Here is a 72089-nt window from a genome sequence, read left to right as displayed (position 1 = left end):
CCTAAAAAAATTTAGGTGACTGGTGCACTTGCACCACATCTATATATGTAGTACTTGATGTCATATCTGTGTTCACAATGATACACTGCGTACATATATGTAGGTGATTGTGTTATAAGTGCTCACAGTCAGTTATCACACCTCTTATTCATCTATATAATTTTTGAAAAGATATTCATCTATATAATAATTTGAAAGAAAGCTCCAGAAGAATTAAAGAAACGTGATTAACTTAAAAGATAGGATATATATGTACACCCTTTCAAAGTTTTATATAAGAGAGGCCACCATAATTATTGGGATTGATTTCGATGCAAAGATTACACTATATAGGCTTAAAGAAAATATCAAAACTATAAAAATAACACACCCTTAACATACTACAAATTAAACCTAAAAATTACAACAACAAAAAATAGTTGTAGACTCATATTAATTAAACATTGTTTTGCATATTAGTTCCATGAAAAACTTTGTATATGACCTTTAAAGCATTGGAAAACAAGAAAAACAAGAAATTCCATTTAATTTATAAAGAAAAACAAGAACAAAAACAAGACCAAGAACAAGAACAAGGGATATTTAAAGATTAACCTGCAAGAAACTCGGGATTGTAGCCGTATAAGTTAGTCTCGACAATCTGGTTGGGAGGGAGGGGCTCATTGGAAACCTTCTTATTCAAGTAAAACCTGATGAGCTCGACGTCAGTGGGGCAGAACCTATATCCAGGAGGCAAATCATCAAAAGAGAATTCATCATTAGCGAAGTCTTCGTATTCCTTAAGAAGATCATCAATATCTGAGTCATGATCATCTTGTGAAACCACTGGTGGTGTTGTCAATGGAGTCTTGTTGTTGGTGTTGTTGCAGTGTTCTATTATGTTCAGGGCTTGGGTTTGGGCTGGGGGTTGTGTATGGGCTTGGGGCTGTGGTGTAGGGTTAGTGGGAGTGGTAACAGAAACCATCAAACTCGGCTTGCACTTCTTATCGGACTCCACAGAGGGAGATGACTTCCCGCCTACTCGTAAGTTTGAAACTCTTTCTCTCTCTATTTGTTTTTGCTAAATCTCTCTCTCTCTCTCTCTATGATATATATATAAAAAAGTTCAGAGTTTCTACTTCTAGTTCTACTTCTGCAAGGATAGGACTCTATTTCAAAAGAAACTAGGTCTAATTGATAGCTATAAAGATAACATCTAATCTAGTCTAATCTAATCTATATATCTATATAACCGGCTTATCAAAAAGAAAAAAAAAAAAAAATATATATATATATATATATATATATATATATATATATATATAATAACTTCTGTTAATTCCACAATTTTTCACGTTATCTTTTTTTTTTTTTTTTTTTGAAGAAAAGTTAAATGAAACTTTATTATTGGAAAAAAAAAAACAAACTAAACAATATCCTCCAAATCCCGTGGAAGTTCTTCTATCCACACATCGGTTTCAGTAGATAAAACTGCTCGTCTAGCAAGGGCATGAGCTAACTTATTGCTCTTTCGATTGACATGCAAAAAATTACAAATAAAAGAAGAAGATAACAGTCTAATCTCATCAATAATATGTCCATACAAAGTCTGCACTGGCCTAGTATCGGTAATGGCTTGAATAATTTTCAAAGAGTCCCCTTCAATCACCACATTATGAAGGCTGAGTTCCTGAGCAAAGCAAATGGCCCTTCGAGCTGCCAAAGCCTCCACCACATCAGCCGAACCTGGGAGCCTCACTATCTGACTTAATGCAGCCGTAACAAGCCCAGCCGAGTCCCTAACACCTCTGTTCCAGAAATAAAGCGCCATCAAAGTTTACTTTGTAAACACCCGAATCAGGTGGCTTCCAACGCAAATCCATACTCTGAATAGCCATCCGCGAATTCATTGGTTGCACATCCCAATACTCCTGCAAAAGCTCTGAAGCTCGGTGCATTACCATCTCAGGACCCCAAGTTTTCTGTCCCTCCCTCACCCTGTCTCTCCTCTCCCAGATACCCCAAGCAGCCATAGCGAACAAGGCAATCATATTAGAGGATCCATGCAAGCATAAAAACTGAAACAGATCACCAAAGTTTGAAAAATGATGAGCATGAAGAAAAGAAAATCAAGCATTTGACATCCAAATGGGCTTTACCGCATCACAGAACCACAAAGCATGAAAGAAAGCCCATATACAAAATACAGCCTACCCAAATAGAGCACAGAACCACAGGCTTTATAACATGGAGAAGACCACGCTAGAGCACTGAGGGAGAAAAACTAAAACAAAATACCCAAACGAAGCCCAAGTCCTACTCACCCAATACAGAGTTTTAAAACCACAATATCACAATACAGACCTTTCAAAACAACACCATAATACAAATCTTTAAAAAAATAGTCCCTCAAAAAAAAAAAAAAATCTTTGAAAAAACAAAACAAAATTACAATTTAGAACTTTCAACAAAACAGAGACTAAGAATTATTCAATTTAACTCCCCATCAGCAGCTCCACAATTTTCATCGTCATCTTTTTTTTAAAATTCTTTTTAACATTTTATTATATTAGAATTTATTAATTTAACTCCCCCATTAGTATACAATAATACAACTCCCCCATTTGTTCCAAAAAAAAAAAAAAAAATACAACTCCCCCATTAGCTTTCACGTCACCTTTTTTTTTTTAAAAGTTTTATTATTATATTAGAATTATCAATTTAGAACCCTAATACATTTATCAAAAAAAATTTAGAACCCTAATACAATTATACAATTCCCTCTTCAGCCTTCACATCTAAACCTCACAACCTCTCTGTTTTCTAATATACGCTGGATTTAAGGGTTTTTTTTTTTTTTTTTTTTTTTTTTTTTTTTAATGTTTTCTTCTTCTTCCTTTGTTGTCAAATCTATGGCAAAGAAGAATCATGAAATTTTTGTAATTAGATTTTCCTTTTCCCTTTTTTTTATTCAATTTTTATTGGATTTTTGGTTTCTTGGGATTCTTCTATTTGGTTTTAATTCTGGGTTTGTTTTAGTTGATATATAGTGTTTTTCTCATCTTCATTTTACATTGGTTTGGATTTTATTTTTCCCTTTTTTTGGTTATGAATTTTTTTTTTGGATTTTTGGTTTCTTGGGATTCTTCTATTTGATTTCAATTCTGGGTTTGTTTTGGTTTGATTTATAGTGTTACTGTCGTCTTCATTTACTTTGGTTTTCTCTTTTTATAAATTATTATAATCTCTGGGTCTTCTTATATGATAGCCTATGGAATGCTATGTTGGGGCTGCTGCTATTTTGGACTCTGTGGGAATATTTTTTTGAAGGTTGGGGTTGGTTAGTATAGTTGTTTGAGATTGCTGAACATGTGTTTGATAGAATGCTTAGGTGTTTGTTCTCTGATTCTTCTTTGCCAATTCATTTGTGGTATTTCTTGAACAAGTTTGGAATGCTCAGGTGTTTGTTCTCAAATTCATTTGTAATATGCCTTTTGTTCTTTGTTTAAAAGAATTCAGCTACAAGAAATTACAAAAGGTTATGGTTTGATATATAGTATTATTGTCGTCTTCATTTACATTGGTTTTCCCTTTTTATAAATTATTATAATCTCTGGGTTGTCTTATATGATAGCCTACGGAATGTTATGTTGGGGCTGCCGCTATTTTGGATTCTGTGGGAATTTTTTTGGAAGGTTGGGGTTGGTTAGTATAGTTGTTTGAGAGTTATATAACTCAGTTATATATGATTATGCAAGATGGGCATGGTATTAGATATTATAAATTTGAGGCAGAGATTCAAAGAGATGGTTGAGAAAGACTTAACAAATAGCAAACTTTAATGAATACCTCTACCATTATGCAAAATCAAAAGGCATATTATAGATTTTTATTCTTTTGACTTCATAACCAAATTTGCCTGTTTATGTGGTGTCATAGTACCTTTTAATTGGAGTATGTACATGAAATCTTTTAACTTCATAACCAAACTTGCCTGTTTATGTGGTATCAAAAATACATAGGTACCTACAAAAACCTCATTTTATGTTTTCAATTTTTAGGCACAAAGGAGCTTGCACAAGCCTTGAGAGAAAAAACAACCCTTGGTTATATTGATGCTGGTGTTGCTGCCACATGGTACTCTCTTTTCTTTTTAAAATTCTCTCTTTTCATTAAGTGTTTTTTCTCTTACACGTACACAAGTTGTTTGATAAAATTTGTAAGTGATTTTTTGTTGTAGTTCTAGAAGTCATAATACATGGAGAGTGGTAAGGAGGAAGATAAGTAGGGAATGTGATGTTGTGTTGTTGATTTAATCCGGGTGAGATGTATTTGTTGGCCTTATTTTCTCAATGTCATTTTTTGTGTGATGTAAAAACATGACCGTCAGTTTTTTTATGTCTTTTCAATTGAACTAGAATGGATTTTTTTTTTCTCCAACTTAAACGAATGATTGGCTTTTATGTACTGCACCTATTTTTTGAACTTTCTTTCAAGTTTCATATGATTATATTCTTTAAGAAAACATGTACATACTCCAAATTAAAAGGTAGACTCTAACTATTTGTATTAAAAATTTGTTGTTTTTTTCCTCTTGGAATATACTTTTAAATCCTTTATGAGATTTTGTGTTACCAAGATTTGCTATAGCTCAATTTTTTGTATAGTTTATAGTGGTGGAACTACTGAGTGTGTATTTTGGTTTCTACAATGAAAATGGTTGGTTTGAGATCTCTAAATGTGACAAGATTTATCTGTGAAGTTGTGAAGTTTTTTTTAATGGTGGGGAGCAGAATTTTGTGTTGGGCAGGAAGCATAGGCAACCACAAAATTTCAGAGGTTGGTTAGAGATGATCACCTGGAATGGAAGTGGTGGCTGGATGGTATAGATGATATAATATATTAAGTAAAGGTTTTGAGTTGTTGCGAGTGTGAATATTATTTTTTTCACTTTAACATTTGAGAAATCGTTGCATCAATAATAAAATTTATATATTATTTTTTTGTTAATATATTTCATTCTATTTTTCTCCTCAAAATTTTGATATAGATGGTAGTAGCTTCAAAGCATACACAAGTAATTTATTCATATTATTTTTTTTCCTATGAAGTTTTATTCTCTCATCGTCACGATTATCTACTCATCAATATATTTTCTTTCCTCAAAGTCATAATACAAGTAGTGTTAAGTCTTTGATTTTTTGTGGGTTGTCCTACCAATTGATTGATTTAAGTTGAATCTTCAAATTGAACAGTGGGAGCTGTCCTCAATTTATAAGCTTATTATTGTACATTATATTTGTATTTTAGATTGAGCCAATCATTTGAGAAGTGCATTGAAAATGGATATTTTTTTTGCTAAGAAAAAAGAGCCCAAAATTTTGGGAGGTGATGCTTGCTATTGACACGAGTTTGAATTTTTCTGGAGTTTATTTTTTCTGCCCTTAAACTGGCCTTCCTCCCTCTAATTTTTTATTTATGGTTCTTGGTTGGATATAGCACTTTGAAATTTAAATTAGTCAAACTACACAAATTTGAATGGTGGACAACATTGAATATTCTCTATTTTAAAGAGGGATATATTATGACAAAATTAAGTCATAGAAAAGGGACAGTATGTTTCGTAAAATTATTGTGTTTAGTTTTTGAGTTTGAAAATTTTGTTCTTGAAAATAATCCTTGGTAGGCTTATATGGAGCACATAGCTCAAGTGCAGGGGTTTTACACAATATTGCGTCGATGTTGCCAAAGCCTTGAAACCCAATTTTCCATGTAAATGTAGACGATATGGAGGCAGTTGTTTCATGTTTGTGAGCTTGCAACTAAGTGACATTGAACTTTCCATTGAGATGTGGTTGATTTTGTTTGTTATTGTCGTTATAATATCTATATCCAATGTTGTAGTGTAGATATTTACACACAATTGTTATTTGATAATAATTGTTTGTTACGAGATTCTTCTCTCTTTATCGGTCATTGTATTCTCTTGATATCTATTCCCTTTTGCTCTTATATTTTAACTTTATTGTTGTTGTGTAGAGTTTACTTATTAGCATTTGTATGATAGAGGAAGCTTTCAATAAATATTTTTTATTCTTTTACCATTTTTGCAATAATTGTTACGGAGTAGATTAATTTTCCTTTAATGTTTGATTTCATTTTAAAATAATTTTAGTTGACTTTTGTTAAACTATTCCGTGCATCGCACTGGTTAGCGACATCAACATAAATAAAATAAAATAAAATAATTCTGAATTTACATTTCTAAAACCCAATAATTAAAAAAAAAAAAAACACAAAATCTGATTTGATATTTGTAAAACCCAATACAGAAAAGCAGACCCCTTCTCCTTACTCCAAAACATAGACCCACAGCCCATTCAGACTTCAAAGTCCTCCATTCTGATTCTCCTTCTCAAGGTCACTTAGCATCCAAATACAAAGAATCTGCAACTGATGGCAGGATTCTCTGATGAGTAAAATCTGAACCCAAGGTAAGAATTCAGATTCGCTTTCAGTCGAAGACCTACTTACTTTGTTATTATTTTCTATATATTGCTCTCTCTCCACTTCAATTGTTCATGTTGGTGATCTACTTTTGGTGTTTTGGGTTGCTATATATGGCTGAATGTTTTGCCTTAGTGGGAGGAAGTTTCGGTATTTAATCATCTTAATTTAACTTTGATCTTATATTTTAGATGGGTTATTTGTTTTTTTGTTATTAATATGAGCCTTTTAGCGTACCAATTACTTGCATTGGTACCAATTAATGAATTTCCAATAGGTTTAATTCTTTTTCTTGGTGATAGGTTTCAAATTTGCTACATAGAACGTTTGGTCTTTGTTTTCCTTTTTGTTCTTGAAAAGATATAATAATTTCATTGTTAGATGATAGTTGGAAATATTTACAAATTTTCAATTAGTCCAGAAATTTGATTTTCCAGGTTCCAGGGATGAAGGAGATCAAGATTTCAAAGGCCAATTTGATGTAAGCCATGGCTTTTGTAATGGGTGGAATTCAGGAAGCCTGCAATGATATTTAAATCTTTCAATGGTATCATATACATAATACCAAGTTTTGTATTTTTATATTCCCAGTATTTGATATATTGTTTTAACCAATCCAGTTGATTGTATTAGTTGCGGTGGAGGTTAGCTATTATGGTCAAATTGGAACCAAAGGCATGTGGATGAAACTCTAAAGTTAGTAGTGGATTTGGTGCAAACAACTTGTACACTTGCAATGGAATATATGGAAGCTTAGAGAAATAATCAGTCTAGATAGCTTGTTGAAGGGTGTACATGGCCTCTGTGAATTTAGGGCTTTAAGCAGTTGAGGTAGAGTGTGAATTTAAAAGTCCAGTAGATGAAGTAAAGTCAGCTGGACCTACCAATTTGAGCATTGGCCACATCCTTCCTTAATGATGTTAGACTTACTTTGTGGTTTTTTTTTTTTTTTTTTTTTTAATTTTTAGAAACAGACTACTTCGTAGTTGGTTCTTCTATTAGGAATATATTTTTCTCCTATGGCTTTCCTTGAACAAACAGACCAACAGAGAAGATAGCATGTGAAGCAAAGAACTGGTTGGGTTTGCTAGACAATGATGTATTGGATGGAGGAGCTTCCCCCATCTATTAAGACTCTACTAAACAGTGGTGTACCTACTCAATGAAAAAAAAAAAAAAAAAAAAACCAAATGTATTTGTAGCATTTTTCTGTGGAATTTCTTCCTTCCTTTCAGCATTTTTACTACAATGTTACTCCAAAAAATTTTAAATCAGATTTTTTTTTCTATCAAAAGTTGTGCTATTACCCCAGTCCATTAAAAATCACTACTCATGTTTTAGTTTTAAAGTTGTAATATCTATTGGACAATATGGTATTTTGTGTTTCAATGCATTAATATTGTTCTTTTTTTAAAACAAAAAAATTGTCATATTTGAATGATATCTTGAATAATCACTAACTATATATAGTACATTATTAATGTCATCTCTTATTTGTAAGTATTTCATTTAATTATATAAGTTATTCCAACTAAAATAAAATGAAATGAAGATTGAAATAATATTTTAAACTACCATAAATAAATATTCAATATAAACTAAGACTAATAAAATTTTCTTTTTAAAATCTTATTTTCAATAGTTTTTCTGTGCATCGCACGGGTTAACAACTAGTACTATATATAAAAGCAGAAGCTATTAAGGAAATGCTGCCACGTTAGGAAAAAAGGCCACTTAAAAACTGACACATATACAACTTATTTTTAAAATACCGTAAGGTGCGTTGGAGAGACTCATTTTCATCAAACGTTTGGAGAGACTCATTATAAAAACACCAAGCTGCTTATCCGCAAAAAAAAAAAAAAAAAAAAAAAAAAAAAAGAAAACCCAAAAACCCAAATCGAATTTCTCGATCAAAATTCAGACTCACTCTAACTTGCGATTCTTCGCTGCAACTCCATATACACATAGATTGGAATAGCATGTGTAGGGGTAAGGGCCCAAATTTATATATTGGGCCTTGGGCCTTGGCCGAGAGTGTTAGTAGTCCGAGGACAAACGAATGGTAATGAATGGTTCAGACTCAGGACTTATTGAGTAAGATACAAATGAGAAGGTGGTCCGGGGAGGAATATCTCATCGGGCAAGCTAAACATAGATAAGATATAGATCCTAATGATCAAAGTGACCTTCCAGGAAGCTCTAGTGATAGGGACGTGCGCTATAAACGTACAAGAAAGAGGGGAACCCAAAAATATCTAAAGGAAAGCTGCTACCATTGCATTGAATGCTCTGTAGCTAACTCCCTGGCCGCATTAATGAGGAAGTGATATCTGAATAGTACTTTTTTAGCCTTATAACTATCCCCCAAAGACTTCTAGAGTAGGCTGATGGGACAAGTATTTGTATAAACCATTAATTGTCCACGTGTAGGGTAAAGATGAAGGGAGAAATGTAGTATAAATGCGAGTAGAGACCCCAGAGGAAGTGGAGGGGAAAAATAGAGAGAAAGAACACTGTAGCAATCAAAATTGCACTTGTACTTTGTTTAGTTGATTTATATGAACACTTGCCTCCTCAAACAAGAAGTTCATTCATATCAGTACTTCTTATTTGTGCATGATTGCCATCCAATTCCATATTAGTCGTTGTCCAATTCATTAGGACCTAGTTCTTTGACCCACTCTCTACAAATTCATTATTTTGGGCTTTTTAGGCCTAAGTCCATTCATTCTGGACTGAGCCACAAATTTGGTCCTTACAATTGGCGTCATCTGTGGGAAGAACTTGTGTAATAGTGAGTGCAACACTTAACTATGGTAGGATCAGGTCCACACTAGGTAGAGTCTTTGGGATCCCAGCGTGGCGATCCTTTTGTCAACCTTGAGCAGAGAGGTGACCATGAGGGAAGCGTGCATACTGTACATACTGATAGGAGTTAACCTCGATTACACCGGGAGGATTGCTAAATCGGACACAGTTCTAGGGGCTTTTGACATCAAGTACATGCCTCGCATCGCTGTTAAGGGCCTGGTCCTCGCGGACTTGGTGGCCGAGTTCGCTGAACCCCCATTAGAAGAAGTGACAGCGACACAAAACATTGATAGAAAATCAGTTGGCACAATCTCCTTGCCTGAACCTTTATTCTGGAAGGTATATGTTGATGGTGCAGCAAATCAAAGGGGCTCTAGAGTGGGACTAGTTCTAGTTTCTCCTGAACAAATCACCATTGAAAAGTCACTAAGACTGGGCTTCTCGGCTACAAATAATGAGGCTGAATATGAAACTTTACTGGAAGGAATGTCCATGGTTCAAAGAATGGGGGGAAAGGCAGTAAAGATGTTCTCGGACTTAAGACTAGTTGTTGGCCAAGTGAAGGGCGAGCTAGAAGCAAGAGATGAGAGAATGCAAGGGTACTTAAGTCAAGTTAGGCATTTGCAATCAGGATTTGAATTATTCAGCCCACTGCATGTCCCTAGAAGTGGAAACACACATGCTGATTCCCTAGCCACGCTTGCAACCTCCTCGGCACAGAGCTTACCTCGGGTTATCCTTATAGAAGATTTGTGCAAACCCACAGAGGTAAAGGGAAAGGTGGTCCCTGTTCACCAAGTCAGAGTAGGGCCTAGCTGGATGGATCTCATAGTACTATTCTTGAGAGAGGACATCTTGCCGGAGGATAAATTAGAAGCTGATAAAGTACGAAGAAAGGCGCCTCGTTTCTGGCTATCCAAGGACCAAAAATTGTACAAGCACTCTTTTTCAAGGCCATACGTACTCTACATTCACCCTGAGGCATCAGAGCTACTCCTTGAGGAGTTACATGAAGGGATTTGTGGAAGCCATACAGAAGAGAGATTTTGTCTCACAGAGCCATCACTCAAGGTTATTGGTGGCCAAATATGTAGAAAGACGTGCGAAAATATGTGAAGAAGTGTGATTAATGCCAAAGATTTGCACCAAATATACATCAACCAGGAGGAGTCCTTAACCCCCTATCCAGCCCCTGGCCATTTGCTCAATGGGGTTTAAATATCGTTCGCTCTTTCCCTAAGGCAGCAGGGAACAAGGGGTATTTGCTGGTCAACACAGACTACTTTACTAAGTGGGTGTAGTAGTGGTACACTCATCCTTAGGCCAAAGGCTTATAAGGTATGAGTGGGAAGCATCTCTCCCTGATGTGGAATTGAGCAAAACCATGAAGATTAAGGCACAACACCATTTCCAAAGAGGACAATTCCTTCTTGGGGTCAGAGATTCGTCCCTCCCACAGCGTGTTCCAACCCATTAGACAGATGAAAAAAGAGAATCCAAAAGGAAGCAAAAAAAAAAAAAAAAAAATGAAAACTGAAAACCTCTGTTCGTTCTTTGCAACAGTGAAAACTGAAAATCTTTGTTCATCCTCTGCAACAACAAGCGATTTAGAAGCTATCCCATCCCTTCTCTTCAACAATAGACAATTTAGAAGCGATTTAGTTTTTGTTTGACAGATTTTTGTTTTGGTTTGTACTTTTTTTGGTTTCCCCCTAAAATTTGAATTAATTTATGCTTTGTATAGATCTATGTTTTGTTAAATCGTTCTCAAAAGAAAAAGGAAAAAAAAAAAAAAACATTGAACTGTTAATTACCTTCCAAATGGAAACAACCCTTGATTTTAATAGTCATATTTGTAACATGGATGGTTTAAAATCTGAATGTTTGGAGAATACAATCGCCTTTTTTGTTTTCCTTTTTGATATTTAATTTCATTATTATTTCTCTATTGATATATGTCTCTATTGATACATATTTTTATCCTTTTTTTTTGCTTTAATTTTTTTAACCCAAAAGCCTATTTAAAATTCAGCTAGCGGTAAATTACATTGTTTGGTAATGCTACAATTAAAAGACCCATCTAAAAATCTGTCACCTTCACAATTAAATAAGTTATATTCTTTCATAATCTTAACCCCATTTGATGGTTAAAACAAAAAAGTAACTGGTTAAAACCCCTTAAAAACTTGCCACGTTTACAATTAAAATTCCAAAAGTTCCTATAAAAAAAAAAAAAAAAATTCCAAAAGTTACAGTTTTTCGCTAGAACACATAAAAAGTAAAAACTGAAACCTAAAACTGAAAGCATCCTTATTTTTCTCTCTCTCCCAAAACAAAGAGGGAAAAAAAAAAAATTCTCTCCCTCTCTCTCAGAGATAGGGGTGGCAAAATAAGCCCAAACCCATTTGCCCACCCAAACCTACCCACTCTAATTGAACCGAAACTCACCCAATTATTAGTTGGGTTAAATGGGCATCAACCCAATTAGACCCAATGATTATTGGTTTTAAGTTAAAATCCATTGAAACCCATTTAACCCAAAAACAATATACCCAAATTCAACCCAGCCCTTCCAAAAAAAAAAATCCCAAACATTTCAGTGTTTTCATTTTCCTTCATTTTCTTGGCCTCAAAATACTTCTCTCTCTCTTCCTCTCTCTAGCTCTCACAGAGAACAATGAGGCACAACAAACACATTTCTCTATAGCAATCCGATCTACATTTAGCAAACCAAAAGCACAAAAATTCCAACATGCAAGTTTCATCAACGTGTGGATCGATGTCGCCCAAGGCTTCAATCTGGATCTTAAGCCCTTCTTCATAGCAAGCAATTGAGTGATCCACCAGTCCAAGCATCGAAAACGTGTCGCCAAGTTGCATGTGACTGAAAAACGCCACGAGTGCGTGATCGATGCTTCTGCAACTTGAAGTCTCCAAGGAATTTTCATGTTGCTGTTAAACCTACCTCCACTGCCAAAACCGCTATCGTTTAGACCTTCGAATCCACCGAGCTTTTCTTTAAGGAGACTTTCCCACTCAAGCGAACTGAAACAGTTTGATTTTGATTTTGATTTTTTTTTTTTTTTGTTGATTTTGTTTATTTTCTGTTTGGTTCCCGAGAAAGTGTGAGGAGCATGACACTTGAAGAAAGTGAAATAATTCAAATTAGATCAAATGACAATAATTGTACAAGAAAAATTAATTTTTTTTCCAGATTTTGTTTTTTGTTCTTTCTTCCCTCTGTTTTCTCAACAATCAAACAAATTTTTAAAAGTTATTTGAAAGCACTAATTTTTTGTTTTTTTTTTAACTTATTAGAATTTAAAAAAAAAAAAAATCACTTAGATCATATGAAAGTGAAAGAAGTTGTAGATGAGCTTAATTGACTAGATTTTCTACAAGTAACATGAAAAAAAAAAAAAATGATCAAAGAGATTGGAATTTTCTCGGGAAAGTTAGAGAGGGAAAAGGGAATCAAAGAAAGTGTTGGGGTTTTCATTTTAATAACATTTTGGTAATTTTGATAATTGGGTAATTGGGTGAGTTGGGGTTTACCCATAATAATTGGGTTGGGTTGGGTTGGATCTGGGTTAGAAGCAATTAGTTAAATAAGTTTTAATGGGTAAATGGTTTTATATACCTAACCCAATTATGCCTACCCCAAATCCACCCAAACCCACCCATTTGACACCCCTGCTCAGAGAACAATGGCAAGCAGCATCGTCGAAGAAGAGGATGTTGCGGCAGAAGTAGAAGCGGTGCAAGCAGTGTACGAAGATGATTGCGTGGTTCTCCAATCCTACCCTCCCCACCTCCACCTCCACCTCCTCCTCAAGCCTCGCACCGCTGACATCACCTCCTAACAAGTCTCTCTCTCTACTATTTTCTATATCTGTTTGGTTGCCCAGAAAACGATGGAAAGTAAAACCAAAACCTAGAAAAGATAAAAGAAAAACCTTCAAAACTAAATCAAAAGACCACACCTTTTGCTTTACCCAAATAAGTTGTGCTAATTTCTTCCCTTTGCAATCACACCGCTTAAAAAAAAAAAAAAAACACCTACGTTCAAATTTCTTTCAATATCTTTCACTCTACTTTGTGATTAAGGAAAACAAAAACTTCGATTGATGTATATCCATAGTTTTCAAACTTTTACAATTACAGTCGGGTTTGGTTCCAGAAATTAGGGTTAAGGAATTTGAAATTCTGATATGTGAATATTTTTTTAGATATTTTCAGTAATGGGTTTGTTTAAATTCAACCCTTTTGGATTTAAAACATTCAATTTCTTTCTCTGCAGAGATGAAGTGGAATCTTTGTTCAATCTGGAGTCTCTAATTTCATCAAAGCAAAGGTACCAATTTCTTTTCCTAATATTCTCCTAATTTTTCCTCTCTATTTGTTGAAATCAGGGAAAACCTCATCAAAATAAAATCTTTCTAATCCTTTAAACTTAATCATTTCACTTTAATTTTCAAGTTTTGTTTTCTCTCTTACATGTTCCCTTATTTGTAAGGGGGATTGAAATTGTGGGGTTTTGAAATCTGAAAATATTTTGTTATTTTGTTTATTCATTGTAGATTTTAGACTATATTTTTTTTAAAAGATAATTTTAAGTCATGATTTTGTTATTTTTGATGTTGGGTTTTTCTGGGTTTTGCATGTTTTAAATTGTTAAATTTGAAAGTATATTGTTCTTTGTACAAAATTGATTACTTTGTATGTTATGGTAGAGAATAATTTTCTCAGAGATTTACTAATCAAAAAAAAAAAAAAAATGTCAGAGATTCCTAGGTGTTGGTTTTGGTGTGTACAATATTTGGTTTTTTGGGATTTTCATGTTGTATGTCGTTCTTGAAAATTCATTGAGAATCTTTTTAGTACTAAGAAACAAAAGTGAAACAATAGTAAAAGGAATTGTAACCAGTTTTGAAGGTTTTAAATTGTTCTATTTAAATTACATTTGTTAGTTTACTTTGCTAATCTGTGAATTGTGGCGATAAGTAGAGAATTGCAACCAGTTATGATATTTAAATACCATGAAATTTCAGCAAGTTGAGATGATTAGTAGAGAATCTATCATGCAGTCACATGAGAAAATTCAATAATTCAAGGCTTTATACAGTACTTAACACAATTGAGATGATTTCTTTTCAATTTGTGAATGATGGAAGTATTTTTTTGCCTAATTCATAGTGTAATGTACCAAGTTTCTTCAGTCAGTTTTCTTAATCCTCTTATACTTTTAAGGTCTATTTTGGAAGAGAATTATGGGTGGAAAAAGCTTATATAAATAAAGGGGTTCACACATTGAAGAAGCCACAATATTGGTTTATGTTTTTAGCAAAGTATGGTATTTGGTCTTGCTACATTTTGAAAGTACTACAATTTGACAGTGGGCATGATATTCTATTTTTGTTTCAGACTTTCAGTTGTGTTATATTGATCCTGGAGTTTCCAATGGGGAGGAGATGCAACCACCGAAGAGAATATATAGTGCACAACTATAAAGTATTGTGTTCTCTGTTAGTGCTTCTTTTAGGTACTATTTATCTATTTCATTATGTTATTTACCTCATTCGATCCCTTTTCTGTTGTACTGTATGAAAAAAAAAAATATTTCAAGGTTATTACTTGAACACCAAATGAAAAAAATTACAGCTGTATGTTTTTTTTTGTAATTTTGTTTAGCAAGTCAATGTATTGAAGTTTTGTGATAGTTAATTTGCAAGATTAGCAATCTCACAATCCAATTACGTAATTCTCAACTTAATTGACAAAAGGTATACATCCATGACTAGAGTAACCAACTAAAGCACAATTGCAATTTAATTCTGCTCACTAACTTAGAGTCGCATTGAGTATCTCATTTAGAACCTATAGTTTATCATTATAGCATTACAAAAAATGTATAGACACACACTCTCTTAGAGAAAGAACATCATTGTTAGAAACATCAGAACATTTCTCCTTGCATTCTCTAAATTTTGCTTTTTTTTTTTTTTTTTCCAGGTCCAAGAAAATCCTCTCAGCTCCAAAAACTTTTTGCAAATTAAACCCATTAGTCAAGAAAAGTGATGCTTATCTAAGTTCTGAAGAATAAATTCATTGAAATGGTTCATGGTCATCATGGACGGATTTTTTTGGAAAATTTCATTAATAATTGAGAAGTTTCTAATGCATATTTATACAGTGCAATTGATTAGGTAGATTAGGTAATGATAATCATGAATTAACTAAAAATTGCCATAATGATTATTATTGCTTAAAAGCTAATCCATATTTAATATACATTTCAGTTGATTTAAGGCTCATCTAGATCTATTATTGCTTAAATTCTATGAAATTTTTGTGGTTTTAGATAGTGCAATTGGTATGGATGCTTGACTTTTATACCCAACTTTAATGGCTACATTATAGTGATTTTTAGTTACTTAAGTTGAATACCTATATTTATCCTAGCCGGAGACAAATGATTTATTATTTGGGTAGAGAATAAAAGGATGATTCAAAGAGCTACAAAGATAGGATAGCAACAGATTGGTAATTGAATTAAAAATTGGCATGCATAATTATATTAGAAATGCGTTAGATTTAATAGATTGCTTGGTCAATTAGGAATCACACCAAAGCACTAGATGGAATTAAATATGTGTGTGTGTGTGTGTGTGTGTGTGTGTGTGTGTGTGTGTGTGTGTGTGTGTGTGTGTTACATTTGTGTTTTAACATTTGATAGCAGTACAATGCTTACAGCAGAAGTTGTTTTTGGGTTTGAATCTTAAAGATATGTAACTATAAATATCTTTCTTAATAGTTCAATGATTGATGTCTAAATCAATTGAAAACAATTATAAAGAATTAGGTAGATGATAAAGAGTAAAGCACCCTGCAGTCTGCATTGCTCTAAACCAGGAAAGGGATTTCAATTGGATTAATATGCATGTTGCAGGAAGTGCAAGAATACAAAGAGGAAAGCTTTAAGACAAATAGCTCAAACTCAACAACAAAAGTAAGATGGAATCCAAAATTTCTCTCTGATGTTTTCTTTTAGAATGTATGGAATTATTATGTTGTACATTGAGGACATTTTTATTGTATTATGAAGTAACTATTCAATTTATTTGTTTTTATTGTCTGCAAAAAAAATTGTCTAACAGTATATGGAGTTATGGTATTTTTTGTGGTGTTAAAGTGATAGAATGACTTTGTATATATGAAAGTAGAGACTTCATCTTTACATAGTCTAAAATTTTGCCAGTTGGTGCATTCCTTGCAATATTCATTTGTTTTTAATTAATTTTTTAAAGTTTCTGTGAGACTATTTAATACTGTAGTTTGATGTAATTCATAGATTACTACTATAGGATTTGAATTTTGTGATATTGAGTGCATGTGTGATGAAGAAAGACATTTTTTTTTTTTTTTGGGTCTATCTCAAATTTTGTTGACTGAACAAGAAATTTCAAGATTAGATTTCATAGTTTTCTTTCTTGCAAGTATTTTTTTTTTTTTGGTGCTATCTAACTATAAAATGTTTAAATTTTCACCTACAATTTGTCTTTTGTAGACCATGGGGCCTCTGCCCATCCTCTAGCAGCCCACACAACATGTTCCCACACATTTTGGAGAAGTTTGGCCCGTGCTTAAGGCCTTCCAACAGCACTACAGCCCGCATAGCATACCCATATGCAGCACACAACGTAACTGCCATTAACCCACTAGCACTTGTCCATGCATTCAGCCAGCCCCAACTAGCCCAATGCCTTGCACACAACATTTTATCATCACAGCAGCCCAGCCCTGCCTTGCACTCTAGCCACCAAGCCCACACACAAGGAACCAACAACCAAGCCACCAATGCCATGCACCACCACGTAGGGTTAGCACCACCTACTGTTGCCCATCATCCCACCCATCTCTGCCCACCATGGCCCTTCTTTGCCATGGCCTTGGGGTATCATGTGGAGCAAGGTGCCTCCACATGCTGCCCCTCATCACTGCTCATTGATCCAACTTGAGTAGGGAGACTAGGCTAGTCCCCCTCAAAGAGCCCTTAGGAGCATCACTAGTCAGACATGAGGAGCTATGAGTGTGTTGAGAAAACATAAGCCAAGTGATTGACTTAATGCTACCCAAGCACCCTCATTCTTCATGCCATCATTAGCAACACATAATGCTCCTAACACACGGCATGGTTGTGGGTTTGCAAATTGGATTTTCTAGGTGAGATTGACGTGGTCAAGAGAAAAAAGCCACATGATTGAATTTTAAGTGGGGAACTTAAGGAACAGCGCACCTAAGTACTATACTTAAGTTTTGTCATTTGTGTTATACCCGATTATTGTGTTGGTTTCGGTTATGGTCTAAGCTCGCTAGGATTCACCATCCTTACGGCCTGATGGGTCAATACAATTATATGATTAAATTTATTAGAAAATCTAAAATACATTCTTAAAGAATTTTCCTTAACATTTACCGTTGAATGAAAGTTACTTTCGAAAGGCCTCTACCTCAAAGGAAAAATACTAGTACTAGAAATTACATATGGTAAAAAGAAATACATCATTGAATGCATGATGGGAGAGCCTAAAAGTAAAATAAACAGTCAATCATAACAAAAATCTTTAGTGGCCAACGCTACATTCCTCTTTCAAGTGGACGCGTCCAATTAGATAGATGTTGCAATTAGAATCCTGTTCCCATAACATTATAAAGGTCCTGGTAGTACTTGATCTTGAAAGTTTCAAGCTTTCTATCAGCAAGGCCTTAATTAGCTCCAACTTTAGTCAAACTTCAAAGTTGTTCTTTCATCAGATTTTATGCTGTTTCTGTGAGGTAAAAACCATTTGTTTTAGGATAAAAGTTGTTATGACCATTCTGTTATACGCATTTTTTGAATTAGAATCATGATTTGAATTTTGAAACGTGTCTTTAACTAATGATTTCAATTCAAAAAATAGACGTGTAACAATGTGTGAAATATACTAATAGGGTACGGTGGTGAGTAACAAATACTACTCCTTGTTTTGTAGTATCTAGAAGGTCAGTCAAGGTAGTTTCATTCTTTTTTTTGGCAAGTAGTCAAATTACTAAGAAGTAAAATAAATGACAATGTTTATTATATACACACTGCCCTATTACACACAAATTACACACATTTAAGCTTTTGAACTGAAATTTGTGACTTCAAGTCAAGATTTTAGTTCAAAAAATAATTTATGTATACTGTGTGCAACAAGGTGTGGGTAAGAAACATTTCCTGAAAATAAAATAGCATATTAGATTTGGAAAAAAAAGGCATAAGAGAAAGAGAGAGGAGCCCATACACAATACATTAGCAACAGGCCAGCAGAGATGTGTGCAGAGATAAGACATACATCATGACCAACGCTCGAAGACGAGCAAGCTCGACTTTATTGCATACTTCGATATACATGAATGGTACATGTTAAGGTATTACTATAAATTATGTTCTTTTACACTTATTTCAATTTTCATCTTTAACTACATAATTTTCTTTATCTTTTTATTTTCCACTTTCAACAGCCAATCGAATGGTTTAAGATGTGGATTGTGATCCAGAATTACATTGATGCATGTTAGATTTCTACAATAAATTCGGTGTTACAAATTACTGGTCATTGGAAAATTACATTTTTTTCTGACCGGTTATCAAAAAAAGAAAAAGAAAAGAAAACTACATTTTTAGAGAAAAGGATATTCTGACTACTGAGATTTAAACATTCCTCGAGGAATATTGAGATATTCTGAAAATGTGGAAATAAATTAACAAGATTTATGCCATTAATAAAACCCTCACCTTTTCGTGAATTAATATGCTTTTTCTTTCCTTAATTATAAGCTGAATGATATGTCATTTTTATTTTTAATTCTTGATAGCAATGATATGCCAAATTTGGCCAAGCCTGTCTGGCATATCTTATCTCTTTTTGCTATGTGTCCTTCGAAGGAACTTAAGGTCAGCTCAGTCAGGATTCACTACAAGGAGCCTGGTCAAGAAGTCATGTGACAAGTACCATATTCGATCAGCAGGTGCATAGTTTTCTTCTAGTGGAAATTCTTTCTTCACGGTTGGGCTACATGAAAATAATACATTGATTTGGGTCTCCTCAACTGGGGGGAATATATTCTGTTATGGGCAGCCAAATAATGCACTTGATTAGAGGAAAGATTATGCAAAGATAAAAGAAACCTTCTACATGGGGCAAATTGGTGAGGAACTTGCTAATTGAAGCGATTGAAATCTAGTCTTCTATTCTTTCATTGCCTATAAATTGAAACTCCAGGACTTGCAATTGGAGCAAGAATATTTGAGAGGAAGTGAGGTCTAACATGAAGATAAGAGTCTTGTTTGATAGCCAAGGATGACTTGCCTGCTACTTCAAGAGGTTCAGGCTAGTGTTCGGCATTGCCTAGCTAGCTATAATCTCGTTTGGTTCCAACGCAAGTCACCATGGCTAAACTGAAAGTCTCTTCTCTCTCATGCTAGGCTTTTTCTTCTTCACCAGTTAAGCTTAATTTTGATAGTATTATATGCCCCGTACATTGAAGATTGCTTCGAGCTTAAGAGGAAGGGAGATCTTGCATGAAGAAAAGAGTCTTGTTTGGTAGCCAAGGATGACTTGCCTAATTCCTTGGGGAGATTACAAGTGTTTGACATAGTCTAGAATCCTTCTTTGGTTCCCAGGCAAGTCAACCTTGGCTTAACTGACAAGACTCTTTTTTCTCATGTTAGGCTTCCTCTTCTTCCGTACTTACAACCTGTTGATATTTGGCATAAACATTGGACTACTGCGAATCAAGAATACACAATGGTTTGCGCATGTATGCAAGGTATGTATTAGGTGAATGGGGGGTCATGCATTCAAGCCAAGGGAATTAGTTGAAAGATATATAAATGAGAAAATCACATCACTAGAATCTTATAGTTCATGTATTACTATTACCCCTAGGATGTAGTTATTACCTACAAACTATTATATACAGTTTTACGCACTTCAATTTTTAACCGAAACAATGATTTAAATTAAGTCACGAATTTGAACTTGGAAATTATAACTTCAAATCATGGTTTTAGTTAAAAAATAAGGTGTATGTAAAATTGTATGTAATAGTTTAGAGAAGTGCTACATCCACAACATTTTTAAAACACTTTCACAACAAACCATAAGTGATTAGTTATTATTGATTCTATTTAAACCTACCATGGATTTTTTTTTTTTTACCCTACCAATAATAACCAATAACAACTTGACGCTTATGATTTGTTGTGACATATTGTGAACATAGTATTTCTCATTCTCAATAGCTTATGTGCAACAAATATTAGTACTACCCTTAGCTTATTATTCTTGAACAATGTTGTGATTTTATTTTTTTTGGGTACAGAAGAGAGAAACTTGCACAAGCCAGGATCGAAATAAATTTTTATATAGGACTTGGACGCAATTGTTGCCTGATTCGATATATAATTCTTGCAGAACTTTCTTTGCACTTGGTAGAACAACAACCTTAGCCCCGATCTATCAGAGTTTAGATGAAGCTACCAAGATCAGTAGCAAGAGTAGAGTAGAAGCCAGCAACACAAGGGATCAAAGCACTGTTCACAGAGTTGTTGATTCTATAACAAAGCATAAACGGCAAAGAAACATAAGTGAAGAACAATGACCATACGACTTGTAGTTTTGTGTGTTTAGGTGCTTACTTAAGTGCTAACACGTGAGACAGTTAGTTAGTCCTGTAGCTGGCACGTGTGATAGGTTGTTAGTTCTGGTAGTTGGTTATTTTTGTGTTCACACCTGTACAAATTAGTATATATATATAGTTTGTGTAATCATTTTACAATTAATGAAATATACAGATTTCAATCTTTGATTCTATGATATGGTATCAGAGCAAATTCCCAAATTCCTGTAGGGTTTTGCTTTTCTTTCAATTTCAGTTTTTCCTTTCTCAATTTTCTCAAGAAAATCTTTCCCTGTTCTTGAGAAAATTCTGTTCTTGGGAAATTCATTCTTCATTCGCCATCTATGGCTTCTGCTACGAATGCAAATGTTTCTACAGATGCTTCCACATTTGTGAATCCATCTTTTTCTTCACAAGAATCTCCAATGGATGACCCTCTGTTCTTGCATCATGCAGAAAATCCAAGCTTAGTTCTTGTCACACAACCATTAATAGGTGGAGAAAATTATGCAGCTTGGGCTCGTGCAGTGAGAAAGCTTTACTCACCAAGAATAAACTAGGTTTCATTGATGGGACTTTAACTCTCTCATCACCATTGGTATCAACTCCTTCGAATGTGCAAGCGTGGATAAGATGTGACAACATGGTTGGCACATGGCTAACCAATTTAGTCTCACCAAAGCTCTAAGCAAGCATCATTTATGAGGATACTACCCTAGAAATCTGGAATGACTTGAAGAATCGCTTTGCCCAGACAAATGGACCTAGAGTTTTCAATCTTCAAAAAGATATAGGAGAGCTTCATCAAGGTGAGATGTCTATCACTGACTTCTATACCCAGTTGAAGGTGTTTTGGGATCAATTGCAAAACCTTAGTCCATTTCCTTCTTGCACCTATGGTAAATGCATTTGTAATATTAACAAAAGGCTTCCTGATCTGCAAGTAAGAGAGTCTGTCATGAAATTTCTAATGGGATTGAATGATTCTTTCTCCCAAGTTAGATCTCAAGTCTTGCTTATGGACCCTATTCCATTTCTTAGTAAGGTTTACTCCTTGCTAATTCAAGAAGAGACACAAAGATCAGTGCCTAATGCCTTTTTTGCTAAGATTGATTCCATTGCTTTAGTTGCCAAGTTGTCCAATGAACATCTTGGTTCATTTCTTGGTGGTGCTGTTGGCAAAGGGAAGGAGAGACCAACTTGCACACATTGTGGCAAGACTAGTCACACAGTGGATAAATGCTATAAAAAGCATGGTTTTCCACCAGGCTTTAAGTTCAAGAACAAGCCCTTTATGGCTCATCAAGTTTCTTCAGATGTGTTGCCCATTGCTCCTCCAATTGCTTCACCAATTCATCACCAACTTGTTTTTACTCTTGAATAGTATCAACAGCTTTTTGCTCTATTTGGAGCTTCCACTTCATCCCTTGCACCTTCTGCTCCAGTAAAAAATGCTTCAATGGCCAATGTAGCATCATCTTCTACATCTGCTAGTGCCCCAACGGTATTGACTTATCTCATAGTGTTTTCTTTGCACAAGTGGTAAATAGAAGAATTTATGATAAGTGGACTTGGGTATTGGATACTGGAGCTATTGATCACTTTGTTTATTCTGTTGAATATTAACTTCAATTACTGCTACTATACAGTCTTTGGTTCACTTGCCTAATGGGGGATCAGCTCAAGTCACTCATATTGGCACTATTGTTCTTTCTTCTTCACTCACTCTCACTAATGTTCTTTGTGTTCCCTCATTTAGTTTTAACCTGCTATCTGTTAGTACACTCACATTATCTCAGCCTTATTGTCTTGTTTTCCTCTCCACTTATTGTTTTATCCAGGACCTTTTACCTTGGAAAACGATTGGGGTGGGCAAGGCTGTTGATGGGTTGTACTTGTTGCAATGTGATAGTCTCCAGCACATTCCTCATTCTTCACTTGCTGATTACCTAAGCAATCACAAGTTCAATGCTTCTTTTCTTCCTTTTTCTGCAACAACTTTTGCAAGTTCTGCATCTTCCTTTCTTTGGCATGCAAGATTAGGACATCCATCAGATATGAAGCTTAAAGCTTTAGGTCACACTATTCCTTCTTTACAATCTTTTTGTCATAAGGCTTGTCAAATTTGTCCTATGGCCAAGCTTAAAAGATTACCCTTCCCTTTTAATAATAAAATATGTGCTTGTGCTTTTGATTTAGTTCATATGGATGTTTGGGGGCCTTATTCAATTCCTACTTTAGATGGTTACAAATATTTCTTGACAATTGTGGATGATGCAACCCGAGCCACTTGGCCGTTTCTAATGAAATCTAAATCTGATGTTAGGCCTTTGTTTCAATCCTTTTATACTATGGTTGCCACACAATTTAGCCAAAATATTAAATCCATTAGAACTGACAATGCCAAAGAATTTACCATGTCTGATTTTCTTAGTTCACATGGCATTATCCATCAACATAGCTGTGTTTACACTCCATAACAAAATTCTGTCGTGGAGAGAAAACACCAGCATTTACCAGCCATTGCCAAGGCATTACAAATTCAATCTCAAGTTCCTTTGCAATTTTGGGGTGATTGTGTTTTGACTGCTGCCTACCTCATTAATAGACTTCCCTCTCCTTTGTTGGATGACAAAACACCATTTGAGCTTTTATTTCATAAGCCTCCTGAGTATAATCATCTCAAAGTTTTTGGCTGTCTGTGTTTTGCCTCTACAATTGTCCACACTAGAAACAAATTCTCACCAAGGGCAAGAAGATGTGTTTTCCTTGGCTACCCTTGTAATATCAAAGGTTATAAACTCTATGATCTTGACACTGATGCTATTTTTGTCTAAAGGGATGTTGTTTTTCCTTATGTTTCATCTTCCAATGATTCTATTCATTTCAATTCATTACCTTTGCCATGTGCTTCTCTTGTTCCTCCCTTACATGATGATCTACTTCTATCCAAACCCAACACTCTTGCCCTTACTCCTCATTCTATTATTCAAGTTCATCATACTATTGATGATGACTTTCTTGATGAGGTCCCAGAAGCACCTTTTGATCCCATTGCAAATCCTATTCCTCTTAGAAGGTCTACTAGATCTGTTAAAAGACCTTCTTATTTACAAGAGTTCCACTGCAATCAAGTTGCTTCTGTCTAGCCTTTGTCTTCTTCCTAATCAGGTACTTCTCATCCTCTTTCTTCTCATGTCTCATATCACCATCTTTCTCCCTCATATAAGACCTTTTGTTATGCTATTTCCTCTCTTGTTGAACCTCAATTTTACTACCAAGCTGTGTCTGATCCCCAATGGCAAGCTGCCATGGCTGCTGAAATAGCAGCTCTTGAAGCTAATAATACCTAGACCTTGACACCCTTGCCTGCTGGTAAGAAATCCATTGGCTGCAAGTGGGTTTACAAAATCAAGTATAAGGCTGATGGTTCTATTGAGAGATATAAAGCCAGGTTGGTGGCTAAGGGACTCACACAAAAGGAGGGCATTGATTACTTTGAAACTTTCTCTCCAGTAGCAAAAATGGTGTCTGTCAAGGTTCTTCTTGCTATTGCTACCATTAAGGGTTGGTTTCTTAGTTAATTGGATGTCAATAATGCTTTTCTTCATGGTGATTTGGATGAAGAGGTGTATATGGCTCTTCCACAGGGGTTTCATAGCCAGGGGGAGGTTGTTTGTAAGCTCAATAAGTCCATTTATGGCCTCAAGCAAGCTTCTAGGCAATGGTTTGCCAAATTCTCAAGCACCTTGATTCAGCTTGGTTTTATTCAATCCAAGGCTGATTATTCTTTGTTTGCCAAAAGGCATGGTGACATTTTCGTGATTCTTTTGGTTTATGTAGATGATGTTTTGATAGCTTGCAATGACAAGGCTGAAGTGGATAGATTTAAAGTCATGCTAGATGATAAGTTCAAACTCAAAGATTTGGGTGATTTGAAATATTTCCTTGGTTTGGAGGTTGCAAGATCAGACAAAGGAATTACTCTTTGTCAAAGGAAATACACTCTTGAACTACTCAATGATGCTGGACTGCTTGGCTGTAAGTATGCTAAAACTCCTATGGAGCACAATTTAATGCTAAGCAAGTTTGAAGGAGAAGAACTTAAAGATCCCAGTCACTACAGAAGGCTTGTGCCCAAACTCTTGTACTTAACAATCACAATACCTGACATTACATTTGCTATCCATAAACTCAGTAAGTTTATGTCCAAGCCAAGGAGACCACATTTGGATGCAGCACATAGAGTGTTGCAGTATTTGAAAGGTGAACCAGGCAAAGGACTCACGTTTTCTTCTAGCACAGACTTGCACTTAAAAGGATTTGTAGATGCAAATTGGACTGCATGTCCTGACACTAGGAGGTCAGTGATTGGCTATAGCATCTTCATTGGTGATTCTTTGGTGTCTTGGAAGTCCAAGAAGCAGTCTATAGTATCAAGATCCTCAGCTGAGGTTAAGTACAGATCTATGGTAGTGGCAACATGTGAGATAGTGTGGATTTTGTACTTTCTTAAGGATATTGGAGTGAATCATGAAAAGGAGGCCTTGTTGTTCTGTGACAGTCAGGCTACATTGCACATTGGCTCCAATCCAGTCTTCCATGAGAGGACAAAACATATTGAAATAGATTGTCATGTGGTTAGGGATAAGGTGTTGGAGAAAGTGATTAAGCTGAATCATGTTAGATCAAATTGTCAATTGGCCGATCTGCTCACTAAAGCCTTGAATTACAATCAATTTTCAACTCTTACTTGTAAAATGGGGATGCTTAATATACATACACCTGCTGCTCTGGAGGGGGAGTATCAGAGTTTAGATGAAGCTACCAAGATCAGTAGCAAGAGCAGAGTAGAAGCAGTAACACAAAGGATCAAAGCACTGTTCATAGAGCTGTTGATTCTATGACAAAGCATAAACGATAGAGAAACATAAGTGAAGAACAATGACCATACGCCTTGTAGTTTAGTGTGTTTAGGTGCTTACTTAAGTGCTAACACGTGAGATAGTTAGTCCTGTAGCTGGCATGTGTGATAGGTTGTTAGTTCTAGTAGTTGGTTATTTTTGTGTTCACACCTGTACAAATTAGTATATATATATAGTTTGTGTAATCATTTTACAATTAATGAAATATACTGATTTCAATCTTTGATTCTATGATACCCATTGATGTAAGAATGTCCTACATAAAATTGATAACCCAAGCCTTGGAATTTTCTTCTTTCTGCTGCAAATTTGTTGCATTTCCTTTTGTGTTCAATAGAAAAATTAGTTTGTATTAACCATGCATAATACCCTTAAGAAGAGCCTCTCTGAAGCAAAATATTACAAAATTATTGGAAAATTCTCCAATCATCAATTACAATAAATGATGAACTTAATTTGTTAGGGATACCAAAAACTTATACAAAATATTCCACACCACTCTCACAATTCATTTCACTTAAGTCCACAACAATAAAAAAAATAAAAAAATAAAAAGTTGTGAGAAAATGTGAAAATTTCTGTGTGAAAATCGGTGGTTCTAGACTTTTCGATGGATAATAAGCATATTAATGATGAAAAACTTCACTCTTACTTGGGAAATCATTCTCTCTTTTTTCCTTGGCTGGTCAAGATATCATCCAAACTATAAAAATCAATATTGACCCGATATATGCATTTAGTCATTCAGGGAATTGCTTCTAATTCTCAATCAATGTAATAAAACGATAAAAAAAATAAAATGGTAATTCATAAGGAAGTGGAAATATCGATAGATAACGTCTTTAAAAGAAAATCTACTATGGAGTAACATGCCCCAAAGCAATTGACTCTAGAAGAATGAGTTTACACCTACTCATAACACTTTTTTTTTTAAAGATGAAAACCACATACTTGCAACACTTTTGACTAGACTCTAAGATACCCACTACAAAAAATTGTTCTATATTGGTGTTTCGAAACTGCCGCAATAGGTCTAGTTAGATTATGTCTACACTTTTTAGTATCGGTCAAGAAGTGACACAATAGACCCGGATGGGCTATACTGGCGCTTTTCAAACCGCCCGTATAGGTTTCGACAGTTTGGGGAACCTATACCATCAATTTTGACAAACTGTCGAAATAGCCCAAGCAAGCTATCTCAGCAGTTTGAAACAGCCAATATAGGCCTTTTTTTTTTTTTTTTTTTTTTTTTTTTTTTATAAAAAAATTTAGACTTTAGCGGTGGTTTGAAACCGTCACTTTAGGTTTTTTTTTTCCTAGGCATAAATATTTTCCTTACATTTTGTTTTGTCAAACTATTTATAGCTAAACAAAAATCAATACTAAATAAAGGAATGGACATTTCAAACTATCAAATTAATACAATACGATAATAAAATAACATGCTATAATAATTTTTATGCCCAAAAGAAGACATCCCAAAGGTCGTATCAAAGTTGCAAACTGTTTTAGTGCAAAACATTAAAATTTTGACCCGCATGTTTTGTAGTGCAAGATAACTAAATAGTCCTAAAACCAACACACACACACACACACACACACACACACACACACACACACACACACACACACACACCTACAAGCGACATATTTCCTAATGAGATTCCCATGATGAATGATGATTTATTTTGAGTAGCAAGAGAATGGCCATTTGCATCATCACCATCCTAAATATAATAAAGTCAAGGTTATAAGTTAATTTAACAACAACGTTACTAATGAAATAACACAATAAGACTAATCTATTACCAATTGAATACATTAAATACATTTGCAAAACATTAAAATTTTGACTTGAGTAAATAGTGATGATTGTTGACTAATTTGAGATTATTTTTTTTTAATTGCCACATTTCAGACCTTTTTTCTTCGTAATTGCATAGTTTCTCCTTCAGAGATGCTATCTCAGTCTCCATCTCCTTAAATTTTGATGCATTTCATTGGATGGGGTGGAGAAGTACTAGACTCTTCAAGGTTCCTTCTAGTTTTACAAGATGGGGTTTTTCCAAAACCCACTCCAATGTACATTTTCAGGGCACTCTAGGCCCATCACTTGACCAAATGCATCATCACTTGTCCATAGGATTCCTCCACCATTGGTCTCTCCATACAATTGTGTTCCAGGAACATTCAAAAGTTCTTTCATCCCTTCCTAATATTCACAAACAAAATAATATATTAGAAATCTAGATAATACTTACAATCCATTTATTTATAATCAACAATGATACTTTTGTTTGTCAGGATAAGTAAATCAACAAGGATACATGTAAACTATAGATAATACTTAACAATATTTTGTCCCTTTTTGGGTGACAGGAGTCCTATCTTTGTGGGTATATACTACTTTATAAAACTCCGCACACTCTATCGGCGCCCTTTTCTCTTTTTCCTACAACATGGTCATTAAATTTATTAAAATAGTTATATGGCGAAGACGCGTTTAAGTTTAGTTGCCATCATCTTTGCAGTATAGCTACCCATAAAGTTCATGCGGATGAAAGCAATATCTATGACATCATGTAACTACAAGCTATATAGCTAAAACTATAGAACAAATTTAAATCATTTAACATTTTAAGAAGTAGAGTTTTTACGACGTTATCAGCATTTTGAACATGACTTCTAGATCCAACAGTATGTATTTCTTCTTGGTTTGAAAAACGTTTATTCGCCTCACATAGTTTCTACTAATACATTCACGAAAATGACATCAAGAACCTAATATACCTCTGTTGTAGAACTGCGGTTATAGACCTAGGTGTATAGTCGCTATACACCTATACTGGAAGTTTTGGAAACCGTTGGGGACAAAACGCTGGTGTTAAATATATTATTAGCCACGCGATGTGTTATACCATGTTGTATATGCTAGAATGGATGCGGAAGGGGAAACATAGAATAGGACACTGAGAACACGAGGGTTACGTGGTTCAGCCTTGTCAGCCTACATCCACGGAAGAATCCCTTAAGGGCTACATCTTTATTATGTAAGAGTGTAGTATAATAACCTGTGTTACAATAAGCCATAACATGAGTATATATAGGCGACTAAACTCTAAACTATTAGTACAAGCAGGACTGGGCTTGGGCCTATTACATTGGGGGTAAGCTACAGACAGGGGGGGAGAGTGTCGTTCAAAAGGGCAGTCTCGGTGCGGAAGCATAAATAGGTTACAAGTGTAGTTCTGGTACAAGTGTAAACTAGGGGAGAAGAGAAGAGAGCCATTTTGGTTTACAATGTATTTCTATTACAAAGTGAAACTAGAGCTCTGAGGTAATGTGTAAAACTAATCCTGCTTAAAATTGATGCAAAGGGTTCCTTTTATAGCTGGAGGAAGCCTTGGATCCGTTTAGGAGATTGCGGAAATCACGGAAGGTAAAACTCTTTTACTCTCAGGTGAATATCTTTTCAGCCGAAAATAAACAGTAACTTCAATGATTTTGTCAGGGCACTGTTGATTGAACAGTAACTGGTCACTGTTTATGAACAGTGTTTTGTCCCCTTACTTTTTTGAATAGTAATTCTGCACAACGTTCTGATACTGTGTAGTGAATAGTAGCTTGTCAGCAACCTTGCTGGTGCGGGTACTGTTCTGGAATAGTAACTGGATTTGCAAAGGTGGTTCTTGAGCTATTTTGGGGCTTCTGGAGCTGTTCTAGAGCGTCCTGGAGCCATTCCTGGAATTGTTCGGACTTTCTTAGTCAGAAGTACCAGATGGATACCCATCATAAGGATCCCATTCAGGAAGGTTATAATCACAGTTATGTTCATGGTATTTATCAAACAAATTACAAAACCCACAATACAGTAGAGGTTCATAGTCTGGGTTCTGAGTTGTGAACTGACTGGGATCAACATAGTCAAGCCTTTGAGTGGTGAAGGCTTCTGAATATGGCTTGGTGGTAAATACTGAAATCCTACCAGTATTTCCTGTGAAATGGTAATCTTTCCATAATTCACTGGAAACATCGAGGAGTTCATTGTTGAAGTAGTTTTTCCAACATCCTGCAAGAGCATATGGGTCTAAATAGGATAGGTAGGAGTCTCCTTCATACCAAGTGCCATTGTGGGTGTACCTGTTGATGAGTACAAGGTGGTGAGCAGCTTGTACTGTCATCCAATTGTTACCGTCCCATTGTGGGAGAGTACTCTAACATCTGATGGATACAAATGGACTTTTGATCTTTGCAACAACCTGTTGGATTATCTGGGGGAATTGGCTGATCTGACTATGGCTTGTTAACTTGATGAGTTTGATGAAACCATATTCAAACATTCTTGAAAGCCAGCTTGGATCTCTATCTTCATCATCTGCCCCGTCTTCATAGTTGACTATTAGACCAGGAAAATGATGTTTCTTTTCATAGACCCTGTGACTACTTCCAAAGTATTCATTCCAGGTTGATCGGATGAAGTCAGTTTCAATGTCATCTGAATCTTCACCATAAACCGGGAAATGGGTGGTGACCATCAATTTAAAATGTTTAAACCATTGGTCACGTGATTTAGACATTGCCTTACTTCCTAATATACGTGCTTGTATATCAGTTGGTAAGTTGGCAACAGTACTTCTTAGCTGGTTTTGAGTCTTAAGACTTAACCTAGCATAATCTGTACTCATAGTAGTCATTTTATCCATGGAATGGATATCTTCTTTGCCAAAGAGTTGACTAGTGAGAATTGCATTTCCTGCCTCAAGCTCTACTAGGTGTAATTCTAGTGCCTTAAGGGTTCTTTGGAAAAGATTATAGTGATTTTTGGTAAAAGCTCTCTGAAGGTTATCAAGGATGAATTTAATGGAGGGTGGGAGATCTGTATACACTCCATTGCTAAATTGTAAAGCCTTGTTTTTTACCTCTTGAAGAGTAATAGCCATGTAACCACTGGAATATGTAACCACTGCCGGGTACATATTTTGAAGGGATGTTGCTTTTCTGGGTTCTTGTCTAGAAGAAGCGCCTTCATGCATTTTTTGAGGAAATCCCTGTATAGGTGCCTTTCCTTTGTTTCTTTTTGAATTTGAAGAAGACATTCCTGTATTAACAAAATGGTTGTTTTCAAAAACATTTTTGTTAAATCATGAGATGTCATGGAGCAAATTATTTTATATGTAATGTGATGAGATGATAATTTATGAGGTTGATTGGGACTCAAAGAATTATCAAATATGATAGATGGTGCAATTTGATCAAGGTTCTTGGCTTGATTTGGACCAAATGGAAAGGTTTTGGCAATGATGAAGTTAAGATTTTTAGAAACAGAAACTTCTTGGAGACTCTCAATCTCTTTAGGTTCTGGATTCCTAAGAAACTTAAACTTAACTGGTTGCCCAAAAGGATGGGTAGTGATTCATTCACTATCCGTAATGAAAGGATACAATAGACACATGAACGGGTTTCCTAAGATGACCCTATCTGTCATATTTTTGACAAGAACAAAGGTGGTTTTAAAACACGCATTGTCTTGGCAAACATGTGCTTTTAGGATTTTGAATTCAATCTGCATTTTTCCTCCACTTGCGAAAGTTAACCTTTCTTTGGTTGTCCGGAAGTATTTAGAGGGGATGATTCCTTCTTGAATGCAGTTGAGATCAGCGCCTGAGTCTATTAAGGCTACTACCTCAAATTCAAAATCTCTGCTTATGACAATCCTGACTTTGGAGTGCCATTTCTGGAAGTTAATTCTACTGATGGTTTGCAAGAACGATCCTTTGGTTGGTTTCGGCTCCATATCTGCAGTAGGGTTAACTATTTTATCTATTTCTTCATCAGAAGGGTTCTGTAATGAGGTGCTTTCCTCATTGCCTTGATGAGAAACATTTTCTAACCATTTGACTCTTTGGTCCATGAGACTGTGATCGACCCTAAGGATGGTTAATTCCTGCTTAAGGTTTCTCACTTCTGATTTGGTATCCTTAATCTCTTTTTGGAGATCTTGGACAGTTATCTCTTTCTTGGATTTGGTAAACCTATTGTAGATTTTTTCCAAATCAACTTTTGGTTCCTGAAGCCTAGGTTTGGATGTACTGACTTCCTTTACTAGGGTTTTGTGGAACTCACTAAGTTTTTGAGCTTTCTCAACTGGGTCGGTGATCTGTTCTATGAGATCTAAGAGGAGCTCTTCTTGCTTAGAAAGAACACTAACAGTGTTGTTTCTGCAACAACTGTTTGTGCAAGGTATGGCTTCATTTGGACTACTAGAGGTGCTGGATAGAACTCTAAGAGAGGATGATTCCTAGTAAATCTGACAGATTTCTCGGTTAATAGAACTATTGGGAGACTCACTTTCTGGGTGGTCAAGTTCTATAAGGTTAGAGATATCTTCACTGATTAGAGAGTTGGTAGGGGATTTGCCTTTTCTCGGACATTCTTTCTTGAAATGTCCTTTCTTACCACAATTAAAGCATTTTCCTTTTGCTTTAAGTTTGAGGTTTTCTATGGAGTTGGAGTTTCCTTTCTTATAGAAATCATTTTTTTTGAACTTCTGTTTTCTATACTGCTTGGAAAATGTTTTCTTCCTATGGAAATCTTTAAAGGCTTCTTTTCCTCTGTATTTGGAAATCCTTTTCTTAGGAGGAATTGGGGGTGTATCTTGAAGCTGGTCATCTAGTTGTTCTTTCTCCTTTTCATCTTCTGAGGAGGGTCTACTAGAACTGCTAGAGGATATGTGGGCTTCTAAGACATTTACTTGTGGTGAAGGAGAGATTGGTTTCTCTACTTCTTGTGCTAAATTTCTATCCTTTGTTGGTCGGGTAGATTTAGCTGCTGGAAGTTTGGCTATGACATTTGACTTTTTATGCCATTTGAAATGTTTCTCAAAGTATTCAAAGAAAGGATAATCACTTGATACCTTTTTCATGAATAACTTCCATTTCTCCAAAACTTCTTCTTTTTGTTCTCTGGTATGGTTGGCTCTATAGGCTTCTCTTTTGGCTCTGTTTCTTTTAGAGTTGAAATCCTTTTCAAGAGCATCCATATCAGGGGTGAACTCTTTTGTCAACATTAAGAGTTGATAGTCATATTCAGTTTCTTGCTGAATAGGATTTCTCATATCAGTTCATGATGGTGAAGGAGGCTTAAGACTGTCCTGACTATTGCTGTCTTCTTCTTGATCAGCAACTGAGTCTTGTTTGGCTGTGTAACAAGGGGTATTAACCTGGAAATGGTCTTTTATACCTTGAAACTGTGGACCTAAGTCTCTTCTAGATATGGGAAAGGGAGCTCATGTTCTGGACGAACTACACTGAGATGCAGGTCTATCTCTAAGGTGGATAGTTGGCTACCTAAAGGGTTGGCGTAGATCTATGGATCTAGGCCATGGTTCTTGGTACAGATCTATCGAGGATCTGGGCCTAGGCTCATCATATTCTAAGGGTGACCTAAACCTAGATTGGTCAAAATTAAGTCTAACCGTTCCATCGACTAACTGCTGGACAAAATCTAGATCTGGATTTCTAACTGGGTTTTGGACCTGTAGATGATGGTTCTCATTATCTATAGTCCAATGTGCAGGGAAAGTGACTTCAGACCATTTCAGGGTTCTAGGTACCTGAACTGTGGATCTAATGTCTGGGGTTTGGATAAGAGTGGTTTCACCGGCCTTTCTCTTATCAACTGCCTAGATGGACATGTTTGTCCTCATGCACTTATAATACACTTTGTATATAAGAGCAAGCTGTCTGGTACCATGTAACAAGAATGTTCCATGGGTTTTGATGTTGAGGGTGAGGACCTTCAGGATGTGAGGGTTGTCAAGTGCTACAGTGAGATTGGAGAAACAGTTGAAATGAACTGGTCTGCCGCTCAAACTGGATTCCATGGTGCCTAAAAGACTGTCATTAAACCTGACATGACAGGTGTCTCTAAGGGCCATAAGGATTGAGTTGATCAACCCTTCTCTGATCAATGGTTTTACTCCAACTTGGACTAAACCGAGGTGAAGGAATTTATGATCGTTGTCCCTGTGGGCTTTCACGGCTGCAGGGGATAACAAGTAGCATGTTTCATACTCCTTGTTAATGCTATAAACTTGTTCTATAGTCCTAACATGGTAGTCTGTTTTGAAAGTTTTTTTCAAGGACCACGATGATGACTTATAGACCTGGTTTGTGGGAACTTTTGGTATGTTCGAACTTTTGGTATGTTCCAATTTCCTAGCTTCTGATCTAGATCTAAAAGCTGGTACGACTCCGAGTTTACCATTCCATCATCTTGTGAAATCTCAGGGAGAGTTGTACTGCTATCGTACAGACCACCTTTGTTACCGTATAGACCCCAAACCTATCCAGCCCCTAGAAAAGCCTTTAGTAAAGCTCCCTACAACTAAGTAAGCCAGTTTCAGACCTAAGGACCAAACAACATTAGAAATAGTTGCCCAAAAACTTGAGGAATTCGTGAAGAAGGAACCAGTCACCCCTTTACCAGACACCACCTCAACCAGTAGGGAACAACCCAAGGACAACTGGCTTACCACCCTAGAAGCCCATACAGCCTCTAGCAGTTCTAGTAGAACCTCCTCAAAAACTGAAAATGAGATAGAACACCTAGAAGACCAATTTCAAGGTTTACAGGTAAACAAGCTTTACCAATCCAAGGTAAACCCAACCAGCCTTACCAAGAATTGGTATCTCAGACCTACACCCCCTGACCTCCAGTATGAGGAAAGATCCACCCAGTTCACAGTATCTAGTGGTAAACTCTATGAATGGAACATAGATGTTTTATCCGAACAGGAAATCCTAAACAAAACCCAACATATAACCATGGTAGCCAATAACTACCTAAATGATGGACTTCAAAACACAGAGGTTGTTGAACTCCTGGTTTTAGGATTTACTGGAAAACTGTTAGTTTGGTGGAATAACTGTCTAACAGATGCATCCAAGGAAGATATTAAACATGCTGTCCAAAAAGATGAGGATGAGAACCCTATCTTTGACGAACGCATTGGAAGAGGTGTTCCCGATGGAGTCAATACCCTGATCTATACGATCACGAAACACTTCATAGGTAAACCCAACAATATCACATCTAGGATTTACGACCAGTTAAGTAACCTTAGGTGTAAAAACCTTGGAGAATATCGGTGGTATGAAGACATATTCACCACCCGTGTCATGCATAGAAGCGATTGTAACTCTCCATTTTGGAAGGAGAAGTTTATCAATGGCTTACCCACATTGTTTGAACAGAAGGTTAAAGAAACTCTTGCTAGCCCCTTAGGTGTCATAGATTATGATAGCCTAACCTATGGAGACATCTCAAGCACAATCCAAAATGAAGGAATGAAGATGTGTAGAGATCTCAAAATCCAGAGTCAAGCCAACAAGAGCAAAGCCAAGTATGAAATAGGAAATTTTTGTACCCAATATGGCTTACCTTCAATCACGCCCAGAAGAAAATCCAAACACAGAGATGTAGAACCCTCTGAAAAACCCCATAGGATAGGTAGGAGTCTCCTTCATACCAAAGGCCATTGTGGGTGTACCCGTTGATAAGTACAAGGTGGTGAGCAGGTTGTACTGTCATCCAATTGTTACCATCCCATTGTGGGAGAGTACTCCAGCATCTGATGGATACAAATGGACTTTTGATCTTTGCAACAACCTGTTGGATTATCTGGGGGAATTGGCTGATCTGACTATGGCTTGTTAACTAGGTGAGTCTGATGAAGCCATATTCAAACATTCTTGAAAGCCAGCTTGGATCTCTATCTTCATCATCTGCCCCGTCTTCATAGTTGACTATTAGACCAGGAAAAGGATGTTTCTTTTCATAGACCCTGTGACTGCTTCCAAAGTATTCATTCCAAGTTGATTAGATGAAGTCAGTTTCAATGTCATCTGAATCTTCACCATAAACCGGGAAATGAGTGGTGACCATCAATTTGAAATGTTTAAACCATTGGTCACGTGATATAGACATTGCCTTACTTCCTAATATACGTGCTTGTATATCAGTTGGTAAGTTGGCAACAGTACTTCTTAGTTGGTTTTAAGTCTTAAGACTTAACCTAGCATAATTTGTACCCATAGTAGTCATTTTATCCATGGAATGGATATCCTCTTTGCCAAAGAGTTGACTAGTGAGAATTGCATTTCCTGCCTCAAGTTCTACTAGGTGTAATTCTAGTGCCTTAAGGGTTCTTTGGAAAAGATTATAGTGATTTTTGGTAAAAGCTCTCTGAAGGTTATCAAGGATGAATTTAATGGAGGGTGGGAGATCTGTATACACTCCATTGCTAAATTGTAAAGCCTTGTTTTTTACCTCTTGAAGAGTAATAGCCATGTAACCACTGGAATATGTAACCGCTGCCGGGTACATATTTTGAAGGGATGTTGCTTTTCTGGGTTCTTGTCCAGAACAAGCGCCTTCATGCATTTTCTGAGGAAATCCCTGTATAGGTGCCTTTCCTTTGTTTCTTTTTGAATTTGAAGAAGATATTCCTGTATTAACAAAATGGTTGTTTTCGAAAATTTTTTTGTTAAAATCATGAGATGTCATGGAGCAAATTCTTTTATATGTAATGTGATGAGATGATAATTTATGAGGTTGATTAGGACTCAAAGAATTATCAAATATGATAGATGGTGCAATTTGATCAAGGTTCTTGGCTTGATTTCGACCAAATGGAAAGGTTTTGGCAATGATGAAGTTAAGATTTTTAGAAACAGAAACTTCTTGGAGACTCTCAATCTCTTTAGGTTCTGGATTCCTAAGAAACTTAAACTTAACTGGTTGCTCAAAAGGATGGGTAGTGATTCCTTCACTATCCGTAATGAAAGGATACAACAAACACATGAACGAGTTTCCTAAGATGACCCTATCTGTCATATTTTTGACAAGAACAAAGGTGGTCGGTATATCTAACACCCTCCCTCAAGCTCAAGGCGGAAGCTTGATGAAGGCTTGAGGTTGGATAAGCATGAGAAGATCACTTGGAAATGCCGTAAAGAATACCTTTGAAGAAACCACAATGAAGAATGTGCCAATTGACCAATTTCGGAGCTTCAAATGAAGAAACGGAGTCCGAAATTGGAATCTACGTGAAAAATTGAGCAAGATAGGCCTTTTCGGAAATTTTGACTTTTGGTCAAAGGTCAATGCAAAAGTCAAAGTTAGCTGGTCCAAGCTCAAAGTCAACGGATACATGGTTCGGGTCGGGTCACGGATCGGTCAGCAGAGCCACTGATGTCATCCTATGATGTGTCGCTGACGTGGCCTAGGGCATGCGTGGCATGCTGACGTGGAATGATGATGTCACCTGATGAAATCAGCATCTGTTCTTCGACGCGTGGAATGTGTTTTGTATGGTGACCGTAGACTTCTCAAAACCCCATCATAGACTCCAATAGTATTATTAGTTTTGAGAAACTGCAGACCAAAAATTGGAAATTAATACCTAATACTAGAAAATAATACTAAATAGTATGTCTTATTATGAAATCATGAACAAACCCATTAAATGCATGTAGAAATAGAATAAAAACCAAGGTTATCAATTCCGTACCATACTGGCCGAAATATACCGTACCGACCAGCAATCCGGTACGCTCGACCTCCTTGTTTCGTACCGGAAAAAATACCGGCCGTACTGGCCAATTTCGGGTAATACCGGCCGGTACAGGGCATACCGGCCGGTACAGAAAAAAGTTTTTTTTTTTTTTTTTTTAAGTTTTTTAATTTTTGAATTTTTGTTAAGATAGAATGGTAACTTATTTGCATTAACTTATTAGTACTATTTGTTTTCTTAGTATGCAATGATAACTTTTAAGCTTTTTATTTTATTTTATTTATTTTTTTTCCCTTTTAATTGATACTAAAGTCTAAATTTATGAATAATTAGTTCTGAATTGAGGAAATGTTTTATGGTAAACTTTTATATTTATTATAATATATATATACACACACACACACACACACACACACACACACATATATATATATTTATTTATTTATAAATATAAAAAATATCTGTAAACCCGAAATGGTACACCGGTATTGACCGGTATCCGAAATATATCGTACTGGTGGCCAAACCGGTACGGCCTCCGGTACGGTATTGACATCCTTGATAAAAATAGCAATAACAACAAGTTACATAAAGCTTTAACTCACAACATAAGATATGCGATAAATGTAAGCTCATGTAAAAAAATATCTAGTAGAAAAAATTTGATTTCAACAAAACACGTTCAATATACACAATTTGATACTTTCCTCAAAAAAAAAAAAAAAAAAAAAAAATGATATCAATATATAGAACTTTCTTTTTTGGTAAATAATATATAAAACATTTAGTACATACATATATCCTCTTCCCCTATCAAAATAAAAGGCTCCCCTCAAGATGCACTGATAGTACGAAACTATATACTATCGATATTTTTTTCTTAGTTAAAAAGAAAGGATTATTAGTTGACAATCAGTTATAAATGAAACAATGTGATAAATAACCTTGGCACTTAGATGTCACATAATGTTGGGCCTATACCAAAAATTAATTGGTGTTTTAATTTGATGATAAATAATTATTATCAGAAGTAGACGTCATAAGTTGAAAACTCTTTCTAAAAAAAAAAAAAACAACAACAACTACGTAATCATAAATTATATAACTTTATATATGTAATTACATTAATTTTTCATAGGTTTTAAACTAGACTTGTATAAACGTACATGGCAACCATTTATTATATTTTCGGATAACATTCTTAAAATATTAATATGCATTGCTTCAAATATGTGTCCAGTTTTATACAAGAAAAATGCTTGAGCAACAAACTATTTTACAACATTTTTTATAAAATGATACGTCTTCTCATTTCTTTACAGTTTGGACGGTGAGTTCTCAAAACTTCCGTTTTTATACATTTCATAATTTGTTGATAGTTTCATAAATTTTGTTTTAAAAAAATGTTGAAGGTTTCTCATTTATATATAGTTGTTTATATCTATTTTTTAATTTTTTGCTAGTCATATACATGTGTTTTTTCTAGTCGATAAATTGTTTAAATTGCATGCTTTTATAGTTTAAAATAATGCATAAAATATAAGGTTATAGATCATATAGTAAATAATATTCGATTAACACAAATTTTGACATGTGTATTAAGAGCGTAAAGAACATGTAACTCAACGATTAAAATTTTAAAATATGTAGTAATATTTATTTTATTAAGTAAGATTGTAGCTTAAGGTTATAACCAATTTTGTAGTCCTTTGTTCTTAAATCCTCCCTCCCCACTTATTGTGAGGAAAAAAAAAAAAAAGCTTAATAATTAGAGCACCACCTCCTAAAATTCATGATAATAAATTAATATTTTGTCATAAAAGGAAACACTGTTATTTTTTGCAGAATAAAAAAAGAACACTAAAAATAATCAAACAAATTTTTAAAAGTTTTGTTAAGGTTGAATGTTGTATGAGGTGAAAGGCTATATGAAAGAATTCTAAAAAAAATGCACTACATGGCAGAAAGAAGGGATTGTGGAGCAAATGATGTTGAAATTTCTTTTATACAAACCTTGTCATCCAATTGAGTAAACCTGGTTGGGATTTAAAAGATGCAACATTGTGCAAAATGGCCAGGATGAGTTGAAATCAATATTGTAAAGTCTATTATTGTGCTGTGGATTATATAATAAGATGTGATCCTTTCCCATAATTTCAAAGAATTTTTTTTTTTCTATTGCAAACTTCTGACAATCCCAAGTTTTTTGTATAATTATTAAATATTTATCAATTAAGCTAGGTTAAAAACTACTATACGAAATTTGTAATTCAAATTCTAAAGTAGTTGCTAAGAAGATCTTGTAGCACAGTATTATTTTTAAGATTCTTTTAAAGAAGAAATTGGGCAATTGTATTATTCAAAAGCCGACTCTCAATACAAGGAGAGAGGTTGTACATATGTATATTTATATACCAATGTTAAGTGTTTGTACAGAGAAGAATTTCAAAATAATTCAAAGTGTATAATCCATAATATGCTTTGTTTTGTTTTGACAATAATATTTTCTAGAAAATTAGTCATTTTCCAAAAAAGTATTTTCTATAAAACTATCTTATTTTCCAATACTTGGTAGCAACCTTAAATAAGTTGAAGAACAATCTTCTAAATTCTCTTATTTAACTTATTGTGAGATAGAGTTATTTTCAAAATAAATTTAGTGGAAAACAATCTCTAAAAGGAAGTTATACATTTTCTATTGACCAAAAATAATTTTCCTTTTGACTCATTTTTTCTGATACTACCAAATACTAAAAAACATAGAAAACTATATTTATACAAAGTTTTCCATCGAAATAATCTCTAAAAAAAGTGGAGTGATTTTCTCTTTTGGAGTCAAATCATTTGCTAATCTTCAATAACGGTAGGAGAGCCAAATATGGTGCTGATAATGAATAATGGCAGAGAATTTTGTGACATTTATCTAGGAATGAATGATTTCCAGATTTTTTTTGCTATGTTATTTTTGCCTTTTGTGTACTGCTGACTTTTTTCTTCTTTATCCTTTACAAGGAGAGTAAATGTTCAAATTTCCCTCTCCACTTGTAGTAACAATTAAATTGCACAAAAAAAAAAAAAAAATGCAAATTCACATATAATTATGTTATGCGTGTGTGTGTATATATATACACTCATGCAATTGTAAACAGGTTGATGTTTTGCAGACTAACTATGTCTTTGAAAGCTGCAGTCTTCTAGTTTCGAGAGGGCATGCTGCTTCAATTATTTGTGCCTAGGTTTTGTGCAAACACACAATAGCGTTCATCATAGGTTCCATTGTTTGGTGTTAGTCCATAATTGAAAAACTAATTTAATATACTTATCATTACATAAGTGTTTGACAAAAGGCCTCCAATAGGTACTTTGATTTCTTATTTTTCATATGATTTGTCTTCTTTTGTATTTATACAAATAAATCTCCAATGGAAGAGCTTAATGCTCTAAAACATTGAAAGATAATTTCAAGTAGTATATGCAGTAGGTGATTGATGGATGAGGTGATTTGCAAATTGTCCACCATCTACATTTGTGAATAGATTAGAGTATAGACCATAAGCAATCAATTAGCCATTAAAACATAAGACCAAGCGAATTAACGCAGAAACATAAAAAAATAAAAATAAAAATAAATAAATAAATTAAATTAAATAAAAACTTTCTAAAAAATATTTCAAATAAATCGACTAAATTATCCACAAGCAAGAAACTTAATGACATTTGTCTATCTAAGAAAATAAAAGATGTACTGCAGAGTGCAGATTTCCTAATGAAATGAAGAGAGAAACTAATACTTCTAGCTAGCTAAAGATCTACCAATCTACACTAGTTGGTGCTACCAATCATCGAAATGAATGGTCATCATTTGAAAGCTTTTGACGCTTATTTGGGTCATTACTGAAAAAAGGCATCGATGGTGACACTTGATGAGAAGGCATCGATGTCGACACTTGATTATTCAGAATCAGAAGCATATTTGAGTCATAACCGGGGGAATGAATCGATGTTGACACTTGATTATTCAGCGATGCCTGCTGATAAACACAGTAATTGTAGTAATCAGATTGCATTGCTGAGATGTTCTTGGAAGGATTTGTAGTGTACGACCAATCTTGGTTTCTACTTGGCAAATTTAGGGTCTCTACAGAATTCACTAAAGGAGGAAAACAGAAACTTTGTTGATTGCTCTGGACAGGAGTCTCAAAAATATTACCGCCCATTGCTTGAAATGGATCATGGAACCCAGGCATGTCAATGAGAGTAGCAGCGTTACTGTTTTGAGGAACTTCCAATAATGCACTAGGTGCATTTTGATCAGATTGAAGCATGTAGTCATGGTCATATATCATTTGTGCCATAGGATCCTTGAATTCGAAATACTCCATTGGCTCATTTTGAGGCAAAGATGTGGAATTTGGAACCTCCTGATCATCTTGGGCATGGACTTGGGTTGATTTCTCATTCGATTTTGATTCCTTTTCAGTATTCTTATAAATTCTGCACAAAACTGAATCATCCAACTGGATAACATAAAATTCAATGATAGTCAGTTTGAGAATGAGAGAATTTAAGAATAAATAAATTACAACAATTATAGTTGAAATGTATGCACAAAAACTCTAAAGAAGATTCAAATAGCATTTTAATGAGTCATATAAAAGCTAAAATGAAAGGATATATAAAATTTTCATACCTTCATGTCACCTGGACTCCTTTTATCTCGAGGAGGAGTGTCAACTCTAAATTCGTGCATAATCCAATTAGTCTTCGTACCATTTGGAGCTTTTCCTTGATAGAAAACTAGTGCCTTCCTATACCCAATTAGGGCTTCGTCGAATATAATATGCTTGTCAGCTCCAGTAGCTTTCCAATATCCATCACCAGTTGCTCGGTTTGGACGGTTTCCATTTAAATACTTTCGATCTCTCGGAGTAAAAAAGTACCACATTTCTTGTTGTTTGCTGTTGATCATTGGATACGTTAAAATATATATAAAATAATATGAAATGAAAGTATTTGATGTCATATCTGTTTCACAAGGATACACTTCGTACATGTAGGTGTGATTGTGTTATTATTGCTCAGTGCTCACACGTCATGTTGACTCATTTATCTATATAATAATTTGAAGTCTATAAACTGTTTGGTCACGTTAATTACATATTCTAACTTTGAAAGAGAGTTCAAGAATTAACTTAATAGAGAGGCTATATATATACTCTTTCAAAGTTATAAATATCAATATGCAGCGATACAAAGAATACACTATATAATTAAAGGCTTAAAGCAAATATCAAAGAAATTAAATTCAATAACGATGTAGTGAAACTTGAGTTTTACACTCTTCAATTTCAACATGTCAAATCATCATATTATATATTAAAGATAGACACAACCACACTCAATCAATTGTAATATCCATTTGAAAATCCAACTCAATTGAGTGTTTATTGAGATATTATTAGATGTGGTAAGATGTATAGAGCTTTAAGTAAAAAGCTGATGATGTGGCAATCTTTTATTGAATGATGTAAAACATAAGTTTTACACCCTATTCTTACCAATTTCAAACTCAATATCAAAACCATGAAAATCACTCACCCTTAATATACTACCAATTAAGGCTAAAAATTACCAACCAAAAAAAAAAAAAAAAAAATAGTTGTAAACTTTCATATTAAACATTGTTTAGCATATTAGTTCCATGCAAAATTATGAATATGACCTTCAATGCATTGGAAAACAACAAGTTCCATTTGACTCAAAACATGAACGATTAATTTTTTATTAAAAAAAAACAACAAAAAAACAAAGGGATATTTAGAGATTAACTTGCAAGAAACTCAGGATTGTGGTGGTATAAGTTAGTCTCCACGATCTGGTTGGGAGGGAGGGGCTCGTTGGAAACCTTCTTATTCAAGTAAAACCTGACAAGCTCATTGTCAGTGGGACAGAACCTATATCCAGGTGGGAATGTATCAAAAGGGAATGTATCAAAAGGGAATGTATCAAAAAATAAATCAAGAAGAGGTTCTTCTAGTTCCATCCCCTTCTTGATGTTTATCCAGGTTGATTTCCTATTAGATTTTGTTTTGGGATCAGTTTTCTTATAAATCCTGCACAAGACTGAGTCATCCAACTGGATAACATAAATGCAATAGTTAGTTTGAGAATGAGAGAATTTGTGAACAAAAAATTACTACAATGATATTTGAAAAGTAAGCACAAAAAAGAAGATTCAAATAGCATTTTAATGAGTCATATAAAAGCTAAAATGAAAGGATAAAAATATGCATACCCTCATGTCACTTGGATTCCTTTTATCTCGAGGAGGAGTGTCAACTCTAAATTCATGCATAATCCAATCAGTCTTCGTACCATTTGGAGGTTTTCCTTGATAGAAAACTAGTGCCTTCTTATACCCAATTAGGGTTTCGTCGAATATGATAGGCTTGTCAACTCCAGTAGCTTTCCAATATCCATCACCAGTAGCTCGGTTTGGACGGACTCCATTTAAATACTTTCGATCCCTTGGAGTAAAAAAGTACAATTCATTTTCTCCACATTTCTTGTAGTTTGCTGCTAGTCATTGGAAATGTTAAAACGTATATAAAATAATATAAAATGAAAGTATTTGGTGTTTCTTGCTTGACTTCTTCTAACATTGTGCCATTAATTTTTATAAATAGGTAACATAGTCACATAAATTTTTGAAAGTCATTCTATATAAATTTTATAGTTTGACTTTGAAATAGTGCTAAATCATTTTTAAAGTTTAAACCAATTAAAACTCATAAATTCTAGTTAAAGTTTACGTGGTTTTTTTTTTTTTTTTCACAGGCTGTCTAATTTAACTTTTTCGAGCAATAAGGAAATACGTTAACAAAAACTTTATAAAAAAAAATACTCACCGAAAACTACAACATGAAATAACAAAGATCCCTACCATCATTGACTTTGATACGTGGATTTACATAAAATAGTTCTTACTATCGTTACACAAGACTTTAAAAGTTAGAAAGGAACAACAAAACAAAAACAAATTTTTATTTTAACCTAAAAAAATTTAGGTGACTGTTGCACTTGCACCACATCTATATGTGCAGTACTAGATGTCATATCTGTTTTCACAATGATACACTGCGTACATGCATGTAGGTGATTGTGTTATAATTGCTCAGAGTCAGTTATCACACCTCATATTCATCTATATAATTTTTGAATAGATATTCATCTATATAATAATTTGAAGTTTATAAACTGTTCTGTCTCGCTAATTACATATCCTAACTTTGAAAGAAAGCTCAAGAAGAATTAAAGAAACGTGATTAACTTAAAAGATAGGATATATATGTACACCCTTTCAAAGTTTTATATAAGAGAGGCCACCATAATTATTGGGATTGATTTCGATGCAAAGATTACACTATATAGGCTTTAAGCAAATATCAAAACTATAAAAATGACACACCCTTAACATACTACAAATTAAACCTAAAAATTACAACAACAAAAAAATGTTGTAGACTCATATTAATTAAACATTGTTTTGCATATTAGTTCCATGAAAAACTTTGTATATGACCTTTAAAGCATTGGAAAACAAGAAGTTCCATTTAATTCATAAAGAAAAACAAGAACAAAAACAAAACCAAGAACAAGCACAAAGGGATATTTAAAGATTAACCTGCAAGAAACTCGGGATTGTAGCCGTATAAGTTAGTCTCGATGATCTGGTTGGGAGGGAGGGGCTCATTGGAAACCTTCTTATTCAAGTAAAACCTGATGAGCTCGACGTCAGTGGGGCAGAACCTATATCCAGGAGGCAAATCATCAAAAGAGAATTCATCATTAGCGAAGTCTTCGTATTCCTTAAGAAGATCATCAATATCTGAGTCATGATCATCTTGTGAAACCACTGGTGGTGTTGTCAGTGGAGTCTAGTTGTTGGTGTTGTTGCAGTGTTCTATTATGTTCAGGGCTTGGGTTTGTGCTGGGGGTTGTGTATGGGCTTGGGGCTGTGGTGTAGGGTTAGTGGGAGTGGTAACAGAAACCATCAAACTCGGCTTGCACTTCTTATCGGATTCTACAGAAGAAGATGACTTCCCGCCTACACGTAAGTTTGAAACTCTTTCTCTCAAATAGAGCACAGAACCACAAGCTTTATAACATGGAGAAGACCAGCACTGAGGGAGAAAAACAAAAACAAAATACCCAAACGAAGCCCAAGTCCTACTCACTCAATACAGTGTTTTAAAACCACAATATCACAATACAGACCTTTCAAAACAATAACACAATACAAATCTTTAAAAAAATAAAATAAAACAAAATCACACTTTAGAACTTTCAACAAAACAGAGACTAAGAATTATTCAATTTAACTCCCTATCAGCAGCTTCACAATTTTCCACGTCACCTTTTTTTATATTCTTTTTAATGTTTTATTATATTATATTAGATTTTTTTTTTTTGAGAATAGAATTTATTAATTTAACTCCTCCAATTTAGGGGTGTCAATTCGGGTTAGCGTGTCGGGTTCGTGTTGTGTTGAGGTAGGGGTATTCGACTAAATGACTCAACCCTAACCCGATCCATTTAATAATCGTGTTATAATTCTTCAACCCTAACCCAACCTGTTAATAAGGCGGGTTAACTTGACCTAACCCATTCGACATGTTTAATAAACGAGTCGTGTTGGGTTGACACGAATGTAACACAACTCATTTCAACCTGCATAATAGTAAATATAACATCCATCTAAAAATAATTTTTTTTACATCCCAAAAAGTAGTGCATACACATCAAGTCTTCAACTCACATTCAAAATAATATAATTCAACAAAAATATAACATTCATCTAGAAATAAGTTCTTTACACTCCAAAAGAAGTGCATACACTTCAACCTAAATTCAAAATAACAAAGTTTAACAAAAATAAAATAACATAGTTCAACAAAAATATAATATCCTTGGAACTCGCCAAATGCTAAGTATCAATATTGAAAGAATTTGAGCAAACGGTAGACTAATCCTGAGTATGACCACGATTATCATCCATAGATTCTTTGTTGATGTCTAAATTCATAACATCTTCCACAAGTTCATCCAATTTCATTTGTGCAAGTTCTATGCAAAAAGAAAAAGAAAAAAAAGTATTAGTAACTCTAGGGTCTGTAAAGTTTCAATTTTCAATTATATCCCTTGTAAATTTTTGTAATTACTTACTTTTCTTTTTAAATTTAAAATATATGTTGGATATAAAAGGTATTTGACAAATCTAAAATAAAATAAATATTTATTTGTTATACAAGTTAAATGGGTTGTGTTAAGTAGGTTATTTCGGATTGACACAAATAAATTGGCGTGTCAAACGTGTTTATTGTGGATTACGCAAGTTAACCCGCTTATGACACGTTTCTTATCGTGTCGCTTTCGAGTCGACCCGTTTATGACCCAAACCTATTAAGGCCCAACCCTAATCCAAAAAAACCCATGTCAGGTTCGTGTCGTGTTCACGAGTTGGGTCGAACATTGACACCTCTAATCAGTATACAATAATACAACTCCCCCATTTGTTCAAAAATAAAAAATAACAAATACAACTCCTCCATCAGCCTTCACGTCACCTTTAAAAAAAAAAAAATTTCTTTTTAAAGTTTTATTATTATATTAGAATTATCAATTTAGAACCCTAATACGTTTATCAAAAAAAATTAGAACCCTAATACAATTATACAACTCCCTCTTCAGCCTTCACGTCTAAACCCCACAACCTCTCTGTTTTCTAATATACGCTGGCACCCCAAAACTTAGATCCTCGCACCCCCGCCGCTGTAATGGATCACCACCACTGCATCGATTTCTCTTTGTCTCTCCATCGTCGCTCAATCCAGCACATCATATTCTATGTCAGCAAATTATTTTGAGGTAATTAAAACATGTTTTTTAATTTCCTTAATTTCTATATATTGCTCTCTCTCTATCCGCTTCAATTTTTCATGGAATTTTGTTAGTTTGTGGCTGTGGGTTGCTCTGGATTTAAGGTTTTTTTTTTTCTTTGCTTTGCAAATTTCCACGTTTTCTTCTTCTTCCTTTGTTCTCAAATCTATGGCAAAGAAGAATCATGAAATTTTTGTAATTAAATTTTCTTTTTCCCCCTTTTTTTATGCAATTTTTATTGGATTTTTGGTTTCTTGGGATTCTTCTATTTGGTTTTAATTCTGGGTTTGTTTTAGTTAATATATAGTGTTTTTCTCATCTTCATTTTACATTGGTTTGGATTTTCTTTTTCCTTTTTTTTTCGGTTATGCAATTTTTATTGGACTTTTGGTTTCCTAGGATTCTTCTATTTGATTTCAATTCTGGGTTTGTTTTGGTTTGATATGTAGTGTTACTATCGTCTTCATTTACTTTGGTTTTTCCTTTTTATAAATTATTATAATCTCTGGGTCTTCTTATATGATAGCTTATGGAATGTTATGTTGAGGCTGCTGCTATTTTGGACTCTGTGGGAATATTTTTTTGAAGGTTGGGGTTGGTTAGTATAGTTGTTTGAGATTGCTAAACATGTGTTTGATAGAATGCTCAGGTGTTTGTTCTCAGATTCATTTGTAATATGCCTTTTGTTCTCTGTTTAAAAAAATTCAGCTACAAGAAATTACAAAAGGCTATGGTTTGATATATAGTGTTGTTGTCGTCTTCATTCACATTGGTTTTCCCTTTTTATAAATTATTATAATCTCTGGGTTGTCTTATATGATTGATGTAGGACACAATTTACTATTTAATTATTGTAATTTATTATTTTTGGTATTTTTATGTAAAAAACGTTATTTTAGGTTTAGGTGATTTATTTCCTTGTTTTTAGGTGCATTTAATGCTTTTTAGGTCAAACTTTATTCCTGATATGGTTAGGTATCAATTAGGAGTTATTTTAGAATATATTTTCTTGTCTGTCAAGTTTTATGGAGCCCTCAAATAGTCATCTAAGTCTGTAAACGTTTTTCATGAATTATTGAATAAAAATTAGAAAAGGTGAGGCTTTGCTCTTCTTTTGGTTCTTCAAGAACTGTGAATTTATCAGGGATTCTTCCTTGTGGCGTTCAAACTTTATACCTTTGGTTCGTGATTCAAGTATAATCATTGGGTCAAGGTGTTACTTATACCTTTGGTCCACGTTTCACTTATAAACGTTGGGTCAGGGTTTTCTATCAAAATCTGAATTTTAGCTTTCTTGTGCAAGTATTCCAATATTTTTGTTGGGTCTCAAAGCGTGTCTATTGAGGTTCGCATCATTTGGTATCAGAGCACAGGTTCTAAAATCAGTTTTCTATCCCTTTTATCTTTTGTTTCTTGTTATCATCCTATCTTGTTCCTTTTGTGTTCTTTATTCTTTGTTCTTATTTTGTGACGTGCACTAGGTCAAAATCGAGCACCAAGCTCAAAAAAAAAAAAAAAAAAAAGTGAAAAAAAAAAAAAAAAAAGAAGAGATGGTAATTATTGAGAACCTTGTGGAAGATTCAATTGAGGTCAAATATGAGGATGAGTCCACAACTCACAATCCTCAAGTCTCAGTTGATTTGTTGAAGATGACTATACAATATGTTGATTTTCTTGGAGTAGAAAATTTTAATTTTATTATCAACCCTTTGTTGATTGATGTTGCATGTAAATTGAAAGTAGATGAGAAGAAATTTTATGCTACACTTTATGAAGGATTCAAGTTTCAGAACCGGATCAAGTTATTAAAGCATTTGAAGTATTTGTTTATTTGGAGCGGAAGATTTCAAATTTCAAAGATGAACTCGAGGACAAGTTTGTTTCAAGAGGAGGGGTCTGATGTAGGACACAATTTACTATTTAATTATTGTAATTTATTATCTTTGGTATTTTCATGTAAAAAACGTTATTTTAGGTTTAGGTGATTTATTTCCTTGTTTTTAGGTGCATTTAATGCTTTTTAGGTCAAACTTTATTCCTGATATGGTTAGGTATCAATTAGGAATTATTTTAGAATATATTTTCTTGTCTGTCAAGTTTTATGGAGCCCTTAAATAGTCATCTAAGTCTGTAAACGTTTTTCATAAATTATTGAATAAAAATTAGAAAAGGTGAGGCTTTGCTCCTCTTTTGGTTCTTCAAGAACTATGAACTTATCAGGGATTCTTCCTTGTGGCGTTCAAATTTTATACCCTTGGTTCGTGATTCAATTATAATCATTGGGTCAAGGTGTTACTTATACCTTTGGTTCGCGTTTCACTTATAAACGTTGGGTCAGGGTTTTCTATCAAAATCTGAATTTTAGCTTTCTTGGGCAAGTATTCAAATATTTTTGTTGGATCTCAAAGCGTGTCGATTGAGGTTCGCAAGTATTCTAATATTTTTGTTGGGTCTCAAAGTGTGTCTATTGAGGTTCGCATCAATGATGCGAACCTCAATAGACACGCTTTGAGACCTAACAAAAATACTGGAATACTTGCACAAGAAAGCTAAAATTCAGATTTTGATAGAAAACCCTGACCCAACGTTTATAAGTGAAACGTGAACCAAAGGTATAAGTAACACCTTGACCCAATGATTATAATTGAATCACGAACCAAAGGTATAAAGTTTGAACACCACAAGGAAGAGTCCCTGATAAGTTCACAGTTCTTGAAGAACCAAAAGAAGAGCAAAGCCTCACCTTTTCTAATTTTTATTCAATAATTCATGAAAAACGTTTACAAACTTAGATGACTATTTAAGGGCTCCATAAAACTTGATAGACAAGAAAATATATTCTAAAATAACTCCTAATTAGTACCTAACCATATCAGGAATAAAGTTTGACCTAAAAAGCATTAAATGCACCTAAAAACAAGGAAATAAATCACCTAAACCTAAAATAACGTTTTTTACATAAAAATACCAAAAATAATAAATTACAATAATTAAATAGTAAGTTGTGTCCTACATCAGACCCTTCCTCTTGAAACAAACTCGTTCTCGAGTTCATCTTTGAGATTTGAAATCTTCCGCTCCAAATAAACAAATACTTCGAATGCTTTAATAACTTGATCCGGTTCTGAAACTTGAATCCTTCATAAAGTGTATCATAAAATTTCTTCTCATCTACTTTCAATTTACTTGCAACATCAATCAACAAAGGGTTGATAATAAAATTAAAATTTTCTACGCCAAGAAAATCAACATATTATATAGTCATCTTCAACAAATCAACTGAGACTTGAGGGTTGTGAGTTGTGGACTCATCCTCATATTTGACCACAATTGAATCTTCCACAATGTTCTCAATAATTACTATCTCTTCTTTTTTTTTTCTTTTTTTTCACTTTTTATTTTATTTTTTTGAGCTTGGTGCACGATTTTGACCTAGTGCACGTCACAAAATAAGAACAAAGAATAAAGAACACAAAAGGAACAAGATAGGATGATAACAGGAAACAAAAGATAAAAGGGATAGAAAACTAATTTTAGAACCTGTGCTCTAATACTAAATGATGCGAACCTCAATAGACATGCTTTGAGACCCAACAAAAATATTGGAATACTTGCGAACCTCAATCGACACGCTTTGAGACCCAACAAAAATATTGGAATATTTGCCCAAGAAAGCTAAAATTCAGATTTTAATAGAAAACCCTGACTCAACGTTTATAAGTGGAACGCGAACCAAAGGTATAAGTAACACCTTGACCCAATGATTATAATTGAATCACGAACCAAGGGTATAAAGTTTGAACACCATAAGGAAGAATCCCTGATAAGTTCACAGTTCTTGAAGAACCAAAAGAAGAGCAAAGCCTCACATTTTCTGATTTTTATTCAATAATTTATGAAAAACGTTTACAGACTTAGATGACTATTTAAGGGCTCCATAAAACTTGACAGACAAGAAAATATATTCTAAAATAACTCCTAATTGATACCTAACCATATCAGGAATAAAGTTTGACCTAAAAAGCATTAAATGCACCTAAAAACAAGGAAATAAATCACCTAAACCTAAAATAACGTTTTTTACATAAAAATACCAAAAATAATAAATTACAATAATTAAATAGTAAATTGTGTCCTATATCAATGATAGCCTACAGAATGTTATGTTTGGGGCTGCCGCTATTTTGGATTTTGTGGGAATTTTTTTTGAAGGTTGGGGTTGGTTAGTATAATTGTTTGAGAGTTATATAACTTAGTTATATATGATTATGCAAGATGGGCATGGTATTAGATATTATAAATTTGAGGCAGAGATTCAGAGAGATGGTTGAGAGAGACTTAACAAATAGCAACTTTAATGAATACCTCTATCATTATGCAAAATCAAAAGGCATATTATAGATTTTTAATCTTTTGACTTCATAACCAAACTTGCCTGTTTATGTGGTGTCATACTACCTTTTAATTGGAGTATGTACATGAAATCTTTTAACTTCATAACCAAACTTGCCTGTTTATGTGGTATCAAAAATACATAGGTACCTACAAAAACCTCATTTTATGTTTTCAATTTTTAGGCACAAAGGAGCTTGCATAGGCCTTGAGAGAAAAAACAACCCTTGGTCATATTGATGCCGGTGTTGCTGCCACATGGTACTCTCTTTTCTTACATGTACACAAGTTGTTTGATAAAATTTGTCAGTGATTTTTTGTTGTTGTTCTAGAAGTCATAATACATGGAGAGTGGTAAGGAGGAAGATAATTAGGGAATGTGATGTTGTGTTGTTGATTTAATCTGGGTGAGATGTATTTGTTGGCCTTATTTTCTCAATGTCATTTTTTGTGTGATGTAAAAACATGACTGTCATTTTTTTTTTATGCCTTTTCAATTGAACCAGAATGGATTTTTTTTTTCTCCAACTTAAATGAATGACTGGTTTTTATGTACTGCACCTATTTTTTGAACTTGCTTTCAAGTTTCATATGATTATATTCTTTAAGAAAACATGTACATACTCCAAATTAAAAGGTAGACTCTAACTATTTGTATTAAAAATTTGTTGTCTTTTTTCCTCTTGGAATATACTTTTAAATCCTTTATGAGATTTTGTGTTACCAAGATTTGCTATAGCTTAGTTTGTTGTATAATTTATAGTGGTGGAACTACTGAGTGTGTATTTTGGTTTCTACAATGAAAATGGTTGGTTTGAGATCTCTAAATGTGACAAGATTTATCTGCGAAATTTTGTTTAATGGTGGGGAGCAGAATTTTGTGTTGGGCAGGAAGTATAGGCAACCACAAAATTTCAGAGGGTGGTTAGAGATGATCACTTGGAATGGAAGTGGTGGCTGGATGGTATGGATGATATAATATATTAAGTAAAGGTTTTAAGTTGTTGTGAGTGTGAATATTATATTTTCACTTTGACATTAGAGAAATCGTTGCATCAATAATAAAATTTATTTATTATTTTTTATTAATATATTTCATTCTATTTTTCTCCTCAAAATTTTGATAGAGATGGTAGTAGCTTCAAAGCATACACAAGTAATTTATTCATATTATTTTTTTCCTATAAAGTTTTATTCTCTCATCGTCAAGATTATCTACTCATCAATATATTTTCTTTCCTCAAAGTCATAATACAAGTAGTGTTAATTCTTTGATTTTTCTTGGGTTGTCCTACCAATTGATTGATTTAAGTTGAATCTTCGAATTGAATAGTGGGAGCTGTCCTCAATTTATAAGTTTATTATTGTACATTATATTTGTATTTTAGATTGAGCCAATCATTTGAGAAGTGCATTGAAAATGGATATTTTTTTTGCTAAAAAAAAGATCCCAAAATTTTGGGAGGTGATGCTTGCTATTGACATGAGTTCGAATTTTTTTGGAGTTTATTTTTTCTGCCCTTAAACTGGCCTTCCTCCCTCTAATTTTTATTTATGGTTCTTGGTTGGATATAGCACTTTGAAATTTAAATTAGTCAAACTACACAAACTTGAATGGTGGACAACATTGAATATTCTCTATTTTAAGGAGGGATATATTATGACAAAATTAAGTCGTAGAAAAGGGACAGTATGTTTCGTAAAATTATTGTGTTTAGTTTTTGAGTTTGAAAATTTTGTTCTTAAAAATAATCCTTGGTAGGCTTATATGGAGCACATAGCTCAAGTGCAGGGGTTTTACACAATATTGCACTGATGTTGCCAAAGCCTTGAAACCCAATTTTCCATGTAAATGTAGACGATATAGAGGCAGTTGTTTCATGTTTGTGAGCATGCAACTGAGTGACATTGAACTTTCCACTGAGATGTGGTTGATTTTGTTTGTTATTGTCGTTATAATATCTATATCCAATGTTATAGTGTAGATATTTACACACAATTGTTATTTGATAATAATTGTTTGTTACGAGATTCTTCTCTCTTTATCGGTCATTGTATTCTCTTGATCTCTATTCCCTTTTGCTCTTATATTTTAACTTTATTGTTGTTGTGTAGATTTTACTTATTAGCATTTGTATGATAGAGGAAGCTTTCAATAAATATTTTTCATTCTTTTACCATTTTTGCAATAATTGTTACGGAGTAGATTAATTTTCCTTTAATGTTTGATTTCATATTAAAATAATTTTAGTTGACTTTTGTTAAACTATTCCATGCATCGCACAGATTAGCGACATCAACATAAATCAATAAATAAATAAAATTCTGAATTTATATTTCTAAAACCTGATAATTAAAAAAAATTAATTATAAAAAAAAACACAAAATCTGATTTGATATTTGTAAAACCCAATACATAACAGCAGACCCCTTCTCCTTACTCCAAAACAAAGACCCACGGCCCATTCAGACTTCAAAGTCCTCCGTTTTGATTCTCCTTCTCAAGGTCACTCAGCATCCAAATACAAAGAATTTGCAACTAAAGGCAGGATTCTCTAATAAGTAAAATCTGAACCCATGGTAAGAATTCAGATTCGCTTTCAATCGAAGACCTACTTACTCTGTTATAATTTTCTATATATAAAAGTCCAGTAGATGAAGTAAAGTCAGCTGGACCTACCAATTTGAGCATTGGCCACATCCTTCCTTAATGATGTTAGACTACTTCGGTTTTTTTTTTTTTTTTTTTTTTTTTTTTTTTTTTTGGAGAAACAGACTACTTCATAGTTTATTTTTGAGAAGGAGACTACTTCGTAGTTGGTTCTTCTATTAGGAATATATTTTTCTCTTACGGCTTTCCTTGAACAAACGAACCAACAGAGAAGATAGCATGTGAAGCAAAGAAATGGCTGGGTTTGCTAGACAATGATGTATTGAATGGAGGAGCATCCCCCATTTATTAAGACTCTACTAAACAGTGATGTACCTGCTCAATGGAAAAAAAAAAAAAAAAAAAAAAAAACCCAAATGTATTTGTAGCATTTTTCAGTGGAATGTCTTGCTTCCTTTCGGCATTTTTACTACAATGTTACTCCAAAAAATTTTAAATAAGATTTTTTTTTTCTATTAAAAGTTGTGCTATTACCCTAGTCCATTAATAATCACTACTCATGTTTTAGTTTTAAAGTTGTAATATCTATTGAACAATATGGTATTTTGTGTTTCAATGCATTAATATTGTTCTTTTTTTAAAACAAAAAAATTGTCATATTTGAATGATATCTTGAATAATCACTAACTATATATAGTATATTATTATAAACATTTCATTTAATTATATAAGTTATTCCAACTAAAATAAAATGAAATGAAGATTTGAAATAATATTTTAAACTACCATAAATAAATATTCAATATAAAGTAAAATTAATAAAATTTTCTTTTTAAAATCTTATTTTCAATAGTTTTCCCATGCATTGCATGGGTTAGCAACTTGTGCAATATATAAAAGCAGAAGCCTTTATGGAGATGTTGCTACGTTAGGAAAAAAGGCCACTTAAAAACTGACACGTATACAACTTATTCTTTAAAACACCGTAAGGTGCGTTGGAGAGACTCATTTTCATCAAACGTTTGGAGAGACTCATTATAAAAACATCAAGCCGCTTATCGACCAAAAAAAAAAAAAAAACAAAAACCCAAACCGGATTTCCCGATCAAAATTTAGACTCACTCTAACTTGCGATTCTTCGTTGCAACTCTATATACACATAGATTGGAATAGCGTGTTCCAGCCCATCAGACAGACCCAACAAAAAAAAAAAAAAATAAATAATGAAAACCTCTGTTCGTTCTCTGCAACAGTGAAAACTGAAAATCTTTGTTCATCCTCTGCAACAACAAGCGATTTAGAAGCTATTCCATCCCTTCTATTCAACAACAGACAATTAAGAAGGTTGGCATTTTTCCCCCTTTTTTTTGTTTTCTATTCAATTATCGTGTCTAGGGTTTTAAAAAAAAAGGGTTTAGTAGAAGGTAGGCATTTTTTTTGTTTCAATTAGCATTTCAAACAGATAGATAGATAAGAAAGATTTTGTTAAATACTGTTTTGCCGCACTACTTAATCAAGGTTTAAGGTTTGCCTACCTTTTTCCCTAATTTCCCTTTTTTTCTTTTTCTTTTTACAATTTCTTGAGTTCTATTTTGTTCGATTGTTGTATTGATTAAATTTAGTTTTTGTTTGGCAGATTTTTGTTTTGGTTTGTACTTTTTTTGGTTTCCCCCTAAAATTTGAATTAATTTATGCTTTGTACATATCTATGTTTTGTTAAATCGTTCTCAAAAGAAAAAGAAAAAGAAAAAGAAAATACTGAACTGTTAATTACCTTCCAAATGGAAACAATCCTTGATTTTAATGGTCATATTTGTAACATGGATGGTTTAAAATCTGAATGTTTGGAGAATACAATCGCCTTTGTTGTTTTCCTTTTGATATTTAATTTCATTATTATTTCTCTATTGATATATGTCTCTATTGATATATATTTTTATCCTTTTTTTTTTGCTTTAATTTTTTTAACCCAAAAGCCTATTTAAAATTCAGCCAGTGATAAATTATATTGTTTGGTAACGCTACAATTAAAAGACCCATCTAAAAATCTGCCACTTCACAATTAAATAAGTTATATTCTTTCCTAATCTTAACCTCGTTTGATAGTCAAAACAAAAAAATAACCAGTGTTTGGTAGAGTAGTTTGAGTAATATTGTTTGAATGTTTTTGATATACATATGGGTGAAAAAGTGTATAAAAATGTGTGTAATATTATTTAAAATACTCAAAAGTGTGTTTGAACTAACCTACCAAACACTCCCTTAAAAACTTGTCAAGTTTACAATTAAAATTCGAAAAGTTCCTATCAAAAAAAAAAAAAAAAAAAAAATTCCAAGAGTAGTTTGAGTAATATTGTTTGAATATTTTTGATATACATATGGGTGAAAAAGTGTATAAAAATGTGTGTAATATTATTTAAAATACTCAAAAGTGTGTTTGAACTAACCTACCAAACACTCCCTTCAAAACTTGTCAAGTTTACAATTAAAATTCGAAAAGTTCCTATCAAAAAAAAAAAAAAAAAATTCCAAAAGTTATAGTGTCTCACTAGAACACATAAAAAGTAAAAACTGAAAGCATCCTTATTTTTCTCTCTCCCAAGACAAAAAAAAAAAAAAAAAAAAAAAAATCTCTCCCTCTCTCTCAAAGAACAATGGCAAGCAGCAACGTCGAAGAAGAGGAAGTTGCATCAGAAGTAGAAGCGGTGCAAGTAGTGTACGGAGATGATTGCATGGTTCTCCAATCCTATCCTCCCCACCTCCACCTCCTCCTCAAGCCTCGCACTGCCGACGTCACCTCCTAACAGGTCTTTCTCTCTACTAATTTCTATATCTGTTTGGTTGCCCAGAAAACGATGGAAAGTAAAACCAAAACCTAGAAAAGATAAAATAAAAACCTTCAAAACCGAATCAAAAGACCACACCTTTTGCTTTACCCAAATAAGTTGTGCTAATTTCTTCCCTTTGCAATCACACCGCTTAAAAAGAAAAACCACAAACGTTCAAATTCCTTTCAATATCTTTCACTCTACTTTGTGATTCAGGAAAACAAAAACTTTGATTGATGTATATCCATAGTTTTCAAACTTTTACAATTCCAATTGGGTTTGGTTTCAGAAATTAGGGTTAAGGAATTTGAAATTCTGATATGTGAATATTTTTTTAGATATTTTCAGTAATGGGTTTGTTTAAATTCGACCCTTTTGGATTTAAAACATTCAATTTCTTTCTCTGCAGAGATGAAGTAGAATCTTTCTTCAATCTAGAGTCTCTAATTTCATCAAAGCAAAGGTACCAATTTCTTTTCCTAATATTCTCCTAATTTTTCCTCTCTATTTGTTGAAATCAGGGAAAACCTCATCAAAATGAAATCTTTCTAATCCTTTAAACTTAATCATTTCACTTTAATTTTCAAGTTTTGTTTTCTCTCTTACATGTTCCCTTATTTGCAAGGGGGATTGAAATTGTGGGGTTTTGAAATCTGTAAATATTTTGTTATTTTGTTTATACATTGTATATTTTAGACTATATTTTTTTTTTAAAAGATAATTTTAAGTCATGATTTGTTATTTTTCATGTTGGGTTTTTCTGGGTTTTGCATGTTTTAAATCGTTAAATCTGAAAGTATAATGTTCTTTGTACAAAATTGATTACTTTGTATGTTATGGTAGAGAATAATTTTCTCAGAGATTTACTTATCAAAAAAATAATAATTTTCTCAGAGATTCCTAGGTGTTAGTTTTGGTGTGTACAATATTTGGTTTTTTGGGTTTTTCATGTTGTATGTCGTTCTTGAAAATTCATTGAGAATCTTTTTAGTACTAAGAAACAAAAGTGAAACAATAGTAAAAGGAATTGTAACCAGTTTTGAAGGTTTTAAATTGTTATGTTTAAATTACATTTGTTAGTTTGCTAATCTGTGAATTGTGGCGATAAGTAGAGAATTGCAACCAGTTATGATATTTAAATACCATGAAATTTCAGCAAGTTGAGATGATTAGTAGAGAATCTGTCATGCAGTGACATGAGAAAATTCAATAATTCAAGGCTTTATACAGTACTTAACTCAATTGAGATGATTTCTTTTCAATTTGTGAATGTTGGAAGTATTTGTTTTGCCTAATTCATAGTGTAATGTACCAAGTTTCTTCAGTCAGTTTTCTTAATCCTCTTATACTTTTAAGGTCTATTTTGGAAGAGAATTATGGGTGGAAAAAGCTTATATAAATAAAGGGGTTCACACATTGAAGAAGCCACAATATTGGTTTATGTTTTTAGCAAAGTATGGTATTTGGTCTTGCTACATTTTGAAAGTACTACAATTTGACAGTGGGCATGATATTCTATTTTTGTTTCAGACTTTCAGTTGTGTTATATTGATCCTGGAGTTTCCAATGGGGAGGAGATGCAACCACCGAAGAGAATATATAGTGCACAACTATAAAGTATTGTGTTCTCTGTTAGTGCTTCTTTTAGGTACTATTTATCTATTTCATTATGTTATTTACCTCATTCGATCCCTTTTCTGTTGTACTGTATGAAAAAAAAAAATATTTCAAGGTTATTACTTGAACACCAAATGAAAAAAATTACAGCTGTATGTTTTTTTTTGTAATTTTGTTTAGCAAGTCAATGTATTGAAGTTTTGTGATAGTTAATTTGCAAGATTAGCAATCTCACAATCCAATTACGTAATTCTCAACTTAATTGACAAAAGGTATACATCCATGACTAGAGTAACCAACTAAAGCACAATTGCAATTTAATTCTGCTCACTAACTTAGAGTCGCATTGAGTATCTCATTTAGAACCTATAGTTTATCATTATAGCATTACAAAAAATGTATAGACACACACTCTCTTAGAGAAAGAACATCATTGTTAGAAACATCAGAACATTTCTCCTTGCATTCTCTAAATTTTGCTTTTTTTTTTTTTTTTTCCAGGTCCAAGAAAATCCTCTCAGCTCCAAAAACTTTTTGCAAATTAAACCCATTAGTCAAGAAAAGTGATGCTTATCTAAGTTCTGAAGAATAAATTCATTGAAATGGTTCATGGTCATCATGGACGGATTTTTTTGGAAAATTTCATTAATAATTGAGAAGTTTCTAATGCATATTTATACAGTGCAATTGATTAGGTAGATTAGGTAATGATAATCATGAATTAACTAAAAATTGCCATAATGATTATTATTGCTTAAAAGCTAATCCATATTTAATATACATTTCAGTTGATTTAAGGCTCATCTAGATCTATTATTGCTTAAATTCTATGAAATTTTTGTGGTTTTAGATAGTGCAATTGGTATGGATGCTTGACTTTTATACCCAACTTTAATGGCTACATTATAGTGATTTTTAGTTACTTAAGTTGAATACCTATATTTATCCTAGCCGGAGACAAATGATTTATTATTTGGGTAGAGAATAAAAGGATGATTCAAAGAGCTACAAAGATAGGATAGCAACAGATTGGTAATTGAATTAAAAATTGGCATGCATAATTATATTAGAAATGCGTTAGATTTAATAGATTGCTTGGTCAATTAGGAATCACACCAAAGCACTAGATGGAATTAAATATGTGTGTGTGTGTGTGTGTGTGTGTGTGTGTGTGTGTGTGTGTGTGTGTGTGTGTGTGTTACATTTGTGTTTTAACATTTGATAGCAGTACAATGCTTACAGCAGAAGTTGTTTTTGGGTTTGAATCTTAAAGATATGTAACTATAAATATCTTTCTTAATAGTTCAATGATTGATGTCTAAATCAATTGAAAACAATTATAAAGAATTAGGTAGATGATAAAGAGTAAAGCACCCTGCAGTCTGCATTGCTCTAAACCAGGAAAGGGATTTCAATTGGATTAATATGCATGTTGCAGGAAGTGCAAGAATACAAAGAGGAAAGCTTTAAGACAAATAGCTCAAACTCAACAACAAAAGTAAGATGGAATCCAAAATTTCTCTCTGATGTTTTCTTTTAGAATGTATGGAATTATTATGTTGTACATTGAGGACATTTTTATTGTATTATGAAGTAACTATTCAATTTATTTGTTTTTATTGTCTGCAAAAAAAATTGTCTAACAGTATATGGAGTTATGGTATTTTTTGTGGTGTTAAAGTGATAGAATGACTTTGTATATATGAAAGTAGAGACTTCATCTTTACATAGTCTAAAATTTTGCCAGTTGGTGCATTCCTTGCAATATTCATTTGTTTTTAATTAATTTTTTAAAGTTTCTGTGAGACTATTTAATACTGTAGTTTGATGTAATTCATAGATTACTACTATAGGATTTGAATTTTGTGATATTGAGTGCATGTGTGATGAAGAAAGACAATTCTTTTTTGATCTATTTCAAATTTTGTTGAATGAACAAGAAATTTCAAGATTAGATTTCATAGTTTTCTTTCTTGCAAGTTTTTTTTTTTTTTTTTAATATTTTTTTTGGGTATTATCTAACTATAAAATGTTTAAATTTTCACCTACAATTTGTCGTTTGTAATAAATAAAAGTGTCCTGCACATTGTGCGGGTTATAAACTAGTATATATAAAAATAGAGATCTCATGTTGAAGAGGGGTTGTGCCAAGTGGCGCATTCCTTGAAGTTATTTTTATTTAGGCTTCTACTTCAAAGAGTTTGCATTTATATCAAATTAGTCGCTAACCCGTGCGATGCACGGGATAGTTAAATAAATATTTAATTAATCAACCTCACATTAAAAGAAACGGCTAAAAGAATCAGGGAAAGGCTGATTTGCTCACCAAGAAAAAGCTAAAAAAAAGACATTGAGAAATAAAGAAAGAAAAACTATTTTTTTTTTAGAAAATAATGTTGAAAACTAAAGTAACATTAAGATGTCGTGAAAGCTATTTGCATAGGATTGCAACCTTTGTATGTTTACTTGGCTCAAAGTCAAAATCCAAATTCAATTTTGAAACAATGAAAACATACAACTTTATATTAATTGTAAATCAGTTTCACTACATAAATTCACTTTTCGCTTTAATGTATTTTGTAGATCAAATACTGTCAAAAGAATTCCAATAAACACTATTGCTACATCTATATTTGTTAGAGGTATTTAATTTACATAGAAGCCAATTGCAACTGCAATAGCTATCACGGTTGCTTAATACTATGATAATCTAGATCCAAACATTCTCTTCCTAGACTAACCCAATTTCCTAAATCAAAACCAATCCATCACAATATCAAAACCTAAGTCATATTTAAAATCCAAATTTCAAAAAGGGGGAAAAAAAAACCTTACTGGTGGATGTATATAGAGGGTTGTATATAGAAATGGACCCAAATTAGGGTTTCAACCACTATAAAACCAATTCTTATTCAAAACCAAATCTAACACAAGTACATAAAATGCATTTAGTGAGTCATTGTGGTGTAATGCGTGGACTTGTTTGATAAAATATGTCAAAGTATCTATGTGGAATTAGGGGAAGGAGAAATAAATTGAAAGTAATAAAATAATGTTACTATATTATTTTCTTGGACACCTGCCATGCTTGGTTAGTTAACAGTCAATAGTATTTTTGTTTAAATGTAGGATGAGAGCACAGGTAATGTTTTAGTGTGTTAGCAATTCCTATGACAACTAAAACCAAGAGACATAAACCATAAAGTTGACTTAAAATAATGTGAGAGTATAACTATCAAATTCTAAATAAATAAATAAAAATGCAAGAGGGAGTGAGATTTTTTTTCAAACAAAACACACAAACCCAATAGGCAAACACAAATTGAATATACCAATATGAATATGTATGAAGAGCTTACATAGGTCAATCCCACATACATATAAAAGATGTGTTCAATACATCTATTGCATAAGAAAAGTCAGAACCTAACATTATAAGGTGATATCCATAGCATTAGAGTACTATTACATAGCTTTGCCATTTACGCTACTTATATTCAAATAAAAATAATTTATTGCAGCATCATTTTCAGCTGTTTAAAATGATTGCTTAAATAAAAGCACAAAAATTAAAAAGAAAACCAAAATTCCAAAGAACTAATCAGTAAAAATCATTACTCTTAACCAAAATTCTAAACACTTATAGCTCTCTATTAACAAAATTATAACTCACAGTTCTAGTTGTGAGTTGCAATACAAATTCTCTCCAATGGTACCTGCTGTAATTCATGGATAACCTAAAAAAAATCAACTTATAGCAACTAATAACTTGAAATACTAAACTTAAAAGCATAATAACATATAAAGAGATCAATAAAAAAATTCCTTACTTTTTCAACCAAACCAAACATATTCTAATTTTTACCAATCCAAAATAGAGGACTTTCACAAAATAGATGTAAATTTTTTACCAAGCCTTTAATCTACATTGATTCTAATTTCATTGAGACATTTTGTCAAACACTTAGGGTTGGCCTATTTTCAAAAAAGATACAAATTCTTATATCATTGTTTCAACCATTATACCAACAAAAACATGAGAGAGAGAGAGAGAGAGAGAGAGAGAGAGAGCAAGAAATCGGGTGAATTTGTCAAACAAAATTGGATTTTGAATAACATAGCTCTTCAAATTGTTCATCCTACTACAATTCCATAAAGTGTTGAATACATACTTCAAGAGTAAATGTCTAGTATCTACAAATTTCCTCTACATATAAATTTTGAGTTTCTATTTTAAAGAAATACATTCAAATGTTTTCTTATTTCAATTGACAACCCATGTACATAGTTACTCTTGTAGGCCTTTTGTCGAACACCTAACAGATATGGCCAAGAAATAGAACTTAGTTGATGTATAGGTGCTGAAACAAAGGAATTTTTTTAAAAAATTATAGTAATGTAATCTAGAAATTAAAAACTTATTCACAGAAAATTGATATACCACCAATTTCAGGCTTCAGCCAGAAAATCCAATTTATATTCAATACATACAAAAAAAGAAAAAAAGAATTGGGCATGAGGATAACCTTATTGCAACCCATGAACACCATTGTTAGTCTGTTACCCCGCCCAGAAAATCCGTCTCAAAGAGCTCCTTTATGGTCATTGCAATTTTCTTCGACACAAATTTCCACCTTAAATCGCTAGAACCTAAATAATAAAAAATAAAAAAATAAAAAATCCCAATTTTGCTTCTAAACCGAGATGGAAAAATAAATAACACACACACACACACACACACACACACACACACACACACACACATTAAAAAAACCAAAAAAACCTTTTTTAATGCCGGCAAACCAAAGGTCAACCATTTAGCAATGCAAAACACCAAAGTAGATCACCCACAACCACAAACAAAATTCCATGAACAATTGAAGTGGAGAAAGAACAATATATTGGAAGTAATAACTAAGTAGGTAGATTTTCAATTGAAGAGCAAATCAAAATTCTTACCTTGGGTTTGGACTTCCTCTACAGAGGAGGCTGGCTTCAGTTTGCAATTGACAGCCAAAACCCAACACACCCGAGGGTTAGGAAGTGAAATCCCTAAAATGACAGGAAAACCTAATTAAAGGCAAAATCCTTAAATTGATATTATTTATAGATTAATTGAGAAATACCAAGAGAGAATGCTCTGATACGGAGAAGGGGTTTGACTGATCTGTATCTGCAATTGGAGTGAATCACTTCAGAGGAGAAAGAGAACGGGATCAGGTTTTGTTAGAGCTAATATGGGTCTAGGTTTTGGATGATGGAGAAGGGGTTTGGCCATGGGATGTGTTTTGGACGATGGGGAACGTTTCACCGTGGGGTGTGTTTTGAACGGGGAAGGAACAGGGGAATGAGTTTTATGTATTATCAGGTTTTAGAAAAAAAGAAAATCAGAATTTTTGTTTTTTTTTTTTTTTTTTAAATAATGCTAACGTGGAAAATTGTGGAGAGGCCAAAAGCTTCGGTTTTATATAGATATATTGATTATTAGTTCATTGAATCAGCTAATAGAGTAAATGTATATACTAATTATCTATAGTTGTGCATTAATTATTTATATTAAATGAATTTATAAGATTATTTTTATAAACTTTATTTAAGAAATAATTTTTAGTTGGAATAATAATATTGGATTTACAATATGACATTATTCCTCATGTTTAGTTGCTTTGACAAGAAGTGACACGAAAACAATTTTTTTTTTTTTAAATTAAACATTTGTGAATTCACTAAAAATTAATCTTAACCCTTTAAATTCATATAGGAACTAACATTGTGTTATTTATTTTATGTAATTAGAAAGATAACTAATAGAATGAATATGTTTATTTTGTTATATTAATTATTTTAAGCATAATGAAATTTTAATATCATTTTTCTAAGTTTTATATGAGAAAAAATTGATCTTTTTTATTTTATTTCTTTTTATGTGAAGAACAATTGATTTGAAATATGGTATTCCTACTAAAATTTTAGTTGTCTTTGCAACTATTGAAACAATGTCCAACAAAAAGGGAAAAAAATAAATTACTTTACTAACACAAAATCCAGAATGTAAAAAAAAAAAAATATATATATATATATATATATATATATATATATATATATTTATATATATGAAGGATAATTGCATTTTTGTAGGCATGAAACATGCCTATTTATATGACCCAATATATCATGCAATTTTTTAAAGTTTTGTGAATTCACTAAACATTTGTGAATTCACTAAAAATTAATCTTAACCCTTTAAATTCATATAGGAACTAACATTGTGTTATTTATTTTATGTAATTAGAAAGATAACTAATAGAATGAATATGTTTATTTTGTTATATTAATTATTTTAAGCATAATGAAATTTTAATATCATTTTTCTAAGTTTTATATGAGAAAAAATTGATCTTTTTATTTTATTTTATTTATTTTTATGTGAGGAACAATTGTTTTGAAATATGGTATTCCTACTAAAATTTTAGTTGTCTTTGCAACTATTGAAACAATGTCCAACAAAAAGGGAAAAAAATAAATAACTTTACTAACACAAAATCCAGAATGTAAAAAAAAAAAAAAATATATATATATATATATATACATATATTTATATATATGAAGGATAATTGCATTTTTGTAGGCATGAAACATGCCTATTTATATGACCCAATATATCATGAAATTTTTAAAGTTTTGTGAATTCACTAAACATTTGTGAATTCACTAAAAATTAATCTTAACCCTTTAAATTCATATAGGAACTAACATTGTGTTATTTATTTTATGTAATTAGAAAGATAACTAATAGAATGAATATGTTTATTTTGTTATATTAATTATTTTAAGCATAATGAAATTTTAATATCATTTTTCTAAGTTTTATATGAGAAAAAATTGATCTTTTTTATTTTATTTTATTTTATTTATTTTTATGTGAGGAACAATTGATTTGAAATATGGTATTCCTACTAAAATTTTAGTTGTCTTTGCAACTATTGAAACAATGTCCAACAAAAAGGGAAAAAAATAAATAACTTTACTAACACAAAATCCAGAATGTAAAAAAAAAAAAAAAATATATATATATATATATATATATATATATATATTTATATATATGAAGGATAGTTGCATTTTTGTAGGCATGAAACATGCCTATTTATATGACCCAATATATCATGCAATTTTTAATTTAAAAACACATATATATACTATGTTCAAATCACTACATTATTCTTAGTGTCTTTCTATTTTGTCTATAAAATAACTAAAGATTACCTTTTTTTCAAAACGAAAGTTTTTTTTTAAAATATATATATTTATATATATATATATATACACACACACATTGACAGTTAAGGATGAGGGATCTAAATCTGAATCTCTATTAGAAATTGAGATGCCAACTAGTTAAACTAAATTTTATTGAAATATTGGAGAAAATTAAAATGAGTTACACTAGATATCAAGCGGGAACTCAGCTAGTTTCTGATAATTTTTATAATTAAAAAAATGAAGATTTTCACGACTCCAAAATAATGATAATCTTTGATAGTTTTTTAGACCCCTTTAAAAACACAATTGAATTAACCTAGGTAATTAGCCAAGTTGTTACTTAGTCTAAATTCCAAATCTAGGTTATCACAATCAAACAATCATATCATGCAAGGCAGCGGAAAGATAAATAACACAAAAATATGATCACCCAAGAAACCAAACCGGTAAAAACCTGGGGAGGATTTAACCTAGCTATCCTCAAGGTAAATCTGAATCCACTATCTTGAAAGAATCGAAGTTCATATTATAAGACTTACAAGCCCCCACGCTCAACTTCTTATTGCTACCCACCAGTAGAACTTACTGACACAACCACGTGCAAGCTCCGAATCCACGGACTCCTTCTTTCTTGGATTCACCACCAGATACAAGCACACCTGCTTGTGTTTTCTTTAAGCTTCAATGGCAGCAACCGAGTTGATCGTCAAGGTGTAGATAAAATCTCCTCCTTGAAAACCCTAAGTTTGTATAAAGGAAAGCTCCTCTAGATCTCACAAGAGATTTACACAAACAACAATATGAGCAACACTAAAACGTGGCTAGAGTTTGCCTTTTATACTTAGGACAAATTAGAAAACCCTAAACGTTTTAAACAACTAGGGCTGAGTTGGAAATCTGCAAAAAAACGCACTTTGCCCGAGATTCGATTGATCGAGCCTAAGCTTTGATCGATTGAGCCAGGCTGAAATGCACAGTAACTTCTGCATTAGCTCGATTCCAACTTTACATAAAATATACAACTTTGAGCAAGACTAAAACACTTCTAAACACATTGTTTTGATCATGGTTTGCCAACAATACACATTAGAGTTCTAAATACATAAATACCTAAGTCTTTAGAACCTAACAAACTCCCCCTTTGGCAATCAGTGACAAAACACAACTAGTAACTCAAAGTTTACAAAATAAAAGCCCTTTACACAATTAATGCTTATAAAACAAATTCAATCCTAACTACTATCCATCAGTTGCAAGTGTAGACAGCAGCTTAATTGAATCAACCTGTATATTTCCTGAAATACTAAACAAAATGCATAACCGTATGTGTGGAAAAAAATACAAGTAAATAAAGTAAATTCTTGATTTCAAACAACACCCAATAAAGACATATATCAATGAAAAAACTCATAAATATAAATCAATAAATAGTTTAAAACAAGAAACATATAAAGCAATAAAAATAACACTCCTCCTAACATGAATATCCCATCAAAAATATGGCAAGAGCGAAAAAGATAAAATACAATGTGAAGCACCTAGATACAATTTAAACTCCACAAGCTCCAACCAACAAAAATACTCTCCCCCTGAAAACAAAAACTCTACAATGTACTCCCCCTTTTTGTGACGGAATGTCAAAGGGCAAACAAAATCCATCATCAAAAGGGAGGTGGCAGTGAAGAACGTCTAAACTGTGCCAACTCTGCACGCAAAGCACGGATCTCATCGAGCACGTCCACCAAAATCTGTCCATGAGCCGCCTGAACAGTCAAGACATGATCCAACGTATGTCGAATGTCTGAATCATCTGAAGTAGTCGGTGGAGGAACATCAGCGTCAGCAGCAGCAGCACCAGACGTCTCAGCAACATCAGCACCTGTAGAAGAGGGAGGAGGGGGAACAACACCAGATGACACACCTCTAGGACGCGAAGGAGCAACTCTCAAGTGAGCAGCCCTCTGTTTTAAGAAAGGTGGCACCTATGGGAGCAACAACATGAATAGACTCACCAGAAGGGAAACCATCTAGACCTAGAAATAGCAGAATCCTATGAATGAAAATAGGATGAATAAGTGCATGCCCTACGGTAGAACTCTTATGAACCTCGTTCAAAGAACGAAGGAATAGATGTGGGAAACTGATAGACGCACCAGAAATGAATGCATACAAAAACACACATCGCTCTAGAGGGATGGTATGGAGATGAGAAATAGGCCACAACGAATGACACACTATCCTAAAGAAAAGATAGGCAGTCTCGGTAAGCTCAGCGGACGTGATCTGAGGATTAGAACCCCACTGGATAGACGACCCAGTGATGTATAACATGACAACATTTAAGGGAGGAGACTCATCATAGGGATAGTCAAGCTCCCGAACAACCGGAACCCCAAGAGCCTCAGCCACTACCTGAGGGGTAATGGTGAACTCAACACCTCATATCCAACTCCGAATAAAGGTGTTGGAATCATAGACGTGGTAAGAGAGATTCGAGAAGAACTCTCTAATCAGGGCGGTCGGGGGTGGATGATCTATCTCTAAGAGAGACAACCAACCTCTAGACTCAAAGTTAGCCCTAATGGCCAGATCAATCACATCTAAAATCACAGCACGCTCAACCCAAATCTTACGCTTACAATTCAAAGTCTCAAAGGCCTCTCTGCTTTTATCATTCCTAAACACCTCACTCCTAGAGGGAGACTCAGAGGAGGTGGAAGGGGTCCTATGGGCTCCAGTTTTCCTAGGCATGATGTTAGGATAAGGACCAAAACACAAAGCAAAGGAACAAAAAAAAAAAAAAAAAAAAAAAAAAAAAAAAAAAAAAAAAAAAAACACCAAGGGGAGACTGCAAGTTAGCACACAAAAAAAAAATATAGAACAAAAAAATCTATATGATGCATGAACAAATTCAATGACATGATGCATGTCCTAATGCAGTGCAATGAAGTTCAAATAGGTTCAAATTCACAAAATTGGCTTGAGCATAGAGTTTCTAACACAAAAACCCCAAAATTTTGAAAAACCACTTGATCAATTTGAAAGATATTGACTAATTGATCATCATACAAGATAGATTTCAGAAAATAATAACCAATTACATCAAATCAACAAGTCAATTTCATCAATTTAGCCAAATTTGAACAAAATCCCCAATTTGGGTTAATTACAAGCCCTAGAATTTTCAATTCCTCAAAAACCATAAAATTGATCAAATTAAACCACAAGGATCATGATTATAACATTTTAGAACAAAAACCCAATGATCAATTTCACAAAATATGATTTGAATCATCAAAATCCCCAAAATATTGCTAAGTCCGAAAATAACCCTTCAATGCATGAAAAAAAATGCATGTAATTCAGAAAATAAATGAAAAAGAGAGGGTACAATGGACATACCGACTTGGGGAGAGAAAAACCTCGCAAAAAGATTGGCCGAAAACGACAAAAAATCTCAGTGGAGCCTTGCCAAGTCGGAGAGAGAGAGGAAAGTTTGAAAAAGTAGTTTGAACAAGTCAAATATGAGTTTTTAAAAAACCCGATTCATGAGTTTCGATTGATCGAAAAACAGTTTCGATCGATCGAAACAGATAGAGACTTGTTAAAACAATTTTAAAAAATTTCGATTGATCGAAAAATAGAATGGATTAATCGAAACTGGCAGAGACTCACTAAATTTGAGGAAAAACACAGTTTTTGAAAAAACATTTAGGAACAACTCAAAGCATTGAAATTGAGGAACAGAATGCATGAGTATGTGATGATATGATTTTCAAAAACAAGAATTTAAGCCCAAAATTCCCAAAATTTAAAATATCTTGCATTCTCCATAAATTTTCAAGCATCAAATCAATTTTGCACAAAATTCATAGTATTTGCAAAACATGGTTGGTCAGACCATAAACACACACAATAACATGTACAATGTTTAGCAAGGAGTAACTTGTGTAGTGTGTGCAACTAGCAAAAACTTGAGATACATGTGAGGTGACATGCAAATAGCAATCAATCACAAAGTCTACAAAATTCATTACATATAATTTAAAAGAGACTATCACCTTAAGAGTTACATCATATAACTCCTACATCTCCTAGATCATAAGCTTGCAATTATGTAAGTTTCTTGAATTTATGCCTCATAATATACACACCAATTTTAATTTATTCAGAAACTTATTAAAAAGCCAGGATAATGTACACACCATTTTTAATTATGTGATTTTGGCATCAAGCCTAATAGTACACACCAATTTTAAGTATTAAACAATTAAATCGAGGCTTCACCTTATGTTCTTTTTGTACATGTGCTACACTTTTTCGAGCACAAAATCTTACGATATGCACTAAGGCGTTCATGATTGGCTAGTGAACAGTGGTGAGATGGTTATTTATGTCTTTCTCTAAAAGTTCAAGTCCAACAGTCAAAAACATGTGACTTCAAGATCAAGACAAAGTGATCAAAAATCATACACATCTTTCCCACACAACATGCACTACAAAGCTTCAACTAGTAAAGTGCAATAAGTAAGCTCATCAAAGCTAAACAAGGTACAAAAGACATGCTATGTGAACATAAATTGACCAACCTTGTTCTTAAAAACCAAGAAAATAGTACAAAACACAATTTGCTTCCTTTTTCTTCCCTTTTTTTTTATTTTTTTTTATTTTTTTATTTTATTATTATTTAACAAAAAACACCTAGAATGAAATACATGAATGTTATGCAATGCAATTCCTAGAAAAAAAAAAAAAAAAAAAAAAAAAAAAAAAAAAAAAAAAACAAGAACAACAATGGTCACAAAGGGTAGAACAATTAAGCACAAGGACCATGTTAAGAAGACTCAATTAGTTCGAGTCTTTTGCATCCAAGACTTTTTAGATGCACTATGAGCATTGGAGTTCTTATTCACATGGGAATGATTATCAACTCTAGGATTGGAATAAAGGTTTAAAACCTTTTCCAATTCACCAATGAGTACCATAGGATCTTGTGCTTGAGGCACAGGTACTTTTGGTTTGTTTGCTCTCTTTGCAGCTTGCAGCTTGTAACTGTTTGGATGTATGTGTCCAGACTTTCCACAAAAATGACAAACCCATGCAGGTTTATCATGTGTCTTGTCCTTAAATAGGGTAGGCTTCTTAGGTTTAGACTCTTTCAGATCAACCATAATCTTCCTAGATGATGAAACTTCTATGGGTTTGACAACCTCACTCACAGGGGGTTTGGCAGTTTCACTCACAGAAGGTTCAGAAGAAGATGAAGGGACAAAGTTTGTGAAATGGGGAGCAGACACAGAGATGCTTTCAACATAACCTAATCTAGATTTGTCAGAATGAGACTTTTGAACACTCAACATTTGATCAAGTTTAGAACTAGCAGATCTAGCAACAGATAAATCAAGTTCCAAAGATTTAACTTTATCAAGCAAAAACATATTCTCAATTTTCACATTGTTCAAAAGTTCATTAGCATCAAACAATTTTACAAGCAAATTCTTCTTATCAAGCTCAAGAGATTTAATTTTCTTCAGGCCAAGTTCAACATTCATAGCATCCTTTGCAGCAACTTTGCAAAGTTTATTATAGGCCTCTTGAAGATCTGCATCCTTAGAGAGTTCCCTATCAGAAGGGTTCTCTTCAACAGATATGCTCTCATTGACTACAGTAGTAGCAGTGAAAGCAATGAAGTTTTCATCCTCGTCACAATCAGACTCATTATCAAAAACTTCACCATCACTAAGGGTTACAACCATAGCCTTACCCTTAGAAGATTGACCTACTTTTTCTCTAGGTTTATCATTATTGTTAACCTTAGTGGGATCATGCTTCCTAAAGTTTCTAGGTTCAGCAGTTTTCGCGTCTCTTGCCTTTCTGTTACTATTTCTGAGAAAGTTTCTAAAGTTCTTGGCAAGATAAGCAATCTCTGTGCA

At 33.4% G+C, this 72089-nt stretch overlaps 4 protein-coding genes and 2 long non-coding RNA genes across 7 annotated transcripts in view; 3 read left to right on the top strand and 3 right to left on the bottom strand.

Moving 5' to 3' along the window:
• The window catches only part of LOC115966770 (NAC transcription factor NAM-1-like), a 3037-nt gene extending 1967 nt beyond the window's left edge, over nucleotides 1-1070 (bottom strand). Inside the window, exon 1 of the mRNA XM_031085932.1 lies at nucleotides 595-1070. Coding sequence (XP_030941792.1) covers nucleotides 595-964 — 370 coding nt within the window. The 5' untranslated portion in view covers nucleotides 965-1070. The remainder of the gene's footprint in view (nucleotides 1-594) is intronic.
• Nucleotides 1071-13619: 12549 nt separating this feature from the next.
• Nucleotides 13620-16563, top strand: LOC115957378. Its single transcript, XR_004084354.1, has 3 exons — nucleotides 13620-13654; nucleotides 14725-14842; nucleotides 15313-16563. It is a non-coding gene; the product is annotated as an uncharacterized LOC115957378 (long non-coding RNA).
• Nucleotides 16564-24641: 8078 nt separating this feature from the next.
• LOC115966763 (uncharacterized mitochondrial protein AtMg00810-like) lies at nucleotides 24642-25913 on the top strand. The gene has a single exon (XM_031085930.1). It carries the CDS (start codon nucleotides 24642-24644, stop codon nucleotides 25911-25913), a length of 1272 nt encoding a protein of 423 aa, XP_030941790.1.
• Nucleotides 25914-41345: 15432 nt separating this feature from the next.
• Nucleotides 41346-42475, bottom strand: LOC115966755 (NAC domain-containing protein 67-like). Its single transcript, XM_031085924.1, has 2 exons — nucleotides 42197-42475; nucleotides 41346-42023 (listed from the first exon to the last, which is right to left on the bottom strand). The coding sequence occupies exons 1-2, from the start codon at nucleotides 42473-42475 to the stop codon at nucleotides 41346-41348; spliced, it is 957 nt and encodes a 318-aa protein (XP_030941784.1).
• Nucleotides 42476-43330: 855 nt separating this feature from the next.
• LOC115966747 (NAC transcription factor 32-like) lies at nucleotides 43331-47384 on the bottom strand. Its single transcript, XM_031085917.1, has 4 exons — nucleotides 47330-47384; nucleotides 45191-45421; nucleotides 43802-44085; nucleotides 43331-43642 (listed from the first exon to the last, which is right to left on the bottom strand). The coding sequence occupies exons 1-4, from the start codon at nucleotides 47382-47384 to the stop codon at nucleotides 43331-43333; spliced, it is 882 nt and encodes a 293-aa protein (XP_030941777.1).
• A 9692-nt stretch (nucleotides 47385-57076) lies between these two features.
• LOC115978426 lies at nucleotides 57077-60645 on the top strand. Of its 2 annotated transcripts, none has more exons than XR_004088712.1 (4): nucleotides 57077-57255; nucleotides 57686-57739; nucleotides 58807-58924; nucleotides 60332-60645. It is a non-coding gene; the product is annotated as an uncharacterized LOC115978426 (long non-coding RNA). The 2 variants fall into 2 exon arrangements; XR_004088711.1 differs by having other exon boundaries at nucleotides 59395-60645.
• Nucleotides 60646-72089: the final 11444 nt, after the last annotated feature.

Source organism: Quercus lobata, chromosome 2 (assembly GCF_001633185.2).
Source record: "Quercus lobata isolate SW786 chromosome 2, ValleyOak3.0 Primary Assembly, whole genome shotgun sequence".
NCBI classification, from domain to species: Eukaryota; Viridiplantae; Streptophyta; class Magnoliopsida; order Fagales; family Fagaceae; genus Quercus; species Quercus lobata.
This window is presented reverse-complemented; position numbering and strand designations above follow the sequence as displayed.

What these genes read in the sequence shown, in the direction of transcription:
- LOC115966763 (XM_031085930.1), top strand. Translation starts at nt 24,642, where the DNA reads ATGGCTCTTCCACAGGGGTTTCATAGCCAGGGGGAGGTTGTTTGTAAG.
- LOC115966755 (XM_031085924.1), bottom strand. Translation starts at nt 42,475, where the DNA reads ATGATCAACAGCAAACAACAAGAAATGTGGTACTTTTTTACTCCGAGA. An exon ending in GGAGTCCAGGTGACATGAAG is followed by an intron (nt 42,024 to 42,196) that starts GTATGAAAATTT and finishes TATGTTATCCAG; the next exon opens with TTGGATGATTCAGTTTTGTG.
- LOC115966747 (XM_031085917.1), bottom strand. Translation starts at nt 47,384, where the DNA reads ATGGAGAGACAAAGAGAAATCGATGCAGTGGTGGTGATCCATTACAGC. An exon ending in GATCCATTACAGCGGCGGGG is followed by an intron (nt 45,422 to 47,329) that starts GTGCGAGGATCT and finishes CAACACCACCAG; the next exon opens with TGGTTTCACAAGATGATCAT. An exon ending in GGAATCCAAGTGACATGAGG is followed by an intron (nt 43,643 to 43,801) that starts GTATGCATATTT and finishes TATGTTATCCAG; the next exon opens with TTGGATGACTCAGTCTTGTG.